This window comes from Elgaria multicarinata, chromosome 4 (genome assembly GCF_023053635.1).
Source record: "Elgaria multicarinata webbii isolate HBS135686 ecotype San Diego chromosome 4, rElgMul1.1.pri, whole genome shotgun sequence".
NCBI classification, from domain to species: domain Eukaryota; kingdom Metazoa; phylum Chordata; class Lepidosauria; order Squamata; family Anguidae; genus Elgaria; species Elgaria multicarinata.
Genome location: NC_086174.1, coordinates 61661514 through 61733602, shown reverse-complemented (window position 1 = coordinate 61733602; position 72089 = coordinate 61661514). Strand labels below are relative to the sequence as shown.

The window sequence follows — 72089 nt, the reverse complement described above, 5'->3', positions numbered from 1 at the left end:
GGAAACAAGGGGGTTGCATTTGTGTCCTGCTTGTGGGTTCCTGGTCAACAGCTGGTTCACCACTGTGTGAACAGAATGCTGGACTAGATGGACCCATGATGTGATCCAGCATCAAGGCTCTTCTTATATTCTTAAACATGGTAAAAATGATCTAATATAAAGAATGCAATTAAGGTCTTAAATCAAATTATGCCTGTCTTCTGTTTCGGCTAAAACAATTATCCAATAAAAAGACATCTTGATTCGCTCTTGCTTTAATGCATTTATCAAGTAAATCACCATGTTCATTTACCAGAACTCTCCATCATCTAGTGCAGTCTGATACAAACGCTTCTTCTCAGATGGGCTGATAGAACGCCATTCAGGGGAACTTGAGGAGAAAGAGCCAATTTGTATTTATTTATTTGCAATAAATTTTTTATCCGACCATATATATTCTGCTTTTCTGTGCAAATCAGGCACATGATGCAATCCTATGGTCCTTATAAGCCCCAAAGGCCATAGGATGTACCGGATATTCCATGTCCGGAAAGATAGCTCCAACCTCAGAGGAGGAGATTCAAGCTAAGATAACCCCCTTCCCAGCCCTCATGGGAACTTCCACATTACTCCCCTTCCTGATGTCAAACTCTTCTATTCGGAGAAAAGAAATGGTGGTGGGTTGGGGGTGTGGGGGTGCTGGGACAGATTGATGAGGCCTTGGACTTACAGGACACATGGATGACATACACATGGCATCTCCATGCAACCGTAAGCCTTCCTGTAAGTTAGCAGCCCTTGTTTCTCCTAAGTAAGAATACTTGGTGGGACTGTAGTGCTGTCTGTAATGCAAATCTTCACAAATGTATTTACCTTTCAAATTTTGTCTCACTGCAAAATGTGTGTATATGTCAGTGTGTGCATGTGCGTGCATGAAGGCACATGAGTGTGATTCATTAAAAGTAGGGTTACACATTTACGTATAGTCATTGGGTTGGATCCAGACTTATTTGTGCTTGGAGTAGGCCCACTGACATCAATGGGATTTAAATTAGTCAAGACTCACTTATTCCATTAATTTAAATGGGACTACTCTAAGAATGACTGTGTGGATCCAACCCACTGTTTATAGGGTATGTTCCCACTAACAGTCTAATTTTAACAATGATTCCTAAGAATTAAATCAATAGGAACTATTTTAAGTTACACATTGCTCAGAAATGCAGTATTTTTCTCCCCACTTAAAGAGATAGATAGATAGATAGATAGATAGATAGATAGATAGATAGATATTTAATCGTAGCGATATTCTGTAAAGAAACCATCCTTAATATCATAATGTGGAAAATATGTTTCAATCCAGATTTAGTCATACTTAGAGCTTTAGTCACAACTAATTTATGTCCCACTGATTTCAACAGGTCTACTCTAAGTATGACTAAATCTGGGTCCCACCCATACTTCATATCTTTTCTCTCCAGCATGCAATTCCAAAAAAATCATAAGTAAGTCCAATTGTTTTTGACATTTCTTTTTAATTATTTTCCTTAAATGTCAGATAATTAACCAGTACATTTACATTTTTAGCAGTTTGTATTTACATTTTAGCAGTTTCCCAAATTTGGTCAAGTCTTCATGGATATTTTATCACAGCTCCAATATTTAGCACCTGCTAAATACTTTCTCTTTGTGTGTGTGTGTGTGTTTCAATAATTGGGACAACCATCTGTCAGGGATGCTTTCGGGTGGATTCCTGCATTGAGCAGGGGGTTGGACTCGATGGCCTTGCAGGCCCCTTCCAACTCTGCTATTCTATAATTCTATGATTCTATTTCTTCTGGCAGAGTTCACTGTGCATTAAATATCTTTGGAACACAAAATACTAACTTGTCACTCCAAGCACCATTCCACTCCACTTGACCCCATGGATTCCTAACTCGAATGAGCTTCACTTTCCGGCCTTGGTAGTTGACCTAGTAAGTACCAAATAAGAAAGAGGAAGACAGAATGGATGGCTAGTGCAAGACGACCCACTCTCTTCAGACAGCTCACTCTAAATAACATACGAACATAAGAAGAGCCCTGATGCTGGATCAGACCAAGGGTCCATCTAGTCCAGCCCTCTGTTCACACAGTGGCCAACCAGTCGTTTGCCAGGGATGAACAAGCAGGACATGGTGAAACAGCACCCTCCCACCCATGTTCCCCAGCAAGTGGTGCACACAGGCTTAAGTTCCACTTAATTCGATACTTTATAAAGCATATAATTACTTTATAAAGCATATAATTTGAGAATTTCAGCTTCCAAACAGAGGGCTCCTAGTGCTACCGCTTAGAAGGCATTGTGCAGCTATTCTGTCTTTTCATCCTAAACGGATTTTCTTCAATAAGAAAAAAGACAAAATAAGCAGCAGGAAAAGTCAGGAAGGTTACAGGTAGAAGATGAAGTCATCTGGGCCCCTTTAAAATTCTGTGAAAGCGGCAGGGCAATGGATGTATAAAAGCCTCATTTGGAAGCTCCATGAGATTCTAGTCATTTGTAGTCATCAAGGCATCTTAAACTAAACAGCAATCCTCTATAATGCTGAGGAAATTCAGCCAATCTCTATTAAATTCTCATGAGGAAATAAAGCGGACCAACATACCCCTGGTAGTTCATAGCTGAACTTGATGGATCGCTCACTGTTTAAAGCGTAATCCTATGCATGTTTAGACAGAAAAAAAAGTCCTACAGCCAGCCGTTTGTCTAAACATGAATAGGATTTCACTCTTAGTCTCTTTTTGGAGCCTATATGGGCTCCCCATTGTACAATTATGTTAATAAAACACGCTGCTGTATCTCAACAATGCTGTATTACTTCTCTGACTGTATCACACGTATCTCCGAGAATGAGATTAATAGGCTTGATTTCTAAAACAACCTGTTCCTTCCATTTAATTAGAAGTAGATTGTCTCTTATTTCCTACCAACCCTCTTCCCAGCAAGACAAATCACCAAAAAGCAGCTGCTTACCTCATCAATGCCAGTTATGGAATAGGCGTGACCCTTTATAAGCCCATATGGAGTTCGAGCTTCTGACTCAGCTGCACTGGCGGTCTAAAACATGGGAGCATATTTTTTAAACCCCTGCCTTATTGAAATAACCCAACCCAATATATTTATTCATCTGTAGTACATGCAGGAGTAGGTGACAGCAAGGTAAGAAACAAGGTAAGGAATGTGAAATATAAAATCTTTAATATAATGGGTTGTAAGCTAACACATTAAGGGCATCATCAGAGGAGCATTTTATTGCACACTTGTTTCTGGGCACTCATGGATTTTCATGGGTCCCTCTCACTGTTGTCTGCCTCCTGCACGCCTCCCGCCCCTTCTAGCCTTCTTTGTGTGATAAAAAAAACCAAAACACCCTGGTAAGTCTGTATTATTTTTAAAGATGGAAGTTGCTGCTATTGCTTGCTGTGTGCAAGAGAAGCGGTGTGATAAAGACAGCACACCGAATGGACCACGGGCACGTTGTTTACTTCCTCTTTCCTCTCTCTGAGAGAAACAGGAAGTATTGAGCACAAAAGCGGGGGCAGAGAAGCGACGGTAGGCAAGCGTGATTCCCCCCTCGTCTGATGGAGTTCCAAATGTAACAGTCCTTGTCACCAAATGACATCACAAATAAGGCCTTGAATCATTTCCAGAAGATCTGGGGGCTTTAGTGTACTTCCAGGAGAGGCTTCCAGTGCAGTGTAGTGAATTAAGGGTGAAATCCAACATCATGTGAGTGGACTTCCGCTCACACAATGGGTCTTTCCCCTTCTCTCAACCCAGTGTTCTGGGTTTGAGGGCAGGAAATCCAAATCCTTGTTCAGTTAGGTAAGGTAACTAGGCAGGGTGCTAGTTCTCCACCAAACCTACTTCACAGGATTGCTTCAAGGCCAATAGGGTGTTCTACACCTGCTTTGCATGCAGAAGGTCTTAGGTTCAATCTCCAGCATCTCCAAGTTGGGCTAGGAAAGAATCCTTCCTGGACTCCTGGGCAGCCGCTGCCCATCAGTGTCAACAATACTGGGCTAGGTGGACCCATGATCGGATTCAGTATAAGGCAGCTTGCTATGTTCCTAACTCCTTCGGTGGGCACTATATGGAAAACAAATTAAGTTGTCCTTTGCCTGGATCAGCCCAGAACTTCAGCGCCTTGAATGCCATATCAGCAGCAACCTGGACAGTACAAGCGAAGACTCAGCTACATCATCATTGCCTGATGATGCCATATGCAACTTTAGGGGGACCCAAATAAACTCTCACATGATCAGCCAAGGAGAGTCCAAAAATGCATACTGTATCATCAAACCAGTTCTAGCAGTTTTTATCTCCACCAGGAACAGGTCTTTTGAAAAATGAATGGGACTTCATTGTCCATTCGGAACCAGGCTGCCCCAAATTACTTTGCATTACAACAGGAAACAGTATAATGTTTCTGGGAAAATGTGTTTCCTCCCAGCTACTGTGAGGATTGCAGCTAGGCTCAGAGAGACCAGGAAAGCCTGTTGGCAGTGGGGTGGGGGCAGATAATGCCATTGCCCCTGCTATTCAAAAAATCCTGGCTCTTCCACACAGTGAGCCCTGGCTCAACTGCACCTCTGCAATGCAACAAAACAGAGATCTGCATTTCTGCAAATAAAAACCACACTCAAAGGGCCTGTTCACACAACTCACTAAGCCATGATTAGGCTGCTAACCCTTTTGCCACAAATGGTTAGTGAGCGTGTTTAAACCATGGTTATGTAGCACCATGGTTAGGAATGGTTAACACAACATGCAAAGTCATGGTTCACATGACACACTAAGCCATAATGATTAGCTCAAAAAGCTTAACCACCGTGGCTCGGAGTGACATCTGAACAGGGTCAATCTCAGCTTCATTCTTTTACTTACATCAATTGAACAGCCCACCATTGAACCTCTTTTAAGAGCTTTCTCTAGGATTTCATAGAAGTTTTCTGGAGCCTTTTTAACTTCATACATCTCTCCAACGCCGCCTGTGAAATCTTCCATGGCTTCGATTGCACTTCCACCTTTCAGTGCTTCATAACTTCCATTCAGCCTAACATTAACAATTTAAAAACAAACAAACTGCATACATATAAAACAAGGTATGCTTGACTATGACCTCATCCAAGTATCACGAACCACAGTAGTGACAGTATTCATTTTATACAGCACTTAACACTGAGCAAACTGCCTTCATAGTTGACTAGGATGATCTTCTAGGCAAGACCTATAGCAAGGTGAGAAACCTCAGGTCTGGGCCCCTATCTAGTCCTCCTAGGGTTCCCCAGGTGGCCCCGCCCCCTTTCGGCCAAATGCCCTCCAAGAGCTTCTCCCAAATTGAATTTGGCCTTTGGGATGAAAGAGGCTCCCCTCCCCTGCTCTATAGAAATCAAGGATTCCTTCCAAAAGCATCCTGAACTACTTGCACGTGCTCAACTCATTTAGAAAGCTGCCTGGCTCATGGTCATAGCCACTCATGAGACAGGTGAACAAACCACAGATGGTGTAAAACTCAAAGCCATTCTGCTGAAACTACTAGTAGTACACACCGGTGTAAATCTGAGACTAGCATAGGGAGATGTGGAAGTCTCTGACATTTTGCAACTCTTGTAAAGACTTACTTGGTTTCACTTTAAAATCCTCAAATGGTCTGGCTAAATAGGACCCTCTAAATTCAGTTTTAGGCCATACTCAGTCTGTGGCTGATCCTCAAGATTTTGCTTACTTTAGTATAAGTCTGTGGAGGCCGGGTTTGGATTGGAACCACACCACACAGGCAGAGGAGGCTTAAATCTTCCCACCCAGCCATCCCCCATCTCAAATTCTTTCCCACCCTCTGCGCACCAATTGAAGTTTTTTCTTCTTCTTTAATCCCTGGAGGGGGTGGGAGTAAATTTTGAGAGAAAATGTGCCTCGTTTAAACCTCGCCTATCCACACGGGGTGGTCCCAATCAAGATCTGGTCCCCATGTAGTAACACTGAGGTAAATAAAATGGTGAGGTTCAGTTGCATGCTACATATTTAGTATAGCATGTAGTTTAGGCCTCAGGTGCAATTCTAGATTAGAAGATCTTATTTAAGATTAGAAGATAATGATTTCAAAATAGCTAATGACTATTTTGAGTTTATTAATATCATTCACTACTAGATTCATTGCAGCTAAAATAATCAAAATGCATATCTCCTCCTTACCCCCTGGCCAACTTTCTCAGATTTCTTGCCCCTCCGAAATACTTTGCAATGCTCCACTGTCTGTCTTCACTTATCCTTGACTTTGCTGGCTTTCCATGCCAGTCTCTTCCATGAACTCTTGGAGCCAGGACTATGTCACTTATATGTATATAATCAGTGCCCGGTAGTCCAACTGTGTCCCAACACTAGCGCTGATGACATTGCACTAGTGTAAACCAATGCTTGTGCAACAAAACTAGCACTTGCTGGAACAATGGGAAAAAGCAGTGATTTCTTGTCAAATTGTGATGGCAGCAGCAAATTTCAGCAATGAAACACTGCTTTTCCCCATTGCCCTAGCAAGCATTAATTGCATTGCACAAGGGTTGGTTTACGCTAGTGCAACATCATTAACGCTAGTGCTTGGACACAGGTGGATACTCTCCATAGATGGATATTTTGTAATAGTAGCAGTAATAGTAGTAGTTACAACTTTAGTAGTTTGTAGTAGTAGTAGTTACAAACTAGTAGTAGTTACAAACCATCTTTCTGGAGTGACAACCCCAATCAAGGCAGTGTACAATAAAATCCAATATAACTCAAGAAAACAGTAATAAAGCAAAATGAAAAGCAATCTTGTTATAGGAGATCCCAGAGCAGTAATGGTGTTGGTAGCAGTGGTGGTAATTAGCAGTAGAACTGAGAGCTAAAACAGCATGCCTTGATATCTGACCCAGCTTGCAGAATTCTTTTTGGCAGCAGTGGTCACTAACTCCACACAGATCACGATGTGAGAGATGACTTTGGGTAGCAACAAAGCAGAAGAAACCAAGGACAACATCTGGATCACATGACTGACACGGCTTACTTGGCATAGGCTTTTTCCAATAATGCGCTCCAGAATTCATTGTGGTCAGCCGAGTGCAGAAAAACCAGACGGTCTTTGAAAGTGGGCAGTCGGTCATCAATGACAATATCCAGCCACTCATTGTGCTGCCAAAACTGTTTGGTAAAGGCAAAGGGGGAATGATTTCATACATTGTAATATCCACCAAGGCTACTGAACGTCTCTGACCAACACAGTAGATTGTTTGTATTGGCGGAAGTAATTAGAAAAATATAAAATATTATTTGCCTGGAGACAGTAGATCAAATGACATATTTTAGCTAAGCCATAATATTGGCATCTACAGCAATTTGTCTAGTTTAGGTGACCTTCCCTGGGAGAAGGGATGTAGTTCAGCATTGAAACAAGTGCATACTTTTCGTGCAAAAGGACTAAGGTTTAGTCCTTGGCATCTCCAAGTAGGGTTGGGAAAGGGTCCTGAAATTGAGCTCAATGGACCACTAGTCTGATTCAGTGTTAGCACAATCCCTGCTGCCCACCTTGGCTTATTTAACAGATCACCCACAACCCAGAAACAGCCCATGAGTTGTGAGTGGTTTGTGACTCACAGCACCAATCGCCCTCAGTAAGTTTGGACATCATGATAAGTCACATCGGCTATGGCTTGAATGTTCACAATGGCCATTAGGAACTGCCACAATGACCTCTGGCAAATGGCGATTGGACAAACCAGGCCACTGTAGGACAGTTTCCTATATTCCTGACGATCAACATAGGCTGGTGACTGTGGTGTTTGCCTTGTCAAAGCTAGAGATAAAAACATCAGAAGAGCCCTGTTGGATCAGACCAAGGCTCCATCTAGTCCAGCATTCTGATCACACAGCAGCCAACCAGGGCTCATGGGAAACTCACAACCAGGACATGAGTGCAACTGCACCCTCGCGCCCATGTTCCCAGCAACTGGCGTACACAGGCATACTGCACAGCACATAGCCATCAGGATCATTGATTCCTGTGCTCCTGGATGGGACATAGGGAATGATGTGGTCTCTTGGGAAGGCAGGGCTCAAACATTTGAGGAATGGAGGTAGTTGAATTAGCACCATGAGTTGTGCCCATTGCCATCTTATGGCAGCTTCACCCTTGGCTTGGAGAAGCTGTCCCATGGTCGAAGCATCTGGGACTGAGTCAGCAGCTGCAGGAGTACTCCTCTAGCCACCCGCTCAGTCCTGGACATTTCCCCCACATGGTGGCTTTGCCAATGGGGGAAGGCGCCACATGGATGAGTCTTCCCCGATCCCCTGTTATCTCTGATTGTCATGCAGGCAAAGTATGTTGTCAGTTACTAAACCTATAGCCACAAGGAGATAAGGATTCCTTAAACATATGCAGTGTTAGGTGTTGTAAAATGACAACTGTTCCCATCAAATCATCAGAATACATAGCTGTAGTAGAACATGTGCATTCCTTTTTTGTTGCTGCAAGAATTGTTTTACCTGAAAATGAAATATTCCAGCGTAGCCTGGCCCGAAATCCTGATCCTGTGGCACTACTCTGGCTAATGTGGTTTCATTGAGAGTAAGAGATGCAATAGCTGCTAATAGCCAACAGTCACCTGGAAATCAAATAGAACAATGCATCGATTACTCTTCTCACCAGGTCTCAAATAATAGGCATTCTTTTCAGTTCATACCTACAAAACGGAGATCAAAGCTCCCCTTTCTTTCCCAGTTCCCATGAAACCATACCTGCTTGACCCTCCTGATTATTCAGTTTTCCCGTGCTTCTTCGTATGGTTGCATATCAGTGTCATCTTATTTAAGCCACATCCTAGTTTATTCAGCCATTTTGCAACAATTAGGTTGTATGTATAGAGAAGCAGACATTTTCAAAAGAAGTCAACTCACACCTTATTTTGAATGCTTAGGTTGCAGTCCTATGCATATTTTCCTGGGTCTAACTGTCCCACTGAACTTATTTCTGAGTACAATGAATAGAGTCATAGAATAGTAGAGTTGGAAGAGGCCTATAAGACCATCGACTCCAACATGCTCAGTGCAGGAATCCACCGTAAAGCATTCCTGACAGATGGTTGCATAGACAACCTGGAGGGCAGCAAAGAATCACCTTGATATTGCCAGTGGAGACTGGTGACTCCAGTTTTGGAGAGGTATTGATTCCATTCTGGGTTTTAGTTAGAACCAGCCAGAACTGTAACGATGCTATCCAAGGTGTGGCACCCTATCCCTGAAATGGGTTCAGCACCTTGGATAGCACTTTTTAGAGCTCTGGCTGGTTCAAACTAAAACCCAGAATGGAATTACTGCTCCTCCAAAACTAGAGCCATCAGCCTCCACTGGTTATTTCTATGTGGGGGAGGTGAAGGATGAGCAAAGCTGGGCAGCTGGGCTGAGCAGCTTTACCTGCCCCCACATCCTTTCCCAATGGGAGGAGTCAAAAGGCAGGTGAAGCAGCTTTGCTGCTCGTGGCCCTTCTCAAATGGGTGAAGCTGGTTCCCAGCAGACACACTGGGTAGGACATCCACCTGGTGCAGTCACTGGGAATGACATTCCATCAGGGGTGTAGCCCTGCTCCCTTTGATGTCATTCGGCCCTTGGAAGATGTGGGGGTCATTCAGCCCCACCAACCATTTTTGGTTGGCCATCCATGCTTTAGATGCATAGTGTAGACTTCACACAGACAGGGAAATTGTCTCACACATACATATGCACAATGGATTCCACTGTGTTGGACAAAAAAAGGACAGGTTATGAACTCTGCTCTGTATGTGCAAATCATTGTTGGATGTGGCTTGTATCAAAATAGATGCGGAAGTTGATCCAATGAACTACAGGCACAGGGCCATGTGCAAGACCCTGGCACTGCCACACATCTGTATCTCCCTCTTGATGAGCATACATACTTCCTTGGGCATTTTTAAAGGAAAGGTGGAGCATACATGTAACAAACCAATAAATGCCAGTGATGCTGACATTCAGAGGTAGGCAACTGACTACCTTCCCACCAGTCCCAGCCAGCATAACCAGTGGTCATGGATTATGGAAGTTGTGGTCCAAAATATTGGGAGTTGTGGTCCAAAATATCAGGTTGCCCACCCTTTCTGTAGCTGCAAGATTGCTGCATGGGACAGGGGGTTGGACTAGTTGACCTCCAAGAGGCCTTCCAATGTTAAAATTCTATCTGAAGTCAGTGTTGCTGTAGGTGGTTTATCCTGCATGGTACAAGGCACTTGTAGAGCCTTGTTGCTGGCAAATGTTGGAGCTAGACTCTAACATCAAGGATGAACGCAACTCCCAACAATATCCTCTACATTAGTCTATGACTCTCCTTGCCCAGCACAAAGCAATCATTATTTCAGTGGAAAAACACTTACCAAGATCCCCTTGACATATATCAGTTCTTGTGGCGCCTCCAAGAATAAACTGCGGGTCTTTAACGATTTCCTTGAAGAATACAGAGGGAAAAAGATAAGTGCTCTGAATAGAATCTATTCTACTGTGACATTATTGTAACTCTAGTCCAGCATTCTGTTCACACAGGACATCATCAGATGGGTGTTTTCTCCAGCGATTTACCACTTCTTCCTGTTCTGGATTCTCTTTGGTATTTAAAGGGGTCTTCATATAGCTGTTTTTTCTTTTTATGCATAATGGCATATGCCATTTGCAAGGATGGGTGGAGCCTGGCAGGAGGATAGTGGTTGTCCACCCCTCTGGCATAGCCCCTCCCCTCTCTCGGCGTGAAATGAAACACTTCTTCACAAGATCAGAAGTCTGTGTCTTTGTAGATCCATCCCGCCCCCTCATGCAAGGCAGTATTGTCCCTGTAAAAGTAACAATTTCCTCGTTATTGTATATACTGGGAGAGGGGAAGGAGAGGAAGGGGGTTACACTTCTCTCCTCTGTGTGTGTACGAGGATTGAATATCTGCATAATTTTTAAAGATAAAGAGCTCAAACTTGGCATGATGATAGCTCTTAAGGAGGGCTTCACCTATGCCAAGTTTGAATCAGATCCATTCATGCCTTGATTTTTAGGAATTTTAAAGATAAAGAGATCAAGCTTAGCACAGTGATAGCTCTTACGGCAGGCTTTAGCTATGCCAAGTTTGAATCAGGTTGGTTCAGCCTTTGAATTTTTAGGAATTTTTAAACTTCCCCCTCTTAAACCCTTTCCTCATAGTCCACCAATGCGAAAGTCCACCTGTTTGCATTTGTGAAGGATCTATTTTCCTTTACTTTGATAACGGAAGCTGCACATCTCCAGTTCATAAAATAGAGATCTCCTGGTTCCCTTACTCAAGAGTAAATCCCACTGATTTCAACTGCATTTACATCCATGCCATACTAAAATCCGATGCATGCTTTGCAATTGAATGCAATTCTAGTAGGCTGCAATGATACAATGATGCAATGGTGTACCTAAGGGATTAGGGAAAGTCAACTCCTTGCATGTCCATGGGCTGGTCTACCTATCCTCATTTCAACAAAGTATTGTTGCACTGTAAAAAGTAGGAGAAGAGGGGAGAAAAAGAACACACAATGCTTTCCCTAGGATCCTTAGAAACTGATCTGAAGGACCGAAAGTACGATGGACTGACTCAGTGAACTACAGGGGAGGAGGACCGAACATGCACTGCCTCGCTCCATTTCGTAAAAAAGAAGTCTTTAACGGCAAAGCTTTGCAGGGTGAACCACCACCACCCCTGTTTCGGTGCATTTTCTGCATTTCTTTTAAGGAGAAAATGTAACCCTGGTCATGCTTACTCAGGAGTAAGAACACAGAGTTAAATGGGACCTCTCGCCCTCCCCTTTCATGTTTGAGTGCAGAACCACTCCATCCTCCTCTTTTGTTAGTGAGAACACTCTTAGTCACGCCCGACCCCAACAAAGAACAGGATGGTCAGATAGAACGCAATGACAGCAATACACGGGAGGGAGGAGCACATTTATTTCGCATGGAGGGGAAAAGAACCAGACTTTCCCCATTCCAAAGAGAAATGAAACATGGAGGGGAAGAGGTGAAATGAGTGCATGATAGGGACGATGTCATGTGAGTACTGGTCTGCAAAACCACATACCAGGCATGGCGAGTGTGCGATAAATTGCTGGTATGATGGAGCTCTCCATCTTCAGAGGTCTGCCTCCCCCAACTCCCTGTAAAAGTATTGTCCCTGTAAAAGCAACAGTAACACTTTTCTTGATTGAGTATACACTAGGAGAGAGGTTTAAATGGAAATGGGTTGCCTGTGCTCACATCCATTGCAACCACCTCCCTCCTCCCCATTGCCTGAAATTCCTGAAATATGGAGCCAAGAAGGAGCGAAATGGTGGAGGAGACACTCCCAAATGATCCTGACGTCAACGCTGCACTGCCCAACACCCGCCCACACAAAGCAGGACATAGCATGATGGGAGGATTACACAGGGAGATGATGGCGGGTTCATTGCATGAACACAAAAAATACCGCATTTCGTTAAGAGCAGAGACACCACACTGACAACAAAGGTCCGCATAGTTAAAGCAATGGTATTCCCCGTAGAAACCGATGGCTGCGAGAGCTGGACAATAAGGAAGGCTGAGTGAAGGAAGATAGATGCTTTTGAACTGTGGTGTTGGAGGAAAGTTCTGAGAGTGCCTTGGCCTGCAAGAAGATCAAACCAGTCCATACTCCAGGAAATAAAGCCAGACTGCTCACTTGAGGGAATGGTATTAAAGGCAAAACTGAAGTCCTTTGGCCACATAATGAGAAGACAGGATACCCTGGAGAAGAGGCTGATGCTAGGGAAAGTGGAAGGCAAAAGGAAGAGGGGCCGACCAAGGGCAAGATGGATGGATGATATTCTGGAGGTGACAGACTTGACCTTGGGGGAGCTAGGGGTGGCAACGGCCGACAGAAAGCTCTGGCGTGGGCTGGTCCATGAAGTCACGAAGAGTCGGAAGCAACTGAACGAATAAACAACAAAAAATGCGGCACCCCGGCTGTGGAATGAGCTCCCCAGAGAGGTTCGCTTGGCACCTACAGTGTACTCCTTCTGTTGCCAGCTGAAGACCTTTTTATTTTCTCAATATTTTAACACCTAATTCAACTTAAATTTAAACTTTGATGTTTTAATTCCATATTTTAACCTATATCAATTTTTGCTGTGTGGTTTTATCCTGGTTGTGCCTTTTATATTCTATTTTGTATTTGTGTTTTTAGATTGTTGGTTGTTTTTATGCTCTTCATGATTTTATTTTTTGTGAACTGCCCAGAGAGGCTATTGGGCGGTATAAAAATGTAATAAATAAATAAATAAATAAATAAATAAATAAATAAATAAATAAATAAATAAGCAAGCATGTGAAAAGGAGGGGGGAGTTGAGATAACAACTGCATGGTGACAGCATCATGTAAAGCTCATGGGAAAACCAGTGAGCAAACCATGATAACCCCACAAAAAATGGCTGTCTGAAGACACCCACAGTGGCCAACCAGCTGCCTGCGGCAAACCCACAAACAGGACATGAGTGCAACAGCATCCTACCACCATACTTCCTCTTATACTGGAGGTAGCATGTAGCCATCAGGACTAGTAGCCATCAATAGACTTCTCTACGAATTTGTCCAAAAGCCAACCAAATTGGTGGCCATCACTACATCTCGTAGAAGTGAATTCCATCGTTCAACTATGCGCTGTGTGAAGAAGTACTTTCTTTTATCAGTCCTGAATCTCCCACCAATCAGCTTCCTGGGATGACCCCAGGTTCTAGTAATATGGGAGAGGGAGAAAATGTCTCCCCATCCACTTTCTCCACACCATGCATAATTTTGTACACTTCTATCATGTCTCCCCTCACTCGCTACTTTTCTAAGTTGAACAGTCCCAACTGTTGTAACCTTCCCTCATAGGGGAGTTGCTCCAGTCCCTTGATCATTTTAGTTGCCCTGTTTTGAACTTTTCCCAATTCTACCATTTCCTTTTTGAGATGCAGTGATCAAAACTGTACGCCATTTTCAAAGCGTAGTGACACCATAGATTTGTATCGGGCATCACTCTCTCTCTCATTTTATTTAAAATGATTTTAGGCCACTTTTAAGGGTAGAACTCTATATCCATATCTATATCTACATCTCATAGATATCACAGATATAGATGTAGATATACATATACATATGGATATAGAGTTCTACTTCATGGCAACAAATTGGTGCTGCCTTCTCCCAAAACTCCGTGGTTTCCCTCCCCCGGGGTGGTATCAGGTAATCCCGACACCAAGGGACACCAAGGCTCCCAGTGGACATCTGGGTACCAGAGCCACCCCCACCAGCACCCTCTTCCTGGTTTCCGGCATCCAATTGCCAGTCGCCTTCTAGCAGGACCGTCCCCCTGGATCGGCCCTGGAGTAAGGACAGATGGTGGATATTGATATCACTCCCACCAAAAAAGTCGGGGTAAGTCCCTGACTTCTTCAACGCGCAGCTTTAGGGGAAAGCCCTGCGGTGGCTACGAATCTGCGGCTGTGTAATATATTTGACGCAGCACAGATTCGCAGCCCAGGCAGGGCTTTGGCCACATATTGACAGGGTCCTGGAAAACCTGATTTAAATGCTGGGGTATATTTTCTAGAGAAGGAAGGCCATACAGGAACATGCCTGTCAAGGAAAATGTTCCTCACAACAGGTGAGCTGGGAGGTCATTAACGTCGATGCAGCAGGTGACAAGGAGAAATGCCCACCAGCAGCCGAGGCAATTAACGGAGGCCGCAAGCTTTGCAACCGCTGTGGAAAATTTAAAAACGGAAGACAGGGCAGCGACTGGCATTTTCTCCCTCACCCCGACCAGCACCCCGAGCATTTCACTGCTTCAAAGGAAATGTCAGAGAGCAGGTGACCTGGCTGGCTGCATTCCTGCTGCTCAGGGCCTTTCCGGGGGAGAACATTACTTATCTTGGCGGGTCACGATTAGAGAGAACAAAAGGCAAGGCAAGCTGGACCAGTCATCCCCGGCAACACCTGCTTGTTCAACATCCCGGGTCATGTGGAGTTTGTAGTGGAGCTGAACAATGCAAAAGTGTTCATTAGAATATGATACTGCAGGAAGATTGCGATAAGGAAGGGATCCTTCTGGGGTTGGGGCTTTGCATTCCTATAGTCTATAGATCTGGGGGTCAGAATGCAGGGGTGTGGGGGGGGCGTTCAAAACTGTGCACCAGGAAAATCCAGACTCTGTGCTAAAAAAAGAGAGTTCTTCAGCCTGTATAAATTATGCAAAATAAACTCATTTGCATTTATTTGCTCATTCAGTTCTTCTTCTGTATCATACGTGGTGGGAAGGAGAAAGTGAAAACATTTCTAAATGTATTCTTCGTTTGCTTTCCGCAGCCATTCTCTGGCAATATTTGTTTTATTCATTTATTACATTTTATAGGAGCTCAGGGTGCTATGCACAACAACTCTGTGAGGCAGGTTAGGCTGTCTTCACAGTGCTGAGTTGGCTCCACCTTCCCCCCAAACCCAGCGTTTTTTCTTATCTGGGTTGGCATCGGGTAATCTCAATGTCAAGGAGGGAGCGGAGGGTTTCCGGCAGTCATCTGGGTACTGGAGCCGCCCCCCCCACCCTCTTCCTGGTGGAAGGTGACCAATCGCTGGTTGGCTTCCACCAGGACTGCCCCCCGGATCCGCCCCAGAGCAAGGTCAGATGCCAGAAGAGCCATACTGACCTCGGTCCCACTGAAAAAGTTGGGGTAAGTCCCTGACTTTTTCAATGTTCAGCTTTGCAGGAAAGCCCAGAGGTGGCTGTGAATCTGCAGCTGCATAATATATCCTCTGCAGCGCAGATTTGCAGCCACTGCAGTGCTTTGCCTGCATATACAATGGTGACTGGCCTGAGATTCCCCAGGGAGCTGTATGGCTGTGTTATGATGTGAATACTGGACATCCTCACAATGTTGTTTACAATATCTGGAAAGAAGAACACTGTCCCTAGTAGCATGATGCTTGAAACCAACCTAGTGTCCTCCAGAGCAGTTGGACTGCAACTCCCATAATTCTTAGTCAGCGCTCGCTGGGAATTATGGAAGTTGCTGTCCAGCACAACTGTGGGGCAACAGATCTCCACCTTGTGTCAAATCATTACAATCCCATCATGGTAATTCTATATCCCCATTGCCATGTATACCCAGTCGGACACACAACCATGTTAAAGTAGCCTGAGACCAGTGATACTCATAACTGAGCCAGGCTGATATTTGAAATGCCAGCTTGGCATGACCACTGTAAACAGATTTATTCATTGGCGGGCAACACAACCTCGTTCCTGAATTATTCCTATGCTGAATTATTCCTCCCTCTCCTTTCTACATATATGTGAAAACCAAGAAAAAACTAAAGGCTGAAAAAAATGCGAGTCAATCAAGGATAAGTTATAACACAACCAGAACAAAAAGAAAAGAAACAAAATGTGAAAAATGCAATAGATTGGCTTTCACCCTGCTTTCAAGCTTCTCTATTGCTTGATTCTTTCCAGAAAATTTGAAGAGAGCACTCAGGGGCATAAGAGCTTTTCTACATGTGGCTGTTAATCTGCTGTATCTATTTTCATTTTCGGCACAGAACTGAGATCAGAGTAGGGGTGTGCACGGACCCCCCGCTCCGCTTCACTTGCAGATCCGCCATTTTTCGGATCGGGCCGCTCCGCCCCGCCCCCGCTCCGCCCACTTCCGCTCCGCTCCGCCCGGAGCTCCGGATCCGGATCCGGAGCTCCGTTTCCCCCCCCCATAGGCTTGCATTGAAAGCTAAAAAATTATACAACTTTTTTTCTGTTCAAGTTAGAAACCTCATGTTTGGCACCATGACACCTCATGGGGATATACACATGCACGCCAAGTTTCAAAGCAATCCCATCATCCCCTGATTTTTGGCAAATTTTTGAAAATCGGGCACCCCACACACAACATCCCTGCGAGGTGTGTTAAAAAACACGGGGAAAAGCCCGTTCAGATGAAGAAAGAGAAGTTTCCCAGAATCCCAAGTTACCTGTTTTGCCTATGCCCTCCTCCAACTTTGGGATCATCATGACCGGGAGCTGACTCTGCCCCTCAGCCCTTTGAAAAAGGTATTTTTCCCGCCGATTTTTTAAAAACTTCTAGCCCGCGACCCGTACGATGCAGAAAGTTGAGAGTGGTCTCAAAATGACCCCCATCCACGACTCTCTGTGCACAAGAATTTTCAGAATGATAGCTTAAACCCCCCCCCCAGTTATCCCCGATTCTTTCCCTCAATGCAATCCTATGGGCGAAAAGCCGGAAACGCAGTTTGAGCCGCGCGGTTGACCCGATTTTCACAAAAATATAGCCCGCGACCCGTACGATGCAGAGAGGTGAGAGTGGTCTCAAAATGACCCCCATCCACGACTCTCTGAGCACAAGAATTTTCAGAATGATAGCTTAACCCCCCCCCCCAGTTATCCCCGATTCTTTCCCTCAATGCAATCCTATGGGCGAAAAGCCGGAAACGCAGTTTGAGCCGCGCGGTTGACCCGATTTTCACAAAAATATAGCCCGCGACCCGTACGATGCAGAGAGGTGAGAGTGGTCTCAAAATGACCCCCATCCACGACTCTCTGTGCACAAGAATTTTCAGAATGATAGCTTCAAAAACAACGTAGTTATGCGCGATTATTTGCCGCAATGCAATCCTATGGCGAAATGTTTTCAAGATGGCGACCGGAGCGCTCCGCCTGAACTCGGAGCTCCGAAAAATGGCCGCTTCTCTTCGCCTTGCTTCTAGGGGGTCCGCGGTCCGCTCCTACTCCGCCTCTGGGTAAGGCGGAGCAGGCCAATCCGCTACTGCTTCTACGCTCCTAATCGGAGCGGAGCACATCCCTAGATCAGAGCACTACACGAAGAACATTTCTTTTCCTGATTTTCCACTACATAACCCTTAGATAGCAGTGTGGTATAGCAGAATAATACAAATACACAAGGGGAAATAGTGTTTTCTTTTGCTTTCTTTAAATAATACAGCTTTTCCTCTGCTCTAAAAAAAAACACCTCACTGAAAGTACAGTTTAAAAATTGAAGTGAAACTGGAGGGTCACAACATTGTCTAAAGAACCATGAGTAGGGAATGATGAGCATACAATAGATGCATCATGTAAAAAAGCTCATATAGTGAAGGCAGTTTATATTTTCCCACCCTAAATCCATAGCCTATGTCACGATAGCTCAAATTCTGCACTCCAATTATATGGGTCAATCTTCTTTTATTATGGCATTTGAAACATTTTCCAACAAGGGAAGAGGGCAATTATGTGTTGGAATGCAGAATAGAGGGTAAGGGAGAGGACAGAAGGGTAAGGAAAAATGTTGGAGTCTAACAGGGTGGGAGTAGTCACATAATACACCTTGGCTCCACCCTTTTCTCCACCCAGGTGACACAGCCTGGGCTTCACCATCAACTTGAGGGAGAGAAACTTGCCATTTAAATGCATAATTATTATTATTACTATTATTATTATTTATATAGCACCATCAATGTACATGGTGCTGTACAGATTATACACAGTAAATAGCAAGACCCTGCCGCATGGGCTTACAATCTAATAAGAGTCCAGATGTCTGATTCTGCTACAGCAGCCTTCTCCAGTCTAGCGCACTCCATGTTTTGGATTGCAACTCTCCGGCATTTTTGACCGTTGGCCATGCTGGCTGGGGCTGATGGGAATTGCAGTCCCAAACATCTGGAGGGCACCAGTTGGGGAAGGGCTCCGAGCAAAAGAAGAGTCTTTCTACTCACCCCGGGTCTTTTCCACACAAAGGGGATAGGCGGCTTCTCGCTGAAGAAAAGGGAAGCGTTGTTGGCTGGGAAGTCGCAATCCTCGAAGAGTGCCCCCTTCTGCTGGCATTCAGTCTTCAGTTCCTTGTAGCTCTGCCCGGTGGAGTGTGTGGCACGGGCGTTCTGGGGCACAGGGGGAGCCTGTGGGCTGGAGTCCCGGTAGTTGTAAGGCATAGCTCCACTCCACTTGTAACGGGGAACTGAGAAAAGGGTGGAGGAAGTGAGGAGCTGAGAGGAGAAATTCTCAAAATGCCAACCCACAAAACAACAACGAAGGAAGAGATCGGATCAGATTGCCCCCAGCAGCAAGCAAGCAAGAAGATCTAGCTCTTCAGGGAAGGCTGTCGGAGGAGGAAACACACAGACCCCTGCGCTCCTACTTGCACCTGCTTGAATGGCAGGTTGACAGTCCCATCCAGCAGAAACAATACAAGAAAGGAACACCCTGAGAGCAAACAGAAAAGGGAAACTTGTTTGGCTTCTTCAGGTGTTCCAGCTGCCGGATGCCTGCCCTCCGGTATGTTAACTCAGAAACCGCAATGGGTGGCAGAGAGATAACTTGGTGTGTTGACCATGTAGTATGAATCTGCTGTGCCCGGAGAAAGGGAAGGGCGTTTGAGTGATACAGGGAGGGTGTGGAGCAGGGCCTTTGCTGGATGGTTGAATCTGAGAAATGTTATTGGGCAGGAAAAATCTCATGTCTGAGACACGTATGTTTGTGTGTTTAGCTTGGCATTATGTAGTTGGCCTTTTACATTAATGCGAAAACTACATTGTAGATCCGCCTTCCTCAATGTGGCACCCTCCAGATGCTTCGGCACACAACTTCCATAATCCCCAGCCAGCACAGCCAATGATCAGTGATGATGGGAACTATAGTCCAAAACATCTAGAGGTCAGCAGGCATAATCAGCATTCGCACCTGCACTGTGCTGGCTGCAAAATTTAGTTCTGGAGCATCCTATGCCATGCCGGTCCTTGCTACGGCATCTCCCCTCACACTTGAAAAATTGCCACCAAATCCCTTCATTATGGACTTCTTCATGGTCATGTGGAAGAAATAGCAAGTGGACTGGAAGCACATACATATATGGTAACAACTTATTTAAGGTATTTTAGCCCACCTTTCTGCTTTTTTTTTTCAAAGCACCCTCAGCATCTTACAGAAATCATAACAAAGACACTGAAGCTTAAAATATAAAACCCAATAAAAATGACAACAGCATAGAGGGCTGGAGGGAAGCAACCAACCATTAAAGACCATTAAAAGCTATTTTTGCAGTCAATATAGTCTGAGGTGCATTAGCCAGAATTAAAGAATCATAGATCCCAGAGAGGAATAAAGAAAGCTAATTTCATTCTGATAGACATGTATGTAGCTGGTTGATTAAAGCACACACATTACGTGACAACTGCCCTTCCCATCAGGACCATCCACAGGATATATTTCATGCATGTGATGTTTCAGCAACGGTCCTTTTGCCAGGAAGAACCCACCACCAGACAAAGACATTTCTTGCCAATGGAGGCTTGTGGCTCTGATGTCCATGGGGTGCTGAGTCTGCTCTAGATTTCATTCAGAATAAGTCAGAGCTCTAAAAGTAGGGCAACCATATGAAAGGGAGGACAGGGCTACTGTATCTTTAACAGTTGTGTAGAATTTCAGCAGGTGTCCTTGGTATACACGCAGCACCTGGTAAAATTCCCTCTTCATCACAACAGTTAAAGCTGCAGGAGCTACACTAGAGTGACCACATACAAAAGAGGGCAGGGCTCCTGCAGCTTTAACTGTTGTGATGAAGAGGGAATTTTACTAGGTGCTGCGTGCATACCAAGGACACCTGCTGAAATTCACCTGAATTTTCTGAATGGTGTTATATTTATAGCATACAGTTGCGCAATGCCACTATACCACAGTGCCATCTAGTGGCTGTACAATGAAATATACAGAAAGGCAGAGAAAGAAAAACTCTGGGGAAAAACACGTGTAAAGGAGCCAACTTAACCCTGCAAAGAATCCAGAAGCAGAAGTCCCAATAAAGATTTCATATAGAAATGCCCATAGACATACTGAGGAAAAAAAAGGGAAGGAAGGAAGCTTCTTCCCCTGTACTTACCTGTTATAGATGCTCTTGCAGGGAGAGGTGAGGGATACATGACCAGAAGTCTCCTTTGTCCTTGGTTGAAACAACAATAACAATTTAAAAAATGTTCGAGGGAAACTTCCCTTGAGCCCAGTGCTAGTCTGGGCCCTATTCAAAGTGCTGATATTAACATTTAAATCCCTAAACGGCTTGGGGGCAGGCTATCTGAAGGAATGCCTCCTCCCATTTGTACCTACCCAGACCCTAAGATCATCCTCAGGGGTCCTTCTCCATGAGTCCCTGCCAAAGGAAGGGAGGCAGGTTGCTGCCAGGAGGAGGGCCTTCTCGGCTGTGGCACCCTGGCTGTGGAATGAGCTCCCTAGAGAGGTTTGCCTGGCACCTACTCTTTTTGACGCCAGTGAAGCCTTGCTCCCCAATCTTTAGTCTAGACCATCCTTGGCCGGCCACAACCAGGGACAGGTGGATTTGAAAGAGCCAACCATGGTCCTTAATTTTAAATACTAACTTCCAAGTAACTCTGGTTCATGTGAGCTAAAAGTGGAAACCAGATGGAGGGGGAGGAGGGGAAGCAAATCCTCAATGGGCAATGTTTGCTAGCTTAGGAATATAATGACCTGGCATTAAAGGCCGCTTGAGATGTGAAAGGGGGCCATTGTTGGTTCTGAGGAAAAAGCTTAACCAGTATATCCAGCTCTTGCAAAATTCTGTACAGGAAAAAAACATCAGAGGTAAATCAGCCAAGAAAGCTCCCCCCTATATCTAAGGGGGGGGGGGCGAGGGAATCATTTATAACATCATCACCACCAACACTACTTTTTCTTTATAAGTGTTCTTTACTGCAAGGCTTGAGGGACACTGACCACTCCCAACCAGCTCAAATGCATCTCTCCACCTCTCTCTTGCCAACAGATGCATTAACACTCTTTCTGCTCACTCTCAGCAGAGACGCTCTAGTTTTGCCTTTTTGTTTCCTTCATTTGGGGCTGCTGTGATCTGGGCTACTGGAGAAGACTTCGGGTCTCTTCAGCTGTAGGGGGAACAGGAGAGCACAGGAGCAATCAGGCAATTAGCTGTGGTGGGGGAGATGCCCCAAAGGCAAAGCCCAATGGGACTGTTTCGCTGAAGTGGAGCCCTGCATAGGTGCTGAAGGTAGAGAGGAGGGAATGGAGTGTGCGGATGAATGGGCGGGGTCATTTTGCAGCACTGAATTGAGCAGTGCAGTCTCTGAGTGAGAAGGAAAGATCCATCCCAATCCAAGGACCAAGTGAGCCTGTTGGACTTTGCCTGCCTGGCAACTTGATGACTGAGTAAGGAGGCCTTGCTTGGATGACATGGAGGAGGATGGGGAGGAGAGAGGCCCAAGAAGACTTCCAACTTCAACCAATGTTGGGAATAGTGCAACCTTGTCTGCAAGTTACAGGAAGGGGGCAGTGTTGCAGTTAGCTAGTTAATTCATGGGAATTTGGGGGCATAGCTAGCCTTAGGATCTCTATAGCCTAGAGTGTGGTTTACTTTCCTCCATTCCTGGTAGAACATGGCTTTCTCTCTCTGTGTGTGTGTGTGTCCTGCCAGTTGTTGGAGAACATGAAGAAATGGACTTAAATTCTTTTGAAACCCTATGCTGTGCCTGCATTTATATATACAAGAGCACTTGTGAGTAAAGCTGTTTTCTTTCCTTCACTAAAGTCAAAGCGGCTCCTGCTACTTGAAAAGTAGTGAACGTCACTGCTCTGTAACAACAACAACAACAATAATTTAACTTCTTATACTAAAGAATGAAAACCGTGCTGGTGTTCATGTCTCTGAATATCACCATCCTATGAAATGTTATGCATAATAGTTAAACCAGCACTAGGTCTTTTCATACATGAAGTGAAAAGTTAAAATGCCACACCTGCCTCATATGTTTTTATGACATAGAGACACAGAAGTTAGGGGTAGCAAAATGGTACTTTCTCTGAGTTATATTGCTCAAAGGTGCTTCTTTATAGCTTCCCTCATATTCCCATCCCTCTACTTTTCTTGCATGCTTGAGTAGCAACACTTCCACATTGATGTTAGAATGAATAGTGCATCCACTGAGTTAACTATACTGAGGTGAACAGAGGGTGTGCTTTCAGAATGTTTAGAGTGAGATCGACTTCTCCATCCATTATATTTGGCTCACATCTTAAGTTCATTTAAAGATTACATTCAGTAACCACAAACCTGTATCTTTAATCAAATCGGAATTCAAGATTTCAACATCTTAAAACAGATTTTTCTGCATTGTTTTGTGGCTGTAAGTATCCTTTTACATGCAAAGCTTTCATTTCTTAAACAAAATTATTCTATGATCAACTTCTTACATCCAGTTCAGAGCCATTTCCCCCATAAGTACACTAAAGACTATATGGAAATTTAAATTACCTAAATTATAAATATATGCATGTTATTACTGCATCAAAAATGAAAGCAATTAACCCCCCTTACCCCTAATATCTAAAATATATTGGACTAGCTTCTGTAGGATATATGCATAAGAAATGTTAACATTGCTATTACTACTACTAATTACAATTATTAAGTTATGAACATGTTGTAAAAATATTATTTTACCTCCAGAGAACCTTTTCAGTTTCTTTGCAGCACTTATATGTTACAGTAAATTGGTTCTGGTAAAAATAAATAAAAAATCCTTGTAGGTATTTTAAAGCTACACACTAGTTTAAACTTTTGAATTCAGATTAGCAGTAAGATACAATATGCTGCATCTCACACACATCTGGAAGAGTAATATTTTCACACCCATATGAAGTCTTATAATAAATATTTAAAGATGCTTACAAGAGACTTCTTCTGAATGGCAGTGCGGCAGCCACAGTTGCCAACTTCATGAGACATGCAAAAATCATCTGCAATATTATTTACTGTTCTTGTTCACAAGGGGGCAGACTCATCTAAGAAGAGGGAATGAGATCCATTATGGCTCCACACATCAGAACAAAAAACACTTCACCCTTTTTTCCATCCATGAATTTGTTTTATGTCAGCCTGTATGCATGTGTGAGTATTAATTTGTGGCCATGTATATGGGAAGGGGTGTCTTTAAATGCAGGGGGCTGTCCAAATGCTTGGAAAGCCCTGGGGATGGATGTGCGGTGGCCCGGCTTTGATTATATGATGCAACAGCAATTGTGCACCCACCTCGGGGCTTTCCACCGAAGCTCGAGGGGGAAAGTCAGGGACCTAACCCAACTTTTTCTCCGGAGTGAGGCGAGGACACACAAGACAATATCAAGACAGTCCCTAAGTAGCAGCAGAGGCGTGGCTGGGAGGATGATGACCCCTGATTAGTCGCCATCTGCCCAGGCAGAGGACAAAGGATGTGACTGGCACCAGAAATCCTGTGCTTTCCCTGTGGCATCAAGATCACACACACACACACACACACACACACACACACACACACACACACACACACACACACTTGCAGCAGCAAAAGCGCAAAGTTTTGGATCACTTTGTTAAGGAGGAAAAATATGGAGTCCTTGCATAATGTCTTTTGATGGTTAGCATTAGGAACTGTCCATCAGGGAGCAACCTTCAGAAAGTTACGTTGCATCCTATAGCGATTTGCTTTGTTGCGACTTAGATTTTATCTGGAAAGGTTTTACCAACAAGTAGAACTTATACTGTGCTCTGAAGCAGCCACTCAGCCATTAGCCTTTGGTGAGGAAGAAATATCTCAAGGTGACAGTAAAGATTCTATAAATTCTGTTAAGAGATAGTTCCCTTCTCCCCCAGACCATCAACATGCCCCTGAATGAACTAGCATAGTTATCTGTAGGCAAGAAGTCTAGTAAAAGGGTTTGTGGCAAAATAACTTTTAGGGTGCAATCCTATCCATGTTTCCTACAACACCCAGCATCCCCCCAGCCAGCACGGTGTTGTAGGACTTTGGGTGCTTATTTGGAAGACTGATGTTAAATATCAGCAGCCTATCTTTTCACTTTGTCTAGTCTGCCTTTAGTTGTGAGATGATTAAAGATGTAGGGTGTAACATTATGCAAATTTAGACAGAAAGAAGTCCTACAACTCCCAGCATTACCCAGCCAGCCATGCATAGTTGGCCGGGGCATATTGGGAGCTGTAGGATCTTTTTTTTCTGCCTAAACATGAGTAGGACTGGACCCTTAAAAGATGAAAGTTGTGTAGGGAGCTGTGAGAAGTCAGTATTGGCCTGGATCTGCATTCTGACAACTCATGAAATCAAATGCAATACAGAGCTGGAGCCAAGGGCGTCTCTGTATTTGGGGCAAATGGGCCAGTAACCCTCTGCCTCTCGTCCACCCACTTGTGGCAGAGAAATCTGCCCACAATCAGGTACATTTGCTTCAATGCGTGGCACACAGTTGTCTACTATCATGCATGATCTTCTCCTGCCTTCCTCTGACAGTCTCAAGTAGAATATTAAGTACCCACCTTCCGCCCCACCAGGCCCAATGTGCTCCAGCTGTCCATGGCTGGAGCAATGGGATCCTTTGTTCAGACAAATCCATTCTTTGGTAAATTAGATCATTATCTAATTTACCAAATAGGCTTTCAACATGTGCAGATCTCCCAGTGCCCTGGTGGAATATACCTTCACAAGCTCTCTATACACAAGGTCATATTTATTTAAGAAAAAAGAGCCCTATTGCTGGATCAGGTCAAAGGTCCATTATTTTGTTTTAGCATTCCAGGTGCTCTACTCTGTGTAACCTTATGCCCTAGTAAACCTGTTGGCCTTTAAGGTGCTGGGTTTTTTTCCTTCTTCCTGCAACAGACTGACATGGCTCACCTTCTGGACTTTGAACATTGTCATTTGAAAGGGTATTTGTACACTTATTTTGGCTTGTGTCCTGAAAACCCTTTGTGGAAAAACAAACATAAAGCACAGTCCCATGTTGTTTATTTTTATTTAAGTACTTTTGAGAGCCAGACCTTTCCCCCTATGCAGTTCAACATAGTGGCCCCAGTGGCATTTTCAGGGATGGTGACTGACACAGCTCCCTAGATGCCTTTGTTCAAGGCAGCACTCCTGACATGAAGAAATCACCTTGTCCCAGACAACTGGGTTTTTTCACTGAAAACTGCAATGTTTGTCCCCAAGCTTGTGCATCAATTATAGTTATAAGTGCTGGGAGGGTTGTGAAACATACTCGTGCCAGTGTCATAACCACCTGTTGAATAATGCCTGTGACATCACAGGAGATGAGTGACATCACTCCCCCCCTCGCAAATGCCAGTACCATTTTGTGAACTTTTAAGTATTATTATTATTAAATAGATAAAAAGAAATACATTGTTCATATCTAATTATTGACAATTATTTAATTTTTATTTAATGTTTATGTAATGAACATCAGCTTCAGCTATTGAGTGTTATAAAATGTAATACATAAATAAATTCCTCCACTTATCCACTTCCACCAAAAAACAACCAACCACAATAACTTTGTAAAGTACTCCTACGCTGAACCATACAAATTGAGGAGTGCTCATGTAAATTCTTGAAATGTCTTTCCACCTCTCTGTTTTGTAGGTCCCAACAGTGAATAAATGTTACCTAATTCAACTGAAAGTCACCTATGTCCCAGGTTTCCTCCTGGGAGCATCCTCTGTGCGTCATCCCACCCACGCACCCCCACCATTTTATTCTCAGGACAACCCTATGAGGCCAGTTAGGCTGAGAGGCAGCGATTGGCCTAATATCATCCAACTAGCTTCATGGCTGAGTGGGAACTTGAACCAGGATCTCTGGGGTTCTGGTTCATCACAGTAATTGCTACTTTTCACTGGCCCCATTCAGACAACACACTAAACCATACTGCTAAGCAGCACAGTTTAGCATGTTGTCTGAATGGGGCCACTGGCTGTCCTTACCACACTGGCCTTCTGAATCAGAGCATTGGTCAATCTAGCCTGCTACTGTATGGATGGTATTACTTCTTTCTTGGTTTCAGGAAGCTCTATTGGAATTAAAAACAAAACAAAAGCAAAAACTGGAGATGACCGAGACTGAACCTCGAACCTTCTGCGTGCAAAACAGGTGCTCCTTCACTGAGTTATGCCCATAGTCTTCCCTGTATGTGAGATGGATTGTATTTCTAGTTAAATTACAGTCATTATTTCTAAATGTGCAGCTGTACTTATGATTTAAAATATGCAACATTTCCGCAAATCTGTGTTCTCTTTAGTCCTCTTTTTTAGTGATGCAGTTTCTCCTTTCTGGCAATGTATACGTGGCCACTCGAATCCAAGGGAACTTGAAGAAAGTGGGGAAAGCAAAACACTGTGCACCAGTTTAAACAACAGAAAGGGCATTGCCCAGTACTGCTACTGCGCTCCCACTTGTTCCATTGTACCAGTGGGGTCTAGCACAGGTGCAACAGTAAGCTACCGGTTCAAAAAGCTTATTTCGGGATCAGGATAGGTCAGTGGAGCTTTGTTCGTCAAGCTCGACTGACCTGCCCCATTCCAGAAATTAGTGTATCTGCTTGCTTCTGGTTGCTTTTTAAACTTTGCGCTCCCCATTTTGATTGCTTTTAGTTGCTTTTTTAACCGCACTAGCAGTGGATCCCACAGGTATGTGGGCAGAGTTGGATACCACCCAAAGTCCAGTGGAGGCTGGTGGCGCCAATGTCAGTGGGGCGGTAAATCCGCTCCAGGTTTCAGTCAGAATCAGTTGGAACTCTAAAGGAGCTAGCCAAGATCCACACCTTCAGAGTTCTGACTGGTTCTGACTGAAACCCGGAGCGGATTCACTACCCCACTGATATCACAGCCACCAGGCTCCACTGCCAAAGTCTTCTGATCCTAAGACTAATTTTTAAGGTCTGAGCCTCTGAATATCCTCAATCTCATGTTTTGTTTTCAATATACAAAAGGTATCCTGGAGACTATTTGCATAACTTCCCGCTATCAGGCGCAGACCCATTGTTTGCACTGCTGGAAGAGGTCCTCATCTAGACAGCTTCCATTTTAGAAGAGCGAGAACATACGAGGAACAAGGACTCTGGAGAGATAGCAAACAAAGCCCTGATGAAATGGTCTCCCGGGCCAGTATTTGTTCTTCTCACAGGGAAAGGAAAGCGCAATGATGGCAAATACATGGAAAAGCACATCTCCCAGAACACTGTGCACTCAACTCAGAGAGCAACGGGGACAGCTAATGTGTAACTAAAGTTAGGCAATCCAGAGAATAAAATACGAACCCAAATTCTCACTCGGAATCAGATCCTGAGGGTGCAAAACAGCGGGAGGTCCTCTTCCCACGAGATCGAGCCTGAGATAGGTGTGTGTTTGTTTTCTACACTTACAATTGTTGGCGGAAAATGATACAGATGATGACGATAGTTTCACCAGTGGAGGCTGGTGGCTCTGATGTCAGTGGGGCAATGAAGCTGCTCCGGGCTTCAGTCAGAACTCTAAAGGAGCTATCTGAGGTGAGGAAGCACCTTGGATAGCTCCTTTAGAGTTCTGTCTGAAGCCCGGAGTGGATTCATTGCCCCACTGACATCAGAGCCATCAGCTTCCACTGATTATCACCCTGTTAAAAGGAAGTAATTTGCTATATTTTCCTCACATTTCTTGTTGTTACAGTTTGTTTTCCCAAAGCTGTCCTCCATGAAAAATACTATAAGGACTTATGAGTGTGCACACTTTATTTTATGTCCTAGTTAACAGGATTTTGTTATTTTTTCACAGGAAGGGGAGAAACACGTTTGCCTTGAGTGATGTATTAATTTGCAGCATTCAGTCCACATTTTTCGGAGGTCAAGGTCAGCCCTCTTGACTCCTCTTTTTTATCTTAATGACTTGGAGTTGCATGGATTGCAAATAAATGCAAAGATAGCTAGTAAAAACGGAAAAGAATATGTAATGTACCATTTACAGGGATGAAAACCGGGATCACGCCAAAACTGACCTGTTTTGCTGGCCTTTTAAAAATATTTGGGTTGCTCGTTATATCTATAAGCACTGTTTTTACTGAATTTTATCGTTTTGTATTGTTTTTACCGTAATGCTTGTTTTTATTGCGTATATCACAATAAAATAAAGAAACACAATAAAGTGTTTCCAAAAAGAATTTCAAATAAATAATGTCCTTATGAGGACCGACTAAAATATATATATATCACAAAGTGAGCAAGCTTTCGAATTCATCAAAATGTTTCATCACCGAAACAAAAGGAATTATTGGGGTGGGGGTGGGGGGCAACAGAGGGTTGGTTAGAGAAAAAAAAGGATGCTGCTTTCAGTTTGGAAAAGCTTTGAAAGAGAACAGAGAAACTTTTACACAGAGATTTACACTGCCATTCTATACTTGTCTACTCAAAAGTAAGCCCTACTGAATTGAAGAGGACTCTCTCTCTTCTAAATAAGTGTGTACAGGATTACAGGATGTTAGACTAAGGTACATAAAGATTTTAGTTTGCACGAAACCTACCTCTCCCTCCTATTTAATGTCAAGCCTGATGAAGAGTTTTGATGGTGCTATGCTAGGGTGACCATATGGCAAGGAGGACAGGTCTCCTGTATCTTTAACAGTTGTATAGAAAAGGGAATTTCAGCAGGTGCCATTTGTATGCATGCAGCACCTGGTGAAATTCCCTCTTCCTCACAACAGTTAAAGCTGCAGGAGCCCTGCCAAGCATGACCAGATACAAAAGAGGGCAGGGCTCCAGCAGCTTTAACTGTTATGATGAAGAGGGACTTTCACTAGGTTGCTGCATGCATACAAATGAAACCTGCTGAAATTCCCTTTTCAATACAACTGTTAAAGATACAGGAGACCTGTCCTCCTTGCCATATGGTCACCCTATGCTATGTGTATTTGACATTCTTGAACCCTGCATGACCGGGATTCCAGAATGCTTGGAAAGGCCATCATGCATTGCCTTTCCTCTGCAGGCATCCATGCCTAATATGTAGATGCTGGGAGAGAGGCCGAAGGCACACTCCCACAGCTCCTTTCCATGCGTGATGCTGCGTCATGTGTGAAGATGGCTAATGTGTAACTGAAAATGTTGCAAGCTCATGGCAGCTGGATAAAGGTTGTGTGCTGAGGTTGTAGGGTCTCCAATAAAGCCCTATTCAAGTTTCAGCTGGTCTCATCTGGCCTGAACTTGATTTTTTGATTTTTTTAGCATCGGATGATGCAAAACAGCCTTCTTGCTCTTAGTGCTCTCCAGATATTTTGGACTTCAACTCCAATCAGCCCCAACCAGCATGATCAGGAATGCTGGTCATTGTAGCTCAAAACATCTGGAGGGCACCAAGTTGGGGAAAGGCTGATCCAGGTGCAAAATATTACCAGGGGGATTCTGGAAAGGATCTCTTTCCTATCTCTCTTTAGTTCACTTTTGACTAGCCAAGCCCCCATGGCAGTCATTATGTGACTACCCACATCCTCCGTGGGACTCATTTTGTGGTGGTACCCACAGAAGTTTCTCAAATTCCCAAATGTGTCCACCAGTCCAAAAATACTGGGGACACCTGGACTAGAAGGTCTCCCATACGAACTAACAGATTCCATCAAAGCACTTCACATTAACTGATTGTGTGGCTTGGGTAGCCATTTTGTTGAAGCACTCCGGAAACTCATAAAGTGTCTCTTTCTTTTCTTTCTTAAACAGTCGTTGCTGAAGCTCCAGTTAAAGATGAATCCAGGAGTGACTCTTCTGTGCGCCCTCATGTGCCTTACTGCTGTAGGCTGTGACCGGGTGTATGTCCACCCATTTTTTCTGACTGCCATTAACAACAACAGCTGCAAAGCAGTGGAATACAGAGAACAGCAGGTGAAGACTTTTGGCCCCATCTCGATTGAGTGGCCCTTCGCTTCAATGCATGAGCAGGGTCCATGGAACAAGAGCGAAGAGAGGGAAAACCATCCTGGAGTGACCTACTTGGTAGATCAGATCTACATTGTTGGTGCACGCTTCTACCAAAAGCTGAGGGAAATACACAAGGGAGAGAATATGCTTCTGTCCCCCACATTCATCTATGAGTCCCTCCTCTCCCTCTACTTAGGGACCTCTGGACGCACAGCGACTGATTTGCAGATTCTCTTAGGATTCGACTCCCCATCTATTGACCCAAACTGTACCTCCAAAGTCGATGGACACAAAGTCTTCTCTGCCCTCAGGAGCCTCGTCCACTGTCCATTCCACCCAAAGGAAGAGGATGGTCTGTTCTTATCCAAGCTTTCCTGCTTTTTCTTGGCCCCTGGCATCCACTTGTCAGAGTCCATTGCCCGCGAATTGGCCACTCCTGATGTTAGTTTCTACATACGAGCTGTCAACTTTACAAACCCGACAAAGGCAGCAGAACAAATCAGCGCCTTTGTTGAAGACAAAAGCACCCACAAAGGCAAGGATTTGCAGGAAAATATTGATCCAGAAACCAGCCTGCTGCTTGCAACCTACACTCAGCTCAAAGGTAAATGGTGGGGGTAAAGGAGGAGAGAATCCCCACATGTTGGTTTTTAGGAATATTGCCACCTCGTCTCCAAGGCAGCAGTTTGGCAGTTAGCTAGTTGAAGGCTTAGCTAGTCTTAGGAACTCTATTGCCTTCAGTGCTTTCCTGTTTCCTCCTTCTTGCTCCTCCCCCTTTCCTCCATTGCTGGGAGCACATGCTTGCTCTTGTTCCAGTGTGAACACACACACACACAAACACACACAAACTCTTCTTTGAGACTGTAAGATGTACCTGCATATTTTAATGCAAGAAACTGTGTGACCCGCCCAGAGAGCTTCAGCTATTGGGTGGTATAAAAATGAAATTAATTAAATAAATCATTTTACTTTCACCAAAAAGGAAGGTGTAATCTCTTTTTATTAAGATAGCCTTGTAAGAAAAGCAATATTAGAACTACAGTGTGAAGCCTTAGGTCCATGGGCCAAATCTGGCCCTCCAGGGTTGCCCACATGGCCATGCCCCTTTCCACTCCCATATATGAACCTTATATGACTCAGGCCACAATACTGAGCACCTCTCCCGGTATGAACCTATCTGTACATTACAATCAATATTTGAAGCCTTCCTCAGCCTCTTCTGAAGGAGGTTTGGAGCATAGCAACCAAAGAGAGGGCCTTCTAGGTGGTGCCCCCCACCCTAATTGTGAAATGCTCTCTCCAGGGAGGACTGTCTGGCACCAGCAGATCAAATGCCAGGTCAAGACTTTCCTCTACTCCCAGGCATTAGAAAGCTTATGATGAACTTGTTTCACATCAGTAGTTTGGGTTATGGTTCTGCTGATGTTTTAATTTTCTTAACAAGTTTAATTATTTTTAAGCTGTTTTATATTTTGTATGTTTTTAATCATGTTGTAAGCCACCTGAATTCAATCAACCAAGCCATAAAATAAATGCATTTTAAAAACAAAATGACCCCAAGGTGCCCACTCTTAGGGTCCCTTTGGTATACACACCAGGTTTCAGTATCTAGGTTTCATGGTCTTTGCGCTATGGCGCTGACGAATAAACGGACAGACACATATTCTCTGTTGTTATGATATTAATATGCTGCCCATATTTATATGTGGCTCAGACGATAAAACATGTTAAAAATAGACTAAAACAATGAATAGAATAATAAACACCTGAACAATTAAAAGTTACTAGGAGGTTTGGAGGGCCACGTTTTCCCTTTTTACCCAGCTCTGAACAGAACAGAAGAGAAGTTGAGCGTCAGACTTTCTACTGTTGGGGAAACAATGCAAGTTTTTGCACTTCTCAGGGTTCCTTAAGTTTAAGTCCAAAACAAAAATCACAATTCATTGAAGTAGTATTTAGCCTAAGACCAGCTTTTTGATTAATTGCTCTAGCTGTTAGCAATTTCAACTAGAATCACTTCATGGAATTAAGAATTTACTTCCCCACCTCCTAATGGCCAAACACTTTCCCCCCAAAATGTGTTTTAATTCTGCTGGAGGTTGTCAATTTAACAGCTGCTCTTATTCGGCTGTTGTTCATTTTGTTTGTATTTTTTAATTAAATATTGCTGTTTTGAAATTGTGCTGCTGTTAGCCACCTTGAACTCTTGTCAAAGAAAAGCGGCACGGACGTGGTTTAATTAAATACTGCATTCACCCTCTAGGGGGGGGTGCTCCATGTGCCGACCAAATGGACACAATTGACCCCGTTTCACTAACCACTTCTCTATTTTGTTTTCAGCCCTTGTAAACGGAGCTACTCTGCTGAAGGAGCCTCAGGAGTTCTGGCTCGATTCAGACACAAAGATTTCCGTACCTATGATGACAGTAACTGGAACCTTTGAGTACAAATGTGATGGCAACCCAAACCTTTCCGTCATCAAAGTCCCTGTCAGCCAGTGTGTATTTCTGCTGCTTTTGCTGCCGACCAACAGCAGTCAGCTGGCCATTGTTGAAGATCAATATTCCATGACACCTTCTAGGAAATGGCTGGAAAACCTGTCACCAAGGTACATTTTATTTATCTAGCATTACATTTATAATCCACCTTTTTTCCTATTGCAAAGAATCCAAGGCAGCTTACATGATCCATTTTATCCTCACAACAACCCTGTGAGGTAGATTAGGCTAAGAGTCAGAGTGGCCCAAAGTCACCCAATGAGCTTCATGGCCATGTGGGGAATAGAGCTCCTATCTCCCAAGTCCCAATCCAACACTCTAACCACTGCACCACACTGAGTCTCCTATAGAACATAAGAGTGGGTCCAGTAGCAGTCTGGGGGGGATCTACACTACTGCTTTTAAAGCGCTTTAAAGCACTTTGAAAACGTTTTGAAAACTGTGTATGCAGTGTGTCCTGGGCCCCAACAGTTGTCAAAACTGTTATAAAGCATTTTAAAGCGCTTTAAAGCAGTAGTGTAGATCCCCCCCTGGTGCACATGTCAGTGTGTAACAGTTCATAATTTTTCCATTTCTCCTTTCTTGTATCTTCTGCAGACAAATCCACTTGACTTTGCCAAAGGTGTCTTTCCAAAGTGTTTATAATCTTCAGGAGCTACTTGTGAAACAGAACATGGCTGACCTGCTTGGAAAGACAGCCACCTTCAGAGCACTAAGCAACACTAATGTAACTGTTGGAAAGGTACCGTCTATCTTCTGCACAAAAGCACAAATTATTTCCATATTTTATACACACCTACACAAACTTGGTGTGAACATCAGAAGAAAAAACAGATTAAATCAGCCCTCCAGATGTTTTAGAATACAATTCCCATCAGTCTCAGCCAACATGGCCAATGGTCAGGAATGCTGGGCATTGCAGTCCAAAACTTCTGGAGTGCACCAAGTTGGAGAAGGTGGATGGAAGAGGAAAACATTACCATGGATATCCTGGAAAGAATCTTCCCTTTTCAAAGGATGATTTTTAAAAAATGAAAAGCAGCCTCAGGAGGCTGTAGTGTTGAGAAGGGATACTGAAAAATTGGATGGCTATTTTGGGGGCTATTTTTGCCACCCACTCCCTGATTCTTCTGGAGATAGGCTTGAGGGAATAGGAGCCCCTTCCATCCCCTCAAGCCAATGCCCAAATGGATCGTGGGGCAGGGGAGCAAAAGATGCCTTCCATGGCTGGACGTGAACTGTCCAACTGCGGGAGAAACCCATCCATCGATATCGGGGTGGGTGGGGTGCACAAGGATCAGAGCTGCTGCTGTGACGAGCAGCACGGATTCTTCCGCGTCCCGTCCCCATTCACAAGAACAGAAGAGCAATCCTTTGCTGAGGCAGGCAGATGCTTGAGCATCTGATTCCCCTGTGTTCCTCCTGCCTCAGCAAAGGATTGCCTTTCTGTTGTCGTGAATGGGGATGGGGCGCGATGTGGAAGAATCCATGCTGCTCGTCTCAACAGCAGCTCAGATCCTTGCACACCCCTCCGTCGCCAGCATTTCCATAGCAATGGGGCAGTGGGTGGCATTTTTGTAGCCACCCGTCCCTGATGTTATGGAGAGGAGGGTGGACGTGTTAGAGAGAGCTTCTACGCCGAGAGGGTATCATTTGTCTTGGCAGTGCCTCTTCCATCCCCATCTAGTTTTGAGGCAGAGAGTAGGGAGACCTGCGATCGGCAGATTTTCCCAGTCTCTGCCTCGAAACTAGATGGGGGCAGAAGAGGCGCCACCAAGACAAATGATGCCCTCTCATCGGATAAGCTCTCTCTGCGTCGACGCGTCCTTCCCATTCAGGGCCATGGCAAAAGGGAAGGGGACGGCGTTGCTAGAGGAAGGACACGTCAGCGCTGAGCCATGTGATCCTCTGTGAGGGATGACGTCACTTGACGCTGACACATCCTTCTCAGGAGGCTGGATCACGTGCCCTGACACACGAGGAGACCACTCCAAAGCCCCTTGCTTCTGCAGTGGAGATGGTACGTGTTTCTCAATGGACTGCCACTGCAGAAGTAAGAGGCTTCGAAACAGTCTCCTTATGTATCAGGGTGCGCGATCCAGCCTCCGGTGAAGGACACGTCAGCGAGTGACATCCCCATCGCCTCTCCCTGTGTTGGGCCCAGCAACAAACAGCGGGCATGTTGCCTCCCATGCGGCGCACCCATTGCTGAGTAATGACCACAGAGCATCTTCCGCAGTGCCCATCACCAGAGAAAGAAGCTCCAGCGGAGCCCTCTCTCCTCTAGACAGGAGGTGGGATTGATTCGCCATTGCGGCTGTCTCTCAGCAACGGGCACACCGCATCTATTATTTATTTATTTATTTATATAGCACCATCAGTGTACAATGGTGCTGTACAGAGTAAAACAATAAAATAGCAAAACCCTGCCGCATAGGCTTACATTCCAATAGAATCATAATAAAACAATAAGAAGGGGAAGAGAATGCACCAAACAGGCACAGGGTAGAGTAAAACTAACAGTATAAAAGTAAGATCAAAATCAAGTTCTAAAAGCTTTAGAAAAAAAAGTTTTTAACTGAGCTTTAAAAACTGTGATTGAACTTGTATTTCGCAAATGTTCTGCCCATCCGAGTGGCAAAGGATGCGCACATCACTGGGAGCACATGGGGTGCCATAACTGGTGGCACCCCACTCAGGGATGGCATGTGCCAATGCCGGGAAGAGCGTGGGGAGCTGAGGATTGCGCTGCCCCACCCAGGGATGGGATGGTCAGGGCTCCCCAAGCACTTGCTGGCGCGGGATTATTTCCCCTGCCAATGGAGCCCTGCTGGGCTAGAGGGCCAGGGTTTCTGCCGCTCTTGTCTCACGAATCTGTCAGCAGGGGAAATAATCAACGGAGCGCGCCACATGATCTGATAACCAACGGTTGTGCAGAAAAGCTCTGCAAACCATTGGTTATCTCCATTGGTTATTTTTTTGGAAATAACCAATTGTGGCGTGGTTTTTGCCTGATAGATGACACATTAGTAAACGGTAGACTATTTAATCAACCGTTGATTAAATAATCCACCATTGACAAACATGTCATCCGAACTGAGCCTTCTATAAAGATGATTGGCTGCTTCTCTTGGATCCTTTTGATTAGCACTTTCATACCTTTTCATTTACTTGGGTATTTCCAGTTGTCATCTCTTTGTCATACCCTGCTGCCTCAGATTAACAGATTCATTGTCTTAATTTCTGCTTGCAGATCATAAATCAACAACTTTTTGAGCTTAGTCCCACTGGAACAGATCAGGCAGAAGCGGCCACGGAACAAAATGAAGCTACGGAAACACTCAAAATTAGATTGGACAAGCCGTTCTTGTTTGCAGTGTATGAAAGAGAGTTAGAAGCATTGCTTTATTTTGGCAGAGTAACAAAGCCGCGGAAAGGAACATAAATTTTACAGGGGGAAAAACTGGGTTCCCAGATTTTTTAAAATCTTTTTCTTACTTAGCTGTTTTTATGTTCTGAATTGTCATTTGATGTTTGGAAATGCAAACTGATGTCTTTCAAATATAAAATTCATTAAAAAATTATCAACAAATAACGTTTTCAAAGAACCTTTATTCCATTAAATGGGTGTTGTGGGGATAGAATGACTTAATAGTGTCTTAGGACTGGGGCAGTATCCTATCAGACAGTAGTGCTAATGTAAATTATGTTGCACTAGCATAAAGGACCTCTAGTGCAAACAGTGTTAGCTGGTGTGACAGGCTTCCTTGAAAAAAAATCACACCACCAAACACTACTGCTGTTGTGCTGGAGGTCACTTAAACTAGAGCAACATAATTTACAGTAGCACAACGTATAACTGGATTCCACCCCTGGTAAGCTTACTAGAAAGAAAGGTGGATACAGACGACCACTTAGCAAGAGGTAAACTGCCAGCGTACATCTAACTATTTGACAAGCCAATCGCCACTATTGTCCTGCCAAACGATGAAGCACCTGATCAGAAATTAAGGGAAGTGATGAGATTGTCCTCACTATTTGGCAAGATAGTAGAACAGACCAATTTTCCTAGTGGTTATATATACCGTAAGTCACCTTTTGATAGACAGTATTCGTCCTACTTTATAACTTCTTGGGGTTATGTGCTTGAACCTCCCACAAAAGCCTGGTAGTGACATAAGGAATTGGGAAGGCAATTGGAAAACAGTGTTGCTTAGCCTGCTGGCTGCTCCACAAACTGTGAGAACGACCTTGCTCGATCAGATAACATTCAGTCCAGCCACCATCTAGATGATTCCAGAAGTTTACTGGGAAAGTGCTACAGTGATAGTCATCTTCTTTGCTTCCATAAAGCAAAGATTAACATAGATGCTCCATTCAGCTCTAATGGGCAATAGCTATTGATAAGATTTCACCATAAATTTGACTAATGCTTTTTAAAGCTATCTCAGCCAGTGGCCACCACCACCATTTAAAGTAGTAAATCCTGTACATTAGTGCAGTGGTCGTGAATCCCATAAGAAAAAAAAATCCAACCACATACATGCAGAACTAAGTGCGAGGAGAAGAAAGGATTATCCCCAGTCCCCCTTTCAATTTAAAGATGGGGCCCAGCTAAAATGGAAGGCTGGTGAAACTAGTAGAAGATGTTAGTCATGGCTACTTTCAGTTTGTCACACAGCTAAATTGGGCCTATAATCTAGGAACACGTCTGCTACTTTATTTGTTTTGATGGGCCTTGGTTAGAGGAGGTTGCATGGAGTATATGGCTCTGGGAGTGCAGATAACCCACTCCTGATGTAGAACTGCCCTATCTCCTAATGACTTTGGAAATGCAAAATGTCATGACGTTAGGAGATATGCAAGTTCTTCTAGATGTTATGGATGGGACGAATGAAACTAGACGCCCAACTGCATCTAGGGTGGGAGTTTTTTAAGCATGCCAAAGAGGAATCAAGCTGCTTTTCACTTCTGATTCCTTTATATATGCTCTCCAAGCCATGCATTTACAGCACATATAACTTCACTATGTCAGTTAAGCAAGAGCTAATAAAAATATAGTTTTAGGTTAGTTTCTTCTAAATACAAGTATCTTTAGAATAATGGGGAAATACAGAATAAAGGAGTTTTCTATTCTTCCCAGCACCTTTTTAATTTCCTGTTCAGTTATCAAGATTCAGTCCCTATTGCAGATGCTATTTAATCTCAACATTTAATAAGATGGGGTATTTTTTTAAATTAGATTTTCACAAATCCCTTGGATTTACACAGTAACTATATTGGGTGCATATTATAATGCACAATTAATTTGCATGGTGGCTTCTCACCTGAGGTACCGATGCATTCTAGGGCAAATACTGTTTTATCAAGTAGTATTAAACTAAACAGTTGAAGAAATAGATTCTACTAAAATTTACCATAAAGGGTGAAAATAAAAATATATATTTAATAATATCTATTATGGGTACATGATACTATCCAACTTTATGGTGCTCTTTTAAGGATTACAGAAGTAATCCTTATATTTCTCAAAGATGGATGCTTTTCTTTCAAATCTGCATTAATTTACTTCCAAAGCAAATTGCTTTGCCCTCATAGCAAAAATCTGCTTTGCCCCCATAACAAACAGGCCTTGGTCACTTTAAAATAAAGAAAATGTATTTCCTTGCAGCTCACCAGTTTCCGCAATTAGCAGACTTCATAGGGTTCATGCTACTATTTTGTGCATAATTGGGATTAAAAATCTATATAATTTTATTCTATTTATTTAAATCCTTTTCTATCCCACCCTATTAAAAAACAACAACCTCAAAAGTTACAATTCATCTTTGTTTACCCTTGTAACAAACCTACATAGATCAGACTACAGTTTTGAATGAACCTGGATTTCCTCAGATGAAGTGTTAGGAAAATGGAATCAACAAAGGATCTCTGCTGGCAGATCAGCCTCTGTGGGGTAATGCCCAGCCTATGAGGGGTAATGATAATCGTAATACCTCAGCTATCAGGTCTATATGTATTCATGTTCGAACTTTGACTGCAGAATCTGAAATCTCTGCAATGATTAGGATTTCTGAAAATCTGTTTCTGCAGGAGAAAAAGTTTCTAGCCCTGTGAAGGAACAGTGCAGCCAATACCACAAGAGCAGCTTCCTATTGTCGAATGTACCTGAGATATCATTTTCTACACGGCTCTGTTGCAAATTTTGGCCTTTCCAGAGCTTCATTCTTGAATTAGGCAAACTCTTCTGATTCAGAAAAAACAAGTGTGATCCCCCTTTGAGGAAAAGTTCAAAAGCATGTTTCTTCTTGATTGTTTAAAAATTAAATAATAGTACTCACTTGTTTTAATCTCTTCTACACAGCACAGAGTTATACAATGAAAGGTATGCTTAGATGCCAGTATTCTTACATTGTCTGTAGATCAGTAATAACAAAAAAGCAACATGAATGTACATATTTAATACATCTCTTTCTCCAATGATAAAAAACGTTACAAAGGAAGACAATGCTTTTCTTGTTTATTTTAATCATATTAAATCAGTTTTCAGCATGATAAAGATTTACAATAAAAATAAAAAAGACTTCCATAGCTCTCTGGTAGAATATTTAGAAATATATAAATGGTCTTCCATATAATGGAAAACTAGAGTAAATGCTCTCTCCTATAAGGCTCTCCTTTTTGGTGAAGCAAGTCCCTATGTATCTTGAGACACATTTAACTTGCTGCTGAAGCTGCATTAGGAAGCACTTCATTGCTACATAGTATTTGGTGAGAGAAAAGTAAAAATAAACCCTCTCCTTTTTGGAAGCCAGGCCTGCTCTCCTCACACAGCTGGAAATCATGTTATGTTTGTTCTGCTGATATCTGATCCTTAGCAGTTTGAACAAGCTCTGAAAGAGCTGAAAAGCTTTTGATGTTGCTCAACTGCAATCCCATCTTCTGCATCTAAAAAAAAAAATAGAATAAATTTCTTTACTGTTTTTGTAGGTAAAAGCAGAAAGCTCTTAAGCATTGCATGATCAGAAGATGCATGAGATGAGTGAATGGAGTTCTGTCTTGTGCTGATAGCAATCAGGTGCAATCCTACGCATGTTTATACAGAAAAATGTCCTACAACTCCCAGCGTTCCCTAGCCAGCTGTACGACTATTTCCTGTATAAACCTGCATGTGACTATGCCCTCCTCCCCACAATTGATGCCTAAATACATATTCTTGTTCAAAAAGGTATAAAGTATGACCTCTGGAAGTTTCAGGCTTGCAACACAAAGTGCAAGATTGAAATGAGGGTGAGATAGTGCATCTTGTTTACTTCTCAGAATTAAACCTTAATATCTCGACAAGGGTTGCTCCTAGAAAAGACGGATGAGGAGCTTTTTTGTAGCAAATTTCATGCTCTTTAATTTTGCACTGATACATCTTTTCTGTGAGATTAAAAATAATAGAGTTATTGTGAGAAAACTGAATTCTGGGCACCATTTTCCAAGATGGCAGCTGTTACAATGATTTCCCAAGATGCCCCTATATCTTATGTTAATCTACATGGTAATACCATACCAAGTTTCACACTTATATCACAATATGCTTGATTTTAATGCTAAGTTGCTCTATTACTTTTCATTAGATATAGGTAAGGTTATGGATGAACTAAACCAGTTTCAGAATCAGCAATGGACTAAATAAGGGATAGTAGAATGACTCATCTGACTTGAGAGGTGGTATTCAGCATGCTTACATATTCCCCTGAAATATCAGGTTCACAGTTTGGGGTGCTCTTGGAGATGGCCTTATCTTTGGAGGCTCAAGTGGCTTCTGTGGCAGTAATACCTTACACCAGGTATGGCTGGTGTATCAGCTTTGTCTCCTAGACAGGAGTAGCATCATCAGTTATCCACATCCTGGTAACATCTTGTTTGGACTATTGTAATGTGTTGTATTATGGGGCTCCCTTGGAAAACTATTTGGGAAACTTCATTTGGTACAAAATACAATGGCTAGATTACTGACTGGGAGTTGTTGTATTGAACACATCTTAAAACAACTGCACTGGCTACTGGTTCATTTCTGAGCACAATCTGAAGTGCTGGTTCTTACGTTTAAAGCTCTACATGGCTTGGAGCTGGGGTGCCTGCCTGTAGGACCAACATCATGCCCAAGTATTACAACCATCCTAAGAGACCCTTCTCCAATTCCTCCCGTCTTTGAAGGTGGAGCAGTTGGCAATCGAGGACAGGGGCTTTTGGTAGTGGTGGCGTGATTATGGAATGCTCTCTCCTAAGAAGCTTTCCTGGTGCAAATTCTGATGTCTTTTCAGCACCAGGCGAAGACATTTTTATTTGCCAAGGCCTTTAGGATCTTACAAGTTTTAAAACCAAGGGATTTTACTTGTGCTACATTGATGTAGTTATTGATGCTGTTTGTCCTATTAATTTTGTATCATTTGTTATTGTTGTTAAGGCATTTATGATTGTTTGGCACAAATCAAGTCTACCATTCCAAATCATAGAGGCTACTACAGCAAAGAAGCTTCTAGTGAATTAGTTACAAATGAGCAGTTTATCAGGTAGAATGGGAATAAAGGATTCCATTAGCCTAAGGCTACCATTTTAAATTACATCTTGAAAGGGAGTTTCGCACTTACCGAGTTACCGAGTAAAAATACAGAGCCTTCCCATCTGTCAAATTACATATTTACTTATTTGCATATTTCTACACCACCTTTCACGACTTAAAGCCCACACAAGGCAGTGTACAAATACTGGCTGCATTCGGACATCACACTAGTCAATGGTGGGGTAATAATCAACTTGACAGTTGTTTATTTCGGGGGTACTCCCCACACAACATGATAACAATCAACCATGATGTGGATTAGGTTCAGCATTGGATTGATTAGTGAGCTGACTCACTAATTCCTCGTCCTCTCTCCCTCCCTCAGTTCTCCTGCTAGTATTCCATCAGCAATTGTTGCCAAAAATCTATCCTGCTGGCTGGACTAGAGCAGCAGTCGCTGCTTTGTCCGCTCTTGCCTTGCAACTCTGCGGCTGACAAAGCGACCAATGAAGGCCGAGGAAATAACCAACGATGCCCTCCACACAACACAATAACCAACAGCAGTTCAAATAGCCAAGTCTGCACAGTGTTGGTTATTTGTGTTGGTTATTTTGCCCAAATAACCAACAGTTGGTTAAAAAACTTCCTCCACACAAGATAACCCATGGTGGTTGAAATAAACATCAACTATTTAAACCACCATTGGTTATCATGTTGTTGGAACCCAAATAACTAAAGCATAAGAATACAATATTTTAAATACAAACATAAAATCAATCATTTTTAATATATATATATGTAAATACCTCCAAAATGAACAGTACTAAAAATTCACAAGGCAACAATTAATAGAATGAAGATTGAGATTTTAAAAAGCCTTCAAAGATGTTTTTAAAAAACTGATACCTATGCACCCACATGGACATTGGAGGGAATTAATTCCACGAATGTGGGGCTTCCACTGAGAACGCTCTGCTCTTGGTACTCTCCATGTAATATCTCTCAATTATGGGACCGAAAGCAGGGCCCAAGACATTGATCTCAATGCACAGGCAGGCTTGCAAGGGGTGCAGGTGTCAACTTGCTTAGGGCTTTAAAGACTAAAACCATAATCTGAAACGGGCCCCAGAAAAAGTAAGCCACCAATACCATTGGTATAGAACATGTGTAACATGTTCCATTTGTCTAGCTCCCACAAGCAGCTGTGCTGCTGCATTTTATACCATTTTGTTCACATAGTCTGGGGGGAAACTTAAGTAACTGGAGTCTAGAAAAAGCCATAATTGATTCTGGTTGTGGCATTGTCTGTTATTTAATGAAAAGGGGCTTGTGTATCTTATACAGCGGTATCCTGGTTATGTTTTTAAAAGCATACAAGCTGCCCCCTAAAGCAATAATTGGTCACTGTAGAGGTTCACTATCAGGTGTTCATTGCTTGCTCAAGGCAAGCAGAAATGTCCCCTGTGAGAACGTGCAGGTTGAGTTAAAGGCATTCTGCATTACAAAGGCATGTAAACATCATAGAGAAATATAATGAAAGAGAAATAATCACTTATTTCAGGCTGAGCAAAAGGTGTTCCATTATCTTTGTTTATCCAACAAAAAAATAGTTTTGCTTGCAACCACATTACCTGAATTCCAAAGTGCTCCACATCTAGGGCCAACTGCAGGCGGATTTTGTTATCATCACTCATGCCTCCATTTGGAAAGGTATTATTTGCAGTCACAGTTTTTCTAGCCTGCTTTAGCCTTTTCAAACTCTCTTCCATTTTCTTTACAGAATTCAGAATGTCTGATACTGTTTCAAAGTACCTGAATAAAGAAGTTAGTGAATGGATTAGATTATAAACTCCTTGCAGACAGAACTATTAACATTTAGAGGAAATTGCTGTAATCCATTCGGAGCCCATGGGATAGAGTGGGATATAAACAACAACAAAAGTGTGCTTGTGCATTTCACAGGATTTAATAGAACAAAGTGCTGAACTTAGGCTGGAACATGCCTTAACTGTTTTAGTAATACCCCATCTTTATCTACCCAGAAAAATAGGCATAAATCATCAGACTTCAAGAACAACTATTACAAGAATGGGTACTTCTAGTCTGTTGTGGCAGCAATGATTGTTTGGTGACTGGTCTGGAAAGTATCTACACATTCTGAAGGGTGAGCTGCAAAAATCAGGGACTACCTCACCTTCAACCAATTAATTAAGAAGGCTATTTTGCCTTTATCAGGATCAGTACATCAGTGTTAGAAACTGACTATTCAGGAAGTGTTATTTTCTGCAACATTATCAGTCATTGTAAAATGTCATTAAATGTGTGAGATCTATAGGTATACCGGAGGAAGACCTCATCTGGTCGAAATGGAGAGGTTCCAGGGTTATGTCATTTATGTCTGATCTATTTAACAGCAGCTATAATAGTTATCTATTATAGTTGTTAAATAGATTGGACATGACTGTCAAAGTTGTTGTTAAATAGACCAACAAAACTGATACAGTTGTTTTGAAATTCTAACAGACCGTGTGTACATCTGTAAACCAATTGGCACAATTGTACTTGTGTTTATTTCTATTACAAATCTGGCAACTAATTGGCCCAGTGCTATCTTGTAGGTCTCTTATACCAAGGGTGATGGTACACTAACAAGGAAGAGCATCAACAGCAATGGGGAATCAGATGTTGATAAAGGCCTGGAGTCTAGGGTAGAACCAGTATGGCTGTGTCCAAAACTAGGGACAAAGAGGCAATGTGACTGCTTGGGGCAAGAAGGGAGGAGTAAGCCTGGTTGCCCAAGTGATAAACAGGCACTGTCCCAGCACTTCTGGGATTGGTGCAGGGATGGCTGTAGGCTTCAAGGTCGGAGGAAAAGAAATGCCATAGTGACAGAAGTGCTTCCTCTGTATCAGTACAAGGAAGGCCCATTTCTTGAGAATCTGGAGGGGAACGGAAGGCATGCGTGGCCTGGGAACGAGAAGGTTCTGGGGGTGACTGCAAATCTCCTTCGTTCCCAGAGAGCCCTTTCTCATATTGAGCACTGGGAGCAGATTGGAAGCACTGAATCACTCCTTTCCTCCAGCAAGCTCTTCTCCAGACCCAGCACCAGCGGAGCGTCCCGACAAAAGCTCAACCATGCCAATCACCAATGCTGGGCCTGGGTTTGTGAATGTAAATGGCTGAAGCAATAATTAGATGACTAAATAGAAAAAGAAATATCAAATGGTTTGTTTGTTTTTTGCTTGTGTTATAGTCAAAACCTATTTCCCCCCTAAACTAAGGAGTTTGTTGGATAGCTCCCTATTTTTTTGGTACATGATAGATATGTAATCCAGTAATATATCTGGTTTTAGTAAATGCTACAATTAAATTAAATCAGCAAGGCAAGTGCTTAAGGTTTAACAAAATTAAGGGCATATATACTGTATTTCAGAAAGCATTTGAAAATTCAATTTATATTCTTATAGTAGTTTCCAGTGTAATAATAAAACAAAACACTTGACAGCTATACTGACAATTCCTTGACTGCACTTTTGAAGTGGGCCTAAGCTGTGGCCTGTGAATGTTTTGTTTCTCCTAAGATAACCTGCCTCCTAGAACAGCATAAAAAAATCAGGTTTCTTTGCACATAGCACAGAGAAGGCAGTAGCAGCAAAGTACTACTACTTTGTTTCAACAGTACAGTAACTTCTCAAAGTACATTCAGACTAAGCACTGGAAAAACTGTGAAACAGCTACAATCATTTAAGGGCACTGGAAGACGCTCCATCTAGCTCGCTATATGTCCACACAGACAGCAGTTCTCCAGGGTTTTAGATGGGCTATACCACCGAGCCCTGGTCATCGCAAATCAAATTCCCCTACTCATCAGGTTGTTGGGGGCCAAAAGGCAGCCATCATGTCTTTATATTATACCTTCCTGCCCAAAAATGGCACTCAGTTTTTCCAGTGCTTAGTCTTGAAAGAAAGAAAATAAAAACAATTAAAGAAATAAACTGCACCAATTAAAACCACCTTCAACAGCAGACCAGCTTATATGCCAAAGATTTTATATACCTTCTGACTTAATGTTGCTCAGTTTCTATTGCTGAATAAACTCCATAAAGTTGCATTATTTTTTACACTTACTTCTGTGTGCTTGTACTGAGGGCTCCTTCAAGCCACTGCTCAATTATAGCTGGCTTTAAAGTATCTTTGTACTCATTCTTCAGTTGGTAGAAAGGTTTAACCGCAGTGTCAACATAGGGCAATGCCTTGGTTGGCACCTCCTGGTTAATGGCAAATGAGGCAAGGGAGAAACAAGAGAGTAAACAGCTTGGTATTTTAGTGTCCAGAGAAAGCAAAACTTAACATGCTCACACATAACCAGTACATGACAATTTAGAAATGTTACAGTTTTATTTGCTCATTAAAGCCTTGGCATTCTTCCGCATTAGCAGAAAAACATTATCAAGTAGAAAGCTTGTGATGAGATCTACAGCCACCCAAGCTTCTCCAGAAATGTGGCACCCCATACCCCACCCATGTGACCTCCAAAGTAAACATCATTCTCCAACGTTATCAGTATGATCACAATGTGTGTCAGCTTTATCGTTATCACATGTAAACATATAATAGAAGTTAAGTAGGAAAGAAAAAAGGCTGTTGAGAGTTGTTAAATGATTAATCCTATAGTTTTAACATTTGAACATATACGCATCCTACGAAAACTTCAATCTAGGGTCCTTTTTGAATCCACCTATTGGGCTCTTTCAGGAAATCAGTTTATTGGATTCTCATCTGGTATGACATAAACATCCAGTATTTCTTCCAGGAGGGGTGTGGGTGGGAGAAAAACCTAGCCATCTCACTGCTGCATGCCCTAGCTGTGTTCAAATGTGTTAAGTCAGGGGAAGATAAGTTTTTTTTTGGTCTGGGGGTCAGAATCCCCCCCTGCATCAATCTGGCGGGCCAGATGATGCCAAGGGGTGAGCCCCTGAAACCCCACCCTCTTGGCATCATCTGCCCCCCCCCACCCATTTCCCCTTTCTCCCTATGGAGAGATTAAATCGCAAGTGGGAGGGGCATCAGGGCAGCCCTTTCGCTCTACTGTTGACTGCCCTGAGTGCATTGCTGAAGGGTGAGATACAAAATTTACTAAATGAATAAACTTGGGGTAGGGGAGGGGAGAGATGTAGGGGACTTTTTCTGTCCTATAGAAAGGTGATGAGAGAACTGATACAGACGAAGCTATTGTGCTCCCTCAGACTGGGGGCACCAGCTGCCAGATGGTGAGCAATACAGCCTACACCACCCATGTAAGTATTTATTAAAAAATGTGAAACACACTACCTTATTGGTTCTTCTATATAGCCTTGGGATTTCTAGAGCACTTTTCAAGCAACTGAAGCAGGAGTCACTTAAATCCTGAATGATCTTATTGTTTAGGGTTGGCCAGCAACCCAGTAAAGAATCCTTTGAGTCTTCCAGTGCTCCTATTAAGGAAAAAATGTGTAGTGAAATCTGAGCTCATAATTCAATCCCAAATGTACATGTATCTCTCAACTCCCTCATTTCTTCCACAAAATGTAATGAAAAGCAAACAAAAAAGATTATTTATTGTGCTATGCTACACATTGTAAATAAAATAAATGAATAAATAAATTTATAACTTAGGATGCATTTGTGGTACAATATTACATTTCATACTCCCATAAAAACTTGGTGTAGGTTTTAAAATTCTGCCTGACGTGTCCAATGGGCTCACAACTCTTCTACCCTTTTCTCTCACATGTGAACTCAACCCTCATTTTCATTTTACAGGTAAGCATGATATTATGCTTGCACTGGCATTTTTGCTATCTAAATGACAGTAACTCTAAACGACAGTATTCAACCATGGTCAGAAGTAGATTTGAAAACTGCAAAAAAAAAAAAAAAATACTTGTGCAGGTGTAATGCCACATCAAAGCTTGCTCAAAAAAGAAGGGGGCAGAATTCCTCCACAAGAGTGGAGGTGGGAGAGAGAAGAGCAAGCAAGTCCGCTCATATCCTAAGCATAGTGTGCTAAAACGAAAAGTTAGGGAATCACATGTATGAAATTCAGTTGGAAAGGATGGGAGAGACCACAAATCCACTCCGTCACATTTTGGCGAATTTTCCTGTATCCAACTCTCTCTCTTTACTTAACAGTTCATTCTTCGCGGGGGCAGTGCCCAGTAGAATATGTTCACTGGAAGGTGAACACATTCTAAATATGTGACAAGAACATATGCAAATAATTTAATTCATTTTTACCCGAGATGCAGTCTATGTTCTTGAAGCTGATTGTTTCTAGTTTTGGTTTGACAATTTCCAGTAGTTCAGGAAGCTGAATGGAAAAACAACACGCAAACCATTTTGTGTATATTTGAACACATTTTCTCAAACTCTTTAGTGCATGGGAGACAAGTTTCTTGTGTGCAACAAATACATAATTTTACTGCCACCCTCTACTCCACACAAAACCACCCAGGGAATCAACAAGGCGCACATGTGAGTAAAGGATTTTGCATTCAATGCCCCACACCACTCTAGTCCTCCAGGCAAAACATCTAGAATTAATAAAGTAGTTTTATTCAAAATAGCATACTTGCTCCTTGAAGCATTTAATTAACCGTCAATAGAAAGAGCAGATTAAAAAGTAAAATCACACTCAAAACAGACAGTATGGCATATCGACAAGCTATGAGGTTTGTGTTTTAAAGTAGAACTTTATCATCTTGCTGAGGCTAAAAAGGCTCAGCAGTAAAAATTTACACTGCCAGTTGAACACGTAGCTTCGACATCCCCAGCCCAAAGTCGCACAAAACAAAGACCAGCTTTCTATAAGAAGCTGAGAAAAACTGAAGCAGGAGCCGTGAGCATTAAGAACCAAGGGCTGGTAAAGGGCTGAAAAGAATCACCTTCATGACACACAACAATAACTCAATTGGTCTGTGGGTTTCCCCAGTAGCTAATCATGCTTTAACGTCAGCAAAAGGCACCTCCACTAATCTGGTTTCTCACTAATACCAAAGCCACAAAAATTATGATATTTTCTGCATTTGCAACGAATATTTATGCAGCATTCATAGAGTTGGTATCAACACCCTATATGTGGAATACCCAGAGCATCTATGCTAATCCTTGGGCACTTGAAATGTTACCTGATCCTGAAGTTGATCCAGGTCTGTAGCAACAAGCACGAGCTGAGTGGTGGATATAGAAGGCAAAGGCTGAGCATCTGGACTAGAGTCATTCCCTTGTTCCTCAACAGAGCTTGGGTTCAGTGGGGATTCCTTGCTACTACCTGTTAACGTTTTTTTATGGTCCTTTGTACTTTCGTTACAGATGGGCCGGAGTAAAAGCTGTTCCATAAAAAATGCACACACACAGCAGTGAGTAAGAGTTGTATAACAAGACACAGAAACCATGATGGGTCTCAATCCGTGAAGACAATGATCTCATTTGATAAAGTTACAGTTCAACATTATTAGGCTGGGGAAAGTTATACATTATTAGGTTTAGGAAAGTTCTTTAAATCCAAATATAAGGTCCGAGAGATGCAGAGCTACAGAACGGTGAAAGGAGGCTGTAGTTTCCTCACCTCGTTTATAAAAACTGAGTAGCGTGCTACAATCTGCAGTGAAAGCTTCCACAGGCGATGTGCTAGTAATGGTAGGAATATCTGAGCTGACCAACACTTCTGCACACTTGTCCATGCCACATGTGTAACCAAGAGACAATATGAACTTCCAGCTGAAAAGAAGGAACAGCATTAGTTAAACTAGTAGTCATGATCCAAGATTATACTTTAAATGCACATTTCTATTGGATCCGACCCCTTGAGTGTGGGTTATCATGTTGTCTGAACCCAGCCATAGATAAGGTAACACTAAGCTGCCGATTGGGCAAATTTTCTCTTATTTCACCGGATCGACATGGAGGTAGTGTTGTTCTTGTTGGGAAACCTTGCTCTACTGCAGTAGGCAAGATTTCTCCTACAGTTGATATCACTGACTAAAAGCAGAAAACATTATGGAGGAGGAGAAATAATTATTCCCTTCTGTTCCTCCTTAGAGACTGAATGAGCAGAGGCACTGCACTATTCATGTAGCATAACTGAAGTAACCAAAATCCCATTACTACAATATGACATAATTGTGAAGACCTATAATGTTATGGTAACAGAAAATGAATATTTGTCTTCATTAGCAAAACTTAAATGCATTAGCTATGTATGCTAATTACAGTGAAGAATTTTACCTGGAGCCTCTTCTAAGCCATCAGATAGGACTGCTTCTACGGCCCCTGCTATTTCTCTAAACCTAAAATAAAATAAAATGGTATTCTCTGTAACACTCCAGTAAAAATATTACTTTAAATTTATGTTTTGCAGCTTAGTGCTGCAAACTGTAGATAAAATTCCACAAAACACATCTCAAATGCAAATACCACGGGAGTCTCTATAAAACTAAAAAGGACCTTTTTAGTGATAGTGCCCTGGTTGCAGAATGCTCTCCCCAGAGAGGCTCGCCTGGCACCCACATGGTAGTCCTTTTAGTGCCAGATGAAGACCTTTTTATTTTCCCAGGCATTTCTTAAGAGCTTTTAGTGCCTTTAGTTCTGTTGTATCTATTTTATTGGGAAGCATATAAATACTGTAAATAAATTGAAAAATGTGTATATTGTAAGTAAACTCCACTATACCTCCACTAACATTTTTGAGGCATACCAAACCTCACCTCTCTTTGGATGGGGATTTAGAGTACAGAAATGACAGCCATGCTACAAGAGGCTCCTGTGATGGGATTTCTCTTCTCCATTTGGTCAACCCCAAATTGCTAAACAGACCCTGGAACCGTCACCGCCTATTTGAAAGGCCAGTGTGCATTTACCCAATGTAGCTCTTGGCTGCACACCCTCATTGCCAATGTCAGTTCATGCTGCTTGGACAGACATTAATGCTGGTAGATTTCAAGACCCAGGAAATAAATGTTAGCCCCAGTCAGCAGGATGGGGTTGGTGGAGAGAGGGGACTGGGATGCCTGACCTCTCGAGGCCCCATGGGAATCACACCAAGATTCTGGAAAAGGTTGATAATCCAACAGAGGTGGTCACAGATTTCCTAGCCTTTAAAATCCTCATCAGAACTTTCATTATCTACTTCAAAAACAAGAACTTCAGATTTTTGCAAATTGCAACCAAATTTAACGTTATGTAAGAAGCAAATCTAGTACCGTTAAGAATCCTACAGTGAAAAAAAGTGCTAATTATTCAAGATGCAGATAACAACCTATTTTCCTTGAGAAACGATTTTTATTTTTACACTGAAGGAGAGGAGGGGAAGCAAAGAATATAAGAACATGAGAAGAGCCATGCTGAATTAGTCCTAAGGTCTATCTCGACCTACATTCTGTTTAAACAGTGGCCAAACAGCTTCATGTTAGAGGCCTACTAGTTGGACATGTGCCTTAGTCCTTACATTTGCTTTAGTTGCCCTATGGCTAAGTTTTATGACTTAGTACCAAAAGTTTCCAACATGTTTGCTAATGGACACTGGCACAAGGTTCTGCAAACATTTCTAGGGGATAAAAATCAATAGTTCTACTGATACCTTGAACATTTAAAAAAAGAAAGAAGATAACCTTCCAAAGGTACTGCCACCACCATTGGTTGACAACCAGCCAAGTTTCTTAGAAATATAGTTCTTCAAGATAAGCACCTTATAAGCTTATTTCTGTTTAACAGAACATGTGGTAATTGCTACCAATATCTCTGGAGGAAGGCCACAGACTACAAATGGCCCAAATAAGCCCATACTGAGTTTCACACCTCTTCCTTCAACCAGGAGGTTTGGTTAACCTTACATCTTTTTGCTTAGATTTAACTATTTAAAGGGATTCTTTCATAGGTATTGCTTCATTTCTCTTTTATGCTGGGCTGTCTCATCGCAATAAAATTGTTAATTACCAAATAGGAGAAACTATTCCTGTTAAAATTCACATTCTCCCTCATAGTAGAAAAGCTGACAAAGAGGACAATTGTGAAGTTTTATATGATTTGAAAACAGACCCACACAAGTCCTGGGCAACCAGATACGCAAGATAGTGAAGTATAAGTCCATAACACCTAAAATGTGGGTATTTTTGTCTGCTTTTCTGACTCTCTGGTCATGCCATTTTGGTCTTTGCTATGTTTTCAGGCAGGCAGAGAGCAAGTGCATCTTTCAAAGACAAATCTTTTTACCTGAGGTAAAGGGTTTCAATTGTCAAAATATGCACTTCATGCCCCCTAAAATAATATTCAATATACTGACCTTATTTGGAAATAAACAGGCAAATTCCACTTATCATTAAAGCTCTGGTAGGAGGGATGCGACCTTAGTCTTTTCACACTGGCTTGGGAACCACACTGCCGTTCAAACTTCCTTACAAAATCCATGCTTATAGTGTATTTCTGAAAATGGAAAGTATCCATTAAGCTGCATACCATACTTCTTTAACAGATGGATACAACCTTCCCCAACCTGGTGCCCGCCAGATGCGTTGGACTACGATTCCTAGAAATCCCACCCAGCATGGGAATTGCAGTCCAATGCATTTGGAGGGCACCGGGCTGGGAAGGCTAACATACTCCTAATTATTTCCTTTATCCTCTTTTGAAATCCATGCGTAATTAGCAATGGAATTGGAAAACTGATTCAGCATTTTCCCCCATAAAAAAGGGAAAATACAATTTCAAGTGTTAATTATTTCTAGTATGCTAACAATCTGAACCCATTCATATTTATGCAAAAATAGGTTCCACTGAGTTCAATGGAAAAATGGAAGCAAGGAAGATCAATATGGGGGCTTGTAGGACAAATTGAGCGGGGTCTGAAAGACACACGCTTGTCTTCATTTCCCCCTCTGCCCATCTTAACTCATTTTTCTTCAGCATATCTTTCTGTTTTTGTGCGCCTTTTTGAGGTTATATTTTAAAGAGCTAGATGATGAATTATGTTAGTAGTTATAGTGGAGCTTTTTGGTTAACAGATTAGGTAAACAGTCTGGTACTGACGCAGACGAAATAATGTTTGCTCAGGATCACTTCATGTTACCAAATACACACTTTCCCTTACATCAGTATTAATCTCTGCAAAGAAATTGCAAGCTATGACATGGTTGTTAGTTGCTGAGGTTGAACATTTTGAATTAAAGTTTCCTTTTCCAATTTATCTATTAATCTAGAAGCTATGCACCGCTTGGTTCATCATGTAAAAGAGATAGTTAATATACATATTTAATGTTACCTCATGAAATGCGTCTGGATTCCCAGGATTAAACATCGAAGGCAATTTAACTTCTAAACCACGAACTATTTCTGGCCACACGGAATTAACCAAAAAATCATATCCAGGAACAGTATTCCCCTTTTCACTGCAAGATTAAATTGATATTTCATTTATAAATACTTTTAATGAAAATATCAGTATTAATAGTAATTCTACTAAAATATCTTGTACCATATAGCACTAAGTTTCATAGCATTTGAACTCTAGAATCTTTCTAGAAGTTGAGTGTTTCCATGTTTTCCATTTGTGATATATTTATTTATTTATTACGTTTCTATACCGCCCAAGAGCCAAAGCTCTCTGGGCAGTTCATAATTTTTTTGCTAGTATCAATTTTGCTAGATATGTTGTTGGTATCATCATATTGAAACGATTAATATCTCCTAATACAAAACACAAAACCATTTAAAGCATGCATGTTGTTTTTATTGGACTACAGAGATTTACTTTACTTGGAAAATATATTCTAAAATCACTTTCTGCTCAACATTTGGGGCAGAGTGAAATTTGGAGCCAAACTAGATGTGTAGATATTTTATGGCTAGACTGTATTACCCCTCCCACCAGTTTTAATGGAAATATAGAATTATTTATTGGGAGGAATTCACTGAGTAATAACTCAAACAGTCTTAAAAATAGGATAGGGCCGATAATGCTCAGAAACTTACATTAAAAAAGTGAACATCGTCACCAAAAATTAAGAATGTTCCAGACCCTAATCTATTTATTGTTCTTCAAATGTAAGACATGTGTTACACTTTAGTTGAATTTTTACACTACCAAAAGTATTGTGCTTTTTGTGTAAAAAAATAACCACTTGCATTCCGTCCACCTTAGTGAATGTTACATAGCTATGGAGGGGGAGGTACAAGTCACCTGAACACCAACCATTTATTTACTCTCTTTTTTTCCTGTTCAGGCTTCTGTCTTTGCTGCCTCCAGACTACACTCTGCCCTGTCCCTCAGCTGGTTAGAGCCTTGTGCTGGCAGAAATCCCAGCTGAGCTATGTGCATTGCCCAAGGCAGCGGTTGCTGCTTGGAAGAAGTAATTCCCTTTCCTCCCTGTAGAAGAACTTTTTTTTTCTTTTGGTACCAGCAGGGATTAAAAAGCAGCACCAAAACAGAGCGGTGTGTACGAGGCTGGAGAGGGGAGGAAGAGCCTGTAAAAACAGGAGGGGCCACAACACAGTGATAGAGCACCTACTTTGGGATCCAGGATCAATCCCCAGCATTTCTAGGTAGGGTTAGGGAAGAATCCTGCCTGAAAACCTGGAGAGCAGCTGCCAGTCAGTGTCGATAATACTCAGCTAGATGGACCAATGGTCTGATTCAGTTCAAGATGCTTTCTATGTAAGAATCTCAAAACAAGAATAGATTTAAACCCCAGCTGTTACTTCCCTCCCCCAATCCCTAGAGTGGGGAGGTAACAGAGACAGATAATTCACAAGTTTAAAGCAAGCATAAGGGATAATAATGCTTGTGTTTCTCCCCACACAAGTACTAACTTATAACTGTTACTAAGAAACAGCTTGTTGTTGTTTAAAAACAAACAAAAAACGCTCGTCAAATATCAAAATTGCTCAAATACAGGAAATTAAAAAAGAAACTTAAAGATCGTTTCCTAGAACCTTTCTTTCAACAATTTCTCTAGTCCCCTTTCAAAACCATTTATGTGGGCAGCTGCTGCATCAGGAGCCAGAATTTCTGAAAGTGGGTCGGCCAGTGGGGAAGGACACAAAGGGGATTCTAGAGGCAGCAAAAATGGAGGTGGAAGTCCACATATCTCCACTGTGAGGAGAGACTTAATTCGTGACTATAAAGCACTATAGCTCTTCAAATGGGGGTGAGGGGTCCGCTCAAAGTAGGATCTTGTAGGAAGAGGGCAGGCAAAAATTGGAGATGAATTCTTGTGCAAAAGGCACCAAAGTGGTGCTAAGCACTAGAGCAAAGGACAGGGGAAAAAGTATGCAAAGTGGTGATAGGTTCTCCTATCCACTATGTCAACACACACATAAGAGTACAGCTCTTTGAAAAGTCAGAAGACTAGTGCTAAGGCTCTCTGCATGTGTAGAGTTTGAGGCGCCCACGCTTTTTTTTTTAAGTTGGATTTTCTGAGATCTAAAAAGACAAGGAAGCATCAGGGCAAGTCAATCATTTGATGACAACATTGTGTGGATGCCTCCTAAAAAGTGATCAAACAAGAAGTGGCAATTCCAGAGTAAACACTGCATTTGGAACTCTGCTTAGTTGAGCACGGAACTGGTTATGCAGGAAGGTTTACTGTGTACTCAAGAATCATGAACACTTCAGCAAGACATATTTAATGGTGGGAACTCACTACAAGGCAAGCACATGAGTGGGGTTTCCCTCCTTGATAGATACCGATGCCACACTCAATCCTTAACCAAGCCAGGACATACACATGACAAGGCAGCAAAGCTGATCCAATCACTAGGCAAATGCTGAGGAGCAGAGGGAAGCAGCAAGGTGCTGGAGGACATTGCTGTGTTAGCCACCTCTGATGTTCAAATTAAATACACACCACTTAGTACATAAATGGGGGACATAGAGTAACAAAAACGTGGCTGCTCCAATTAAACCTAGTTTAGCCTGGGGAGAAAGAAGAAAGAAGGAACTTTTCTTCTTGCCAGACTTCTAATTTCTAAAAATATTTAGCATCAAATGAAATATTAGAATTTATCTTGTATTTGCTAATTAAGTCACCTGGGGGCAGTGTGAGAAAAACTAAATCCCATATGTTATTTGTTTATCACACAACACATATTAAGAAATTTCTCTTATGAAAGAAGATTAAACCTGTTGAGGGATTAAGAGAATTGAAATGTTAGCAATATATGAAGTCACATGAAAAAAACCACAATCCCATTGGATTGTGCTTTAAACTAAGTGAAGCAAGAATGCAATCAAACCCTTTCAAGATGTGGTTAATTTATTAAGGCTTTTTTTTTTGAGACATCACAGGCATGAATATGGTATTTGAAATGCTATACTGGATGTGAAAAGAATATTTACACTATTTATTTTTCTTATTTGTTAAAAATAGCTATATTTTCAATACAAATATTTTCAGCAGGTCACAGAATATCTATTCCCTACTGGAAGATATTGCAGATTTCACCATGGGAATCAGAGATTCTGTTCACATCATTTTAAGTATCTAGTTATTAAACACACAAACACACACACACCCCTACAACAACGGTTCAAACATTTAACAAAAAAAAAAGAGTTACCTTGAGATACCTCCCCCTGTTACTTCACGCAAGAGGCGGCAATGGAGAGGAACAAACTCCAACAATTTATTGTACATGGTCTGGAGGCCATTAGGATGAGACTGAACATATTGTTCTACAATCACCTGTCAAAGAGCATTTAGCATCAAATACAAGCACCATGCAAGAAAAGAGTTCAAATGCAAAAAAGAATAAGACACCTTGCATCTATAGCCCAAAGACAGTAATTACTGTACACACAGCAATACTCAAAACACTATTTTCTTTAAATAGGAGATGTACAACAGTTAAATTAGCTTTCAATTTTCATGTGCAATTTTAAATGTGTGCACAATACACAGACCTCCTAATGTTATGCATCATTGCCAGTACATATATATGCTTTTAGCATTCAAAGGTTTTTGAGATCTAGTGGCAAATGTCAAGTGACCTGCTTTCTATTCTGTTTTTTATTTCCTATAATTTAGTCATTTTTGATAGGCCAGAAAGATTCCCAGGAAAGTTAGACACATATACAAAACCATAATTTACTTTCCCAAATCAGTTACCTGCAGCTTCTCTTACCTCTTCTATGTATGGTTTCACAAGCACTTCGCCAACTAATGCTTCAGCATCCCGTGTTTTGTCTATTGTTGCATAGGTCCGCAGGCAGTGACGTATTATGTCAATGTTGGAAGTCTGGAGACCTTCTAAAAGCAGCCCTTCCAGAGATTGCTGCAACATTGCTGTTATTCCAACTATACGCTATGATTATATATTTTTTTAAAAAAAAAATGAGAGTGATTAGCTGCATTGGAATAATTATCAGCAAGATCCCTGCCTATTCATCTCAAATATGTTCCAAAATAAGAGTATGAATATTCATATAGATGGCCCCTTTCAGTTCTTTAAGTAAGTTATTTATAAGATCTAAACAGCAAAATAGACACAATATTGCTGAGATGTGTTTGAGAGTATGATAAAGCAAGGCAACATACTTACTGGCTTCAGCTTGTCTAAAAGTGGCATTCCTTTACTCTGTACTGCATGAAATTGTAACTGGTTGAATTCTGTAGCAATTCGCTCTAAAATCTGTCCAGTCAGAAGTGGACTTGCAAAGGAATAGGCACACGTAAGGACATAATCTTAATACATAATGGCAGTAGATATTCCAATCCCTTTACACACTCAAAACCTGTTCTGAACATTTTGTCCCAACTCCAAATATTCCCTTCACACTTTTAATACAAAATGGCATGAACGTTATGTATGGCCAAAAAGCAGGTCCAATGATAGGGTTAAGCAGTTAGGTGGGGACAACCTTGAATCTTAATGCCTGAAATCATCAGGACAGAGAACAAGTTCAGACCCCAACATTACAGTATTCTTTCTTTTCTTCTGTATAAATGAAATTAATGGCTGCTACTCATTCATATAAGGCAAACATTTTCTTGCGCAACACTTTATTTTAATGTTGCAAAAAGGGGAAAACTTGCTCAAGGTCCCCAACAATGGGTGGTCCAATTTTCCAGCAACAGGGACCATTTAGATTATTCAACATGTCTATGGTTGGTAACAGGCATTCAAACTACTTTTGGACAACTGGTACAAACCAAAAAGATATGGTGGAAAATTAACATTTCCAGACTCTGATTTTTAAAGGATTGACTTATTACACAGCCCAGGAAGATTTCAGAGGCTATGAAAATGTTCTAGTCTTATGCCTTTTGCACATGTTATATTTTTCTAATATCGGTATCACAATATGAAAGCATGTATTGCATATGGCTCATTATACACCAAGAAGGCATACATGTCTGTTTCACTGGCCCTGTTCAGACAACACGCTAAATCATGCTGCTTAACCACAAAATGGTTAATGGAATGCATTAAGGTTAATGCACTCCATTAACCATTTTGAGGTTAGGCAGTATGGTTTAGCGTGTGTCTGAATGGGGGGGGGGGGCACTGACTACTGGACCAATAATCGCTTTCCATACAGGAGATGAAACATATATGTGTATTTGTTAGATGGGATGGTGTGCCCGCCATAGATATGTCTCCCATACACAGAAGCAATACCTATGTAGGGAAAACATTGTGACTACAGCAATCTTTTGTTGATGGCCACAAGATGAAAACAACTGACGAAATCCATAGCCTCAACCTTCAACTAGTTTACTCCAAAGCAGTCCTGTGAAAATCTGCTCCACAAAAGGATCTGTTAACTCTAAAATGACATTTGCTATTTTGTCATTGTGATATTACAACAAGAGCAGTTAAGAAATTGATACACAGATTTTAAAGAATATATATAACTAAGCAAAAATAACTTGCCGAATGAAAGAATCAAACCCAAATGCCATACCTGCTTACTTCTAGTGATGATGTTTCTTTAGAGTTTTGGGAGTGTAGAATTTTCTCAATTTTCTCAACTGATTTAATAACTTGAATAAGTCTCATTACGCACATCTGTTTTTTAAAAAAAGACAAATAGAACTTCTCATGTTGAATCTGAGCTATTTTCTACCTAATAAATTTACCATTTGACCCAGTGAGTAATGGAATTCATTTCTTTTTTTCCTAGAGATTGGAGTTAAAAAGTGTAGGTACTATGTTACAATGTAATCCCTGAAGAGTACTATCATACTAAATATCACTTCTCCATGCCAGCTGATCTATAGCAATGGCTAGGAGGTTAGTAATAGTACCTAAGTCCCAAGTACACCCGGTGTTTGCTAGCATGGAGGAGAGGATAAGTTATGTCAGAGCTGAAGCAGATTTTGAAAACAGTGGCCTTAGTTACCATATTCAAAAGAATGCATAAGAAAAAGCAAATACAGAATGAGAACTGAAACTCCTATGCTTTACTTTAAGAATATGTTGAGTTTTGTCTGGCTTTACTATAATTTACATTTGAATGCACATTGTAAGTGCAAGTGCGAGACAGTTTAAGAGTAAGAAAACATATAAGAAATATGAATGCTCTGGTTTTCTAATGAGGCAAATCAAGAATTATAATTAACTGACTTTTTGTGTCACTGTTTAGAAGACAACATGAAGTGTCCCCCAAAAATTAATGATTAGGGTTTAACATGGTAAAAACAATTTGCTTTTATTTATCCATTTTGGCGGAAAAAATGCAAACAATTAAACTTGGTTGCAATACCTTTTTTCTTCTGATATCTTCTTGTTTAGCTAGACGTTCATCAATTGCTCGAATTCCTTCACTGACCCATGACTTAAGACTCTGGAAAAAATAAAAAAGGTAAACTTTTGAACATTCTGCTTCAAAAAAAACAGGAAAAATGCAACTATTTAAAATGATAGTTTTCCCAAACGATAGCAACTGAAAAAAACTCATTTCACATTACCTTTCCTTTCAAATAAACTAAACAATTCTACGAATGTATGAGTTAATATTCTCCCACAATTAATCACATCTCTTTAGCACCATTTTAAAAAGCATTGTCAAGTTATGAACAAGAACATTTAAGTCCTCAGAAATATATCCAAAGCCAAATCTCAGACACTTTCTATGGCTCAGTTCAGACAGCACGTTAGTCAATGCAGTGTGAAAACTCCACTCAACGGTTGAGTTTTTAGGGGGTACTTCCCACACAACATGTTCTAACTCCACCGTTGTGTGACTGTGGGCTACCTTGGAGTTGAGTAAAATCCATTGTGATGTTTGATTGACAGTTCCTCGGCCCTCTCTCCTTCCCTGGTCCTCCCAATAGTATCCCATCAGCCACTGCTGCAAAAAAACACCAATCCTGGTGGCTCTCATAGAGTGGCACTCTGTCCTTTCGCAGCTCTTGCCAGGGAACTTTGTACCCAGTGTGAAAAGTCAACTCAACTGAGAACTCCATTGAGCCGACCACACAACATGCAACACAACGTTTGTGCAGGAACTCTCCTCTGCACAGCGCGGATATTCTTCATGGAGTGTTTTCCCAAAAAAACTCCACTGTTGCATGGAGTTTTCCCGCCAAACAACACTTTTCTTAACGGTGGTGTAACAACTCCACTGTGGAGTTTTAAACCACCATTGACTAATGTGTTGTCTGAACCGAGGCTTATATGTGCTCAGCTGGACTCCTTCCCTTGCCCAAACGTGGATCCCAGGGAGATCCTTAACTCCAGGATTTGCTATATTGCTACCTTTTGTAGCAAGGCTTACCAAAGTTGGGCTACACTTGAAAAGAAAGGTGAACATATTTGGTATCACAGAATAGGCAACGGTGCTAGATGGTGGTAAGTAGTTTCCAAATGGGCATGGTGAGGGAGAGGGGCAGGCTCTGAACAACTGGCAATACCCCTCTGTTGCATTTGTTTGTGAGAGTTCCTAAGGGCTCTTTCCAATTTTATCTTAGTAGCTTGGGAACTACTGCAAGGTGTATCCTTCCAGTGACACACTGAAAGATACACCTTGAAGTCATAAATGTCTGAAACCATGAGAAGAGCAGGCAACGGAGCATCACTGTTCCTGGGAAATTGATCAGCAGTGATGTGGGATGCAGCCACATTGTGGAACTCTCCCATGTGACCTGGTGCTTTCATCCATACTGGAGTGATTCATCTTGCAGTGGATTCCCCACTACTATAGTAATATGGGAAGGGACCCGTGGATGTTTTGGATGGTAAGTCTGCCCTGGCTTTTTGCTTGCACGTGTGATTTATGAAAAAAATCACCTTTTACAAATTCTGTTTTTCCATTCCTATTAAGTTTCACCAGGACCAGTAAATTCTGAATTTCCAAACAATGAGTAACAAATGAAATGGAGGCAGCTTCTGGAACACTGAGCAGATTAGTAATGAAGTTGCTAAGAAGGACCAACAGGTGAGGGGAGGTGGTTTCAAAACAACTCAGGAAAATTAAATGTGATGAAGTTCAGCCAAAAGATGAGCAAGACAGAGTCTTTTAAGTAGGGTGTTTTTTAAAAAATAATTTCATCAGGGCCCTGTAGAATAAAAAAAAATCCTAATAGCTAAAAATTACTTTAGTTATCTTTGCACACTGGTGATTCATAGACATTCCATCAATTTCATTCCATTTCTTTGACTTCTGTTCATGAGGTCACCCAACTAATCTTGCATGCCTTGCTGGTTCTTAATAATACATCCTATTTTTAGTATCATCTGCATATTTAATCAACATAGTCCTACTTTCCTTGCCAACACATAATAAATTTAGGCTTATTTTTAATTGACTCCTCTGCATTATTACATTCTCAAACACAAAAGCTTGCACATCTGAGAATAAAATAATAGAAAGCAAAGACTTGAAGATTTCTCTTTATAAAACCCTGGCCTCTATTTATGATAAAATTATGACAAAAATCAGTAACACAACCTTGCATAGAAGCACGCTTAGCCACACTGGTTCTCTTCATGGAGTCAAGTCTACTCTAGTGCAAGATTGAATATGGATTTCCTATTAAATGATCTAGAAGATACAAAAAGGCCACTGGATATAGTCTCTATAAGCTACTGTACATGCGCTCCAAGTGATATTTACTCTTCTCCAGGCACTCTTTATATTTTCTTAGGGCTTTTTTTTCCTTTTAAGTTTTCAGCCATTTCCTTAGCCATAGGAAAAGAATTCTAAACAAGATTATTACTGGAGAGCCTTCAGATAAAAATCAGTCAATCAAAAAGACATACCGTAAGACCCCAAATTGCAGAGCATATTTTTTGAAACCTCAGTAAAACTAAATTCTCACTAGGGAAAACTTGAGGCTAGAAAATTTCTACCTGATAAACTTATTTGGGCAAAATTGTCCCAAAGTAATATTTAAAGTTCAGTTTAGCAGCACAGGCCCCGTTCAGACAACAAGCTAAACCATGCTGCTTAGCAGCATGGTTTAGCGTGTTGTCTGAATGGGGCCATAGGCTGCTTTTTACCAAAAAAAGGTTTTAGAGAAACCATGTGACTTAAGTGCAGTACTATGCCCATGTACTCAAAGAAAGCACCACTGAGGTCAATGAGACTTACTTCCAGGTAAGTTTAGGATTGCAGACTGATCAAATGACATATTTTAATAACCAGATATTTAGTTTGATAGAAAAAAAATGAAATCATTTGTCTACAGATAAGCTTGAAAGGCCATTTGACATAAATTAAGCCAATGGTTGAGTAATAGCCAGTAACCTCTCATTTCTACTGGTGATATTCTTGTTTATTTTTTACCATACAGAATAGTATTTAAAGAAATGCATTTTGTTTCAACATAGAATCCCAGATTTCAGCACCATACAGAATCTGTGCCTACAGCTTGGTTTCCTTTTCAAAAATCAGAGAAACATCCCTGCAAAACCCCATAGGCAAATAGCAGCTATTTCATAGGGCCTTGACAAGAGAGGTTATTTCAGAACATACCATAACTTCCTCTCGTAGCTGTCCCAAGGGCACTGAAAGCTGGTTAAGGGCTTTGTCCATGCCAACCTAAAGAAATTGCCAAAATATATTACTGTTAATAAAAGTTGAAACAAAACATATAGAAGCTAATGCAGCTGTGTATATAAAAGTTATTTTGTAAGAAATTCTATATCTATTGAAAACAATTTGTTTTTGTTCTTTATTTACAATCAGCACTGAAGAGCATATCCTTGCTAGATAAGCTCTCTTGCTAGCATTTTTAAACATATTTTCCTATGGGCTGGCTACCATTGCTGCAGCCCAAGAAATGGCACACTTAAGTTTCTAGCTTGTAACCTTTAAAGAGTAGTTTACAATTCTGCCCAAAGTTACGTGTGATTAAAATAGCTGAAATAACTGATGACTGTGTTACTACATTATTATTCAAATATATTTCTAGACTTTTAAACAAGGCTCCTATTTTTAGTGCTTTGGAAAGTTTTGGTTTTACTAGCTGCAGATCAAGTTCTTTTGATAAAGCAAAAAATCTATTCGGAGTCAAAATTGTTGCTTTCTAACTTACTGTCCAATCACAACTATTCTACAATGCAATTCTTTCAATGTCTGCTTCAGAGGTGAAATGTTTCCCCACAGACAAGTAGCAGGCTTGGTTGCAAACATAGCTTGTCTCAAGCCATGAGCAAGTTTGTAGGGGCTGCATTTTACTGTGTACGCTAACTCTGTTGCACACAGGATGAATTCTTTTCAGAACAGCACATTATCAAGTTGCAGGCAGCCTGCTGAACCTTCTGTGGATTGGAGCCAGCAAAGTCTCACTGAAACCAATGGGACAGTCAGACACAAGTCTAACTTAAATACTGTTGATTTCAATGGGACTTAAGCATAATTAACTTTCTTTGGATCAGGACTGCTATCTGCTCCTACGACCATCTAAATGGACAGTGATGGAGCTGGACCAAGATCCATTTCAAATCTCCACTCAGCTTGAAAATTCACTTCTCAATTTATCCAGGCCCCAGGATTATTTTAAGATTACATATCTGTGTGCAGCCCTCCACTGCTTGAAAAAAGAGTGGGGTGCAAATGTGATATAATAAATAAAACACTAAAGTGTTTTATGACCCTAGGCCAATTTAATCTTCCTTTCAAGCACCTATCTATTGGCAGTAATAACAGAAGGTTTTTTTCTTCATATTTATAGCTGGGAAATTTCAATCCAAGCTTTGTTTTGCCAGTCTCTCCCTCCTATATACCAAAGGAGTGTATGGTGGTCCCTTCTACACTGTAGCACAATGCAGGGTGCCTGGCTACCTTAACCAGCCAGCCCACCATCAAGTCCTGGTCTAGAAACTTCCAGCACCTCCTTAAAGTGTCTAGTGCCTCCCTTCTGGTAGTATGGTTAATATTAGGATCTTGGGAGTATATATTAATATTATAATTAAATATTACATTAAGCCCACATAAACCATCCAATTTGAAAACTTACCAGATTAGTGGAAAGATTAACGAAGTCTGCATAATCCTTGTTTATGAGTTCTATCATGGCCGTTTTAAGAAGTTTGTAGTAGAGCTCAAGATCATCCCGAAGCTCTTCCAACTGAACACGTTTTCTGCACTCAGACACAAAGTGATCGACATCAAAGTCTGGCTGCATAAGAAACAGGTAAGAGAAACACCGTGATTTAAGAAACTGTCCATCACAGAAACCTGAATTCCTTTTAAAAGTGGTATATGGTTATATAATTTTCCAGTGTACCTGAAAGGAAGGAATTAAGATTGGCACATGACCAACAAACAAAACGGGGTCCATGGATTAGGAGCACCCCATGTTCTAAACACTACATAAAAAAGAAGTCGTTTCCTATAAACACAGTCAGGCAAACCAATCCTGAGTGAGGTTGGATGAAGAAGAAAATGGTGGATCACGTGCCACTTCCAACGTCTTGTCAGTTTGCACCAGCCACAGTGGCTGGTGTGGGCAACTTTTCTTTTCCTTTTTATCTCTTTCTATTTTTTTAAAAAAAGTTTTCCCCCATTCTAGCAGGAAGAAAGAAAATACCTCTGCCAGCCTGAGGTTGGCATAAGCAAGGGGCCTGAACCTAGGGCTTCACGGGGGAATGGATCTGGTGGCAGGAACGCTGCTGGAGGTAGCTTTATGCCCACTGGGCTCTCCACAGACATACTGGAGGCCTCTACAGTGGACATACCCACCCGCCGGCAGAGCTCTTCCCTGTTGATGGAGGGGGCACTTATGCTCCATCCTACCCCCACCCACCATCACCTCTTGGACAACCATCCAAGGAAGTCAGAATTGCACTCTTAGTATTTCATTATTTAAAGTTATTTTATTTGGTACTGTAAACAATTGGCATTGTTGAAATAGCAAACAAATATTCTAAGCCACATTCTGTTCTGCCAGCACCTCTAGAAATACATCCATGTGAATAAGAAATAAGTACATGTGAAATTTTAGGGTGATCCAGATTCTCATAGCTGAAAATGTAAATAGTACAATTTTCAAAGAATTGACATATCAAATTGTCCCTCCAAAGCCCATTAATTTCTATTGCTGTTGTTGTTATTATTATTATAATATTTATTTGTATCCCACCTTTTGCCCAATACTGTTACATTCCACTGAAATCAGTGGGCTTCATTATCACATCAATATGTTCAGGATAGGTATTGCAATCTTCTATCACCCCCGACTTTCATCTATTTTAAATATAACCAGCACCCTTGTGACAGAGTAGCAGACACAATTCATAGCAGTTTCTACTTATTAAAAAAATACTAACATGGCCTTTGGAAAAACTCTCCTTATCTCAAATATAAATAAAAAGAAAATAGTAGTATCATCACTGGTCAAACCCACCATGGAATAGGAGGGAACCAAATTATGGGTCATGAGCCATCACAGTTCTAACAATTAATGTTCATGTACAATTCTATAGACCTTCAAAATACCTTTAAAGAGAGAGAAAAATAATGCGCACTAAAGATCTCTTAATACCTAAATAACATTTCTTAGAATATATTTTAGTAAAAATCATCAGAACTAGAACAGGGGTGCCAGTTAGTGGCCCAGACCCCGGAATCAATTTCATCTATCCCCTGGTGACCTTACCAAATCTGTATCAGGGGGTGGTTACAGGTTTGTACCCATTTGTAAGGGGGGCAAATCAAGTTATAAAGAGATAGGAATATGTTACAGTCTAGTGCCACATCTCTTCTTGAATTTTTTCTTTACTATTTAGAACTAAAATTACATACAAAAAGAGATACGAATAATTCATAGAATCATAGACTAGCAGCGTTGGAAGGGGCCTACAAGGCCATCGAGTCCAACCCCCTGCTCAATGCAGGAATCCACCCTAAAGCATCCCTGACAGATGGTTCTCCAGCTGCCTCTTGAAGGCCTCTAGCGTGGGAGAGCCCACAACCTCCCTAGGTAACAGATTCCATTGTCGTACTACTCTAACAGTCAGGAAGTTTTTCCTGATGTCCAGCTGGAATCTGGCTTCCTTTAATTTGAGCCCATTATTCTGTGTCCTGCACTCTGGGAGGATCGAGAAGAGATCCTGGCCCTCCTCTGTGGGACAACCTTTTAAGTATTTGAAGAGTGCTATCATGTCTCCCCTCAATCTTCTCTTCTCCAGGCTAAACATGCCCAGTTCTTTCAGTCTCTCTTCATAGGGCTTTGTTTCCAGACCCCTGATCATCCTGGTTGCCCTCCTCTGAACACGCTCCAACTTGTCTGCGTCCTTCTTGAATTGTGGAGCCCAGAACTGGAGGCAATACTCTAGATGAGGCCTAACCAGGGCTGAATAGAGTGGAATCAGTACCTCACGTGATTTGGAAGCTATACTTCTATTAATGCAGCCCAAAATAGCATTTGCCTTTCTTGCAGCCATATCACACTGTTGGCTCATATTCAGCTTGTGATCTACAACAATTCCAAGATCCTTCTCGTTCGTAGTATTGCTGAGCCAAGTATCCCCCATCTTGTAACTGTGCCTTTGGTTTCTAGTTCCTAAATGTAGAACTTGGCATTTATCCCTATTAAATTTCATTCTGTTGTTTTCAGCCCAGCACTCCAGCCTATCAAGATCACTTTGAAGTTTGTTTCTGTCTTCCAGGGTATTAGCTATCCCACCCAATTTGGTGTCATCTGCAAATTTGATAAGTGTTCCCTGCACCTCCTCGTCCAAATCATTAATAAAAATGTTGAAGAGCACTGGGCCCAGGACTGAGCCCTGCAGTACCCCACTCGTTGCCTCTCCCCAGTTTGAGAAGGTTCCATTGATAAGTACTCTTTGAGTCCGATTCTGTAGCCAACTGTGAATCCACCTAATAGTTGTTTCATCTAGCCCACTTTTAGCTAGTTTGTTAATCAGAATATCATGGGGCACTTTGTCAAAAGCTTTGCTGAATTCATACATTAGTGGTATGAATTCCTCCCCACCCCCTGCCCCGTTACTCTTATATAACGAGTACATTTTGACATCAGAGCAGCTTCCCACAGCTTGTTTAACTACTTTCCCACCCTTAGAGCATGTGTTTGTTTACAAAATTGAGTGTACAATATGCGGAGCTGTTGCAATTGTGCAGCAAATCGATTGCCCCTTTTATTGCCTTGTTCTTTAAATAAAGTTCTTTTCTTGCGTAAGAGCAGATTTTGTAATCAAGAATTACTTGCAACACATTATTGATCTTAACCAAATTGCAATACCACCATGTGTTCATAGAATCATAGAATAGTAGAGTTGGAAGGGACCTATAAGGCCATCGAGTCCTAAACTCCCTCTTTCTAGATGACACTTCCTAGACCTGTACAAGTATGTTTTATCTAGGCTGCAATCCTATACACACCTATGTGGGAGTAAGCTCCATTAAATTCAGTGGGACTTATTTCTAAGTAGATATGACTAGCTTTTAAACTTTTACTCTTTTTACAGGGCAAGGCTGGTAGTGATGGCCACCAATATGGTTGGCTTTAAAAGGGGATTGGACAAGTTCATGGAGGAGAAGGCTATGAATGGCTACTAGTCGTGATGGCTTTGTTTGATCCAGCATGGTTCTTATGTTCTCAATCTTTTCAGTATAGAACCAATACAATTCTGGTTCAGGGTTTGCTTGACTGTCTGTTTTCCTTCTTCATAATAGTGCAGTTACAGGAATATTGCTTTGTTCCTGCTCTTTGAATTTTGCATGTAATCTCCCAACTATGGCTGAGTGCATGTACTCCCTAGCTGGAAAGTCTTTACTGCTGGATTGCACCATCCAGGAGGAAATCAGCTTCTTTGAACAACACACTCCTGCTCCTGACACCATTGTCTGGAGAACAGAATGGCTCATGAATGTACAGAAATTGCCCACCACTGCTGAAGAATCATTTCAGCTTTTCTGCATTTTGCCATGTTCACAATATTAACATTATTATTATTTTTAATCATCATCATTTTAAAATGATGACACCTTGCAATTTAAGCTAAGTATATGAGTCAACAGGCAATATTCTTCTTGTAATACTAAATCTAACTCTTGAATTATTATAACTGAGAAAATGGAGGGGAAACCAAAATACAATACTATAAAAAGTTGGCATTTTTCTAAGAGCATTTGTGCTTATCTGGCAGCAATGAGAAATTAAACTGATACCGGGGGGAAATAACAATTTTAGGTAACTGGCAGATGGACACAGGAAGGACAGCTGCTGCAGCATCTTCAGGTAGCAGTTAGACAAAACACTTTCAGTTCCCTAGGGCACAATCCTATGCATATTTAGATAGAAAAAAGTCCTACAACTCCCGATATTCCCCAGTGAGAGTTGTAAGAATTTTTCTGTCTAAACATGCATAGGATTGTGCCACTATATATGGTTGGTCTTCAGCTACGGCTGCAACCAAAACTGGGTTGTGGCTTAGTCTAGGATGGTCACACCAAGTACCCACACCATTTTGTTATCTTAAAAAAAAAAGAGGGAGGGAGAAAAAGAGAGAAGGGAGGAGAGGGGGGGAAACAGAGAGCAAGACAGAAAATATTAGAAAGATGAATAAATGCTGTCTAATTAATATTAAAAATAGGTTCCATTTCGCAAGTTGGCATTAAAGATGGCTCCTGGGTGTAAAACAGCTGATGCCTGGGTGCTTCCAGACAGAAAGCTCCTAGCATTACCAGTCAGAAGGCATTGTGCAGCAATTCCATCTTTTTACCCCTTTAACATATTTTCTGCAATAAAAAAAGATGGAAGAAGTGGTGGGAAAACATGGGAGAGTTATGAGTAGAAGATGACGATGCTTGGGCCGCCTGTAAAATTCTGTGCATGAGGAAGGGCAATATCACAATAAAAGTCTTGTCTAGAAGAACTATATATATGAAGCTGCCTTATACTGAGTCAGACCATTGGTACTGTTTATTCTGACTGGTAGTGGTCAGGCCTGCTACCCAACAGTTTAACAGATGGAATTTTCTGCATAAAAAGGAGGTGTTCTATCACTGAGCTATGAGCTCTACCCAATATATACCCCTACATTAACTGTGTTCATCATACAATGTTTTATATGAAAGGAAGACTGTTTTGAAACATGCCATTAAGTACAAAAACTACTCATACTAATTGCTTAAGTCTACAGCTTTTTCCCAATTCCAATATCATCCTATCCAAAGAAAAGAGAAGGATTGACTATTAGGCAAAGTATATGGTAATCATTTTGTAGCAACTGTGATGTATTGCAATCATGCCAATACTCAAGTGTGTCACATGATTCACACTGTGCTGCTATAGAACCACAGATGGAGGGAAATCATACATGCATCATCAATGATAAACCATGCTTTTAGAGTCCAATTGAAACAAGAACAATTCATACACGAGAATGGCACTAGAATACAAGGTTTATTCTTGGTCTTGGTCTGAGCACAATGACAACATGCAATGGTTTCCTCAAAAATTAATTACTAATTCTTTAAATGTCTTATATTTGTAGAAGAAAAATAACAGGAACTTTGCTTTCTAGCCATTTTTTCCTCGTGGGATCAAGTAGAATGTATGTTCAAATAAACAGGGAATTTATCTGGTTCATTTGTTCTTTGCTCCCTGAAGCGAGAGAAAACTGCAGTCTACTCCTGATCTTACTTCACTCAGAAATGAAATGTTTCCTTACTTTTGGTGCTTCTTCCACCTTCTCTTCTTTGGAGCTAGGACAATGACTAAACTACTGAGCAATGAACCATCTTCTCTATGACATAAACTCACTAGAGGCAAGCCTCTTCCTTATAAAAACAAAACAAATTACCACCAGTAGTGCATCCAGTTTATAATTTTTTATAGATTTAAATCTATAAAAATGTAAAAACTGGATGCGCTACTAGTGATTTGTTTTTGGATGCTGTATCATGCACACCACATCACCTGCATATATCAGTTGATTCTGCACTTTCTTTTAGCCTCAATCTCCTATTTGAAGTATGGAAAGAATAATACTGACCAACCTTTTAAGGTTGTTGCAAGCATTACTGATATGTGTGAGAAGGCTCATCTTCCTAGAACCAGTCAACTCTAATCCAATGATAAAAACCCTCTGCCAGTTTAAAACCAGAGTTACAGATATCTCATGTTTCTATCTCACAGAATCCGCTTGCAGAACAATTCCCCCCCTCCCCCGTTGCAGCCCAAGCCCACCAATTTGCCCCAGAGTTTGGGGGACACATCTGGAGCAGATATGGAAGGCGCACTGGGGCAACTCTGGGGAGGAGAGTAAGTGAAGTCTCCCTGCGCAACACTGGATGTAATGCAGTGCACATTAGTATGATTGTAACATCCACTTTCTAAATATGACAGACATCACTATGGCAAGGGGAATATGACAAGTAAGCCATAAAGTATTACCAAAAGCTTTGCCTATCATCCTTCCCCACCCATTCAAAAACAAAAACACCACCCTGATCAGATCCATATAGAAAATATCCTGATTCTGACAGCTAGATTATATCATGACACACTTATGTGTGTGCTGCATATTTACAAGGATTTGCAAACACACACAAGATCAACACACATTAACATGATTTCATAGATCAGCCTTCCCCAACCTGGTGCCCTCCAGGTGTGTTGGGTTGCAGGAGGGCACCAACTTCGGGAAGGCTGTCCTAGACCAAAGCGATTTCCTTGTAGGAATTTTATAATGTGTGACAGGGCCAGGAGCAAGGACTGCAAGTATTTACCTACTTGTACACCTTACTATTAGAAGGCGGTGGCGAGGCTGAACAGAAACAACGATATGCATAGTGTTCACCTGACAACCTGAACCCCACCAAGGACAAACAGGAATTATTGCTACTTTGCTTTGGAGGGAGGGAGGATCAGGAAGGATGAGAGCGAGAGCCTGGCAAGCTTCCATCGGGGTCTGTTAGGCCTGTAATTCGCTCCAACTCGGACAGTCTCCTTCACACACGAACACCCCCCCCCCCGACATCTCCCCAAATAATTGTGGTCGCTCCCTGCCCGTCAGAGCAGCCCCGCTGCTCCGCAGCCCCCTTGAGGGGCAATATCGGCCCAGACCCCCGCGGACACTCAGACCCCCGCCGCTCATGCCCCCAGTCAGGCGGCCTCCGCACCTTCATAAACTCGTCCTTGTCGAAGCACAGGTTTTCGGGTCCCCGGGGCAGGTTCATATTCCACGTCTCCATGACGGGCGAGCGACAAGCTCAACCCCCGTCGGCCACGTCTTCGCCGGCTCCCCCTCAGGTTAGGCGCCTCGGCTGACACAAAATGTACGCGCGCCACACTTCCGCCAGCACGGCGACGAGGAGCCCCGGCAGCGGCCGCCTCCTGCGCTCGAGTGCGGCCTCCAGCGGCCTCCAGCCTCGCTGCAGACCTTGAGGAAGGAAAGCCGGCGAGCCGGGGATCTGGGCTAGCCTAGGGGACCGGGGTGTGTGTATGTGTGTATTTCAAGCTCTGCCCCGCTCGCCCTGAGGGCTCAGGGCAGGGAGGAAAGGCAGGTCACGGGTCTGAGCTCAACCCCGGAATCTGTTTTCTAAGCCCGAGCTCGATATGTGAAGGGGAAACTTGTAAAACTACTTAGCCTACTAGTAAGTTGGTTGGAAAGGTGGAGGCAAAGCACGTGCAGAGTGCTTTCCCCATCTCACTGTCCAGTCAATTTATGGAGGAGCCCCTTTCTGGTGTTAGATTGGTACATAGGTCTAATATAAGCGATTTCTTGGAGTTTTGGTTACTGCTGCT

At 41.9% G+C, this 72089-nt stretch overlaps 3 protein-coding genes across 3 annotated transcripts in view; 1 reads left to right on the top strand and 2 right to left on the bottom strand.

The window, feature by feature from the left end:
* The window catches only part of CAPN9 (calpain 9), a 41051-nt gene extending 21999 nt beyond the window's left edge, over positions 1-19052 (bottom strand). The window contains exons 1-8 of the mRNA XM_063125655.1: positions 18840-19052; positions 10435-10504; positions 8537-8655; positions 7062-7195; positions 4907-5075; positions 2993-3076; positions 1867-1952; positions 293-370 (exon numbers count right to left, since the gene is read on the bottom strand). Coding sequence (XP_062981725.1) covers positions 293-370; positions 1867-1952; positions 2993-3076; positions 4907-5075; positions 7062-7195; positions 8537-8655; positions 10435-10504; positions 18840-19052 — 953 coding nt within the window. The remainder of the gene's footprint in view (positions 1-292; positions 371-1866; positions 1953-2992; positions 3077-4906; positions 5076-7061; positions 7196-8536; positions 8656-10434; positions 10505-18839) is intronic.
* Positions 19053-28214: 9162 nt separating this feature from the next.
* Positions 28215-36938, top strand: AGT (angiotensinogen). Its single transcript, XM_063124396.1, has 5 exons — positions 28215-28301; positions 30646-31447; positions 33184-33451; positions 33939-34083; positions 36595-36938. The coding sequence occupies exons 2-5, from the start codon at positions 30670-30672 to the stop codon at positions 36784-36786; spliced, it is 1383 nt and encodes a 460-aa protein (XP_062980466.1). The 5' UTR covers positions 28215-28301; positions 30646-30669; the 3' UTR covers positions 36787-36938.
* A 2726-nt stretch (positions 36939-39664) lies between these two features.
* COG2 (component of oligomeric golgi complex 2) lies at positions 39665-71626 on the bottom strand. The gene is made up of 18 exons (XM_063124395.1): positions 71465-71626; positions 64332-64493; positions 62846-62911; positions 59633-59713; positions 58832-58935; positions 57466-57574; positions 57049-57228; positions 56485-56609; positions 53189-53315; positions 52214-52353; positions 50161-50222; positions 49502-49653; positions 49062-49262; positions 48172-48244; positions 47227-47369; positions 46024-46163; positions 43527-43707; positions 39665-40289 (listed from the first exon to the last, which is right to left on the bottom strand). Exons 1-18 carry the CDS (start codon positions 71534-71536, stop codon positions 40188-40190), a joined length of 2220 nt encoding a protein of 739 aa, XP_062980465.1. The 5' UTR covers positions 71537-71626; the 3' UTR covers positions 39665-40187.
* Positions 71627-72089: the final 463 nt, after the last annotated feature.

Bases quoted from the DNA above. Each gene is read 5' to 3' on its own strand.
- AGT (XM_063124396.1), top strand. From the start codon at position 30,670: ATGAATCCAGGAGTGACTCTTCTGTGCGCCCTCATGTGCCTTACTGCT. The intron at 31,448-33,183 runs GTAAATGGTGGG...TTTTGTTTTCAG, and splicing joins AACCTACACTCAGCTCAAAG to CCCTTGTAAACGGAGCTACT. The intron at 33,452-33,938 runs GTACATTTTATT...TATCTTCTGCAG, and splicing joins CTGGAAAACCTGTCACCAAG to ACAAATCCACTTGACTTTGC.
- COG2 (XM_063124395.1), bottom strand. From the start codon at position 71,536: ATGGAGACGTGGAATATGAACCTGCCCCGGGGACCCGAAAACCTGTGC. The intron at 64,494-71,464 runs GTGCGGAGGCCG...TTTCTTATGCAG, and splicing joins ACAAGGACGAGTTTATGAAG to CCAGACTTTGATGTCGATCA. The intron at 47,370-48,171 runs GTAAAAATGAAT...TTTCCTTAATAG, and splicing joins GAACATAGACTGCATCTCGG to GAGCACTGGAAGACTCAAAG.